Source organism: Grus americana, chromosome 1, assembly GCF_028858705.1.
Source record: "Grus americana isolate bGruAme1 chromosome 1, bGruAme1.mat, whole genome shotgun sequence".
NCBI lineage: Eukaryota > Metazoa > Chordata > Aves > Gruiformes > Gruidae > Grus > Grus americana.
The window spans coordinates 32,267,923-32,333,976 of NC_072852.1; the positions used below are offsets into that span (position 1 = coordinate 32,267,923).

Genomic DNA, 66,054 nt, shown 5'->3' on the forward strand with positions numbered 1-66,054 from the left:
TCTGTTCTTTACAATACTACTTTGAAAGCATATCTTGCCTACACCTCCCCAATTGACTTTGTAGCAAAGTTAAAATTCACTCATTTTCAAACACTTTGGAGTTTTCCTTATTTTTGTAGAGAATTATGGAGGTGGCTCTGACTGAATCAAATTATGCTCCAAAAGCTTTTGAAGAGAAGTTAAGTCTCTCCAGGCATTCAGAATTCTCTTCTGTAGGCTGAAAAAGCTGACGGAAAGGTTTAATCAGGTTTGATCAAAGGATCTCTCTTCCAGGATCTGGATTTCCCTAAGTACGGTAGAACTGGAATAATGAACATTAACACAGTCAGTAATGTGCACGTTTAAAAGGAAAAGAATTCTAGGATTTTTTTTTTTATCTTAGGAAATGTTTGTATAATCTACATTTCTAAATCTGCTGATATAATTCAGTGTCATAACACATCATCAAATCACTTAATGTTTCTATAAACAATTACAATTTCAATAAAATGTCACATTTAGAATTTACAATTCAAAGACAAAATGGAAAATAAAAAAGTAGATAACATAACCAATCATGTCAGTAAAAATTAGAACAGGTATTGAGGGGAAAATAAACACCATATGTGTTTCTTTATGGAGGGAATTTGTGCATTTCAATTTTTGTTGGTTCAGATGTTTTTAGCATTCCCGGAGATGCCGTTTCACTTCATCAGTTCCTGACTCTACAGTTAAGATCCTACTACAGAGAGCCTAGAGCCCCACTGAAGTCAACAGAGCTCTTCTTGGGCACCACAGCTCAGCTCTATATTATCAGCCTGAAGAGTTAGCCATACAAAGTAATTCCATTAATCTGAAGGGAAAAGCTTCTTAGGACTGTGGTGGTTGGAATTATTACTAACGATTTATTAACTAGCTGAGATTTTGTTCTGAAGGTTCCAGAAATGTCTGAAACAAATGTTGCTGAAACTTTCCAATTACATATTAAATACATCCATTAATCTGATCAAAAACATTGACACCTTAATGTTCAGGTTTTTTTCTTCAAATAATTGATATATCGCCAATCCAAACTTCCGCTGCAGTCCTACTTTCCCCACAGAAAGATCACCAGAGCTAAGTCCAAACTGCATTTGTTCACCCTCAACCCTGCAATGGTATGAATTCACCTCTATACCACTGCCAGTCATTTGCAGTGAGATATCCATTTTCAAAAAGCACATAAATTTAAGTCCTCAGATTCCCTGTTGCAGTAAGATCTCTCTGGCTATGTGTAGGAGATGCTTCCACTTTTAGCCGTCTTATTTTAGAAATGTCTCAACCTGATGAGAGAACCAAATGCTTTATTTTGAGTCACTGGAGACCATACGTTTGCAACAAATGCTAAAAATTAAGTTCAAGACAAATCTCAAAACTTAGCTACAAAACTGGTATCTATTCTATTAGCATATTACTGGCAGGTGTGTCATCTTAGTGAGATGAACTGTTGTCTACCTACCTTTACAAACCAGTGTGAATGTAAATCAAGGCTTACAAACAGCTTTGAAATTGGACTGTAGTGTCCATTGTTCTATTCATCTCCATTTTACATATAAATTAGTGTGCCCTAATAAGCTGCTTTTGGCATTTAACACTCCTACCCAAAATATTATATAACTTCAGCTTCTCTAGATTATTATCAAATACATCATATTCTGTAAATTGGTAGGCCTTACTTATAATCTTGATCTTTCCTTTTCAAGTGAAGCAATTGATTTCCAGTTTTTCATGTTCTTATTCACCTGACTATTTCACTCTTAATTATTAAGTAATATCATAAATGCCAACAAATTACTTGTGGTGGGGAAAATGTTCAAACACTTTTCCCATCACATTTAGTAATGTAGTCCAGTCAAATTTGTGTGAGCAGGGCTGGAGCATGGCATGCATAACAGAGCTGATCAGTAGGGCTCCAATAACGTCAACCTTGTGGATGAATCGTTGTAAGGCTGGGACCTAAATGAGCATTTTCCACATGGCTGTTTATTGTTTGTTTGCTTAAGTAATGTTTCAGGGATTTTTTAACATCTATTCCTTCAATTCACATGTTGCGTTTTTTTGGTTTGTTTTTTTGATATTCCAGATTCTTTGCAGGTGATACAGAAGAACTTTATCTACTAGACTAGACTTTTTCACTAATCAGCTGAGGAACTTGAGGCTTTTGAAGCAGCCACAGGAAGGTTCTCCTATCATTTCTTTATCACAATGGTAAAATATATATTTAAAAAAAAAATATTCCATGTTTCCTGTCAAAAGCATTGTGCATACAAAGATGCATGTAAATCAAGAAACTGTTCATATTTTCATTCTTCCAAGCTGTAGATCTAACTTTATGAATGACTCTGCCTCACTCAGGTTAACACTTAACCCTGTCAACAGCAGAATTTCCAGAGAGCTGTCCGTGGCTACGAGCTTACTCAAATATACTATGAACCCAGAGCAAATACATCACTGACATAGTGATGAACTAGTTACTCCTGGGAAAGTGGCAGAGCCTACACAAACATATCCTTACCCTATATCTGATTGAATTAGTAAACTTAGCTGTTAATCATCTGTTATACTTTACAATAACATTGTTTATTATCTGATTATATATATCCAAAAAAGATGTTGTTCCATTACATTATATTTATATATTATTGTATAAGGACATTTTTATACATTGTACAATTATGAACTAATTCCTATTTGCCCATAAGTTGTTAGCAGTCCAGATGCATCTGAAACATTTATAGATGTAACTGATACTTCATGAAAACTTTCTGTAACTGACAAATTCTTAACTACTGAATGCAACGCATTTCCATATTTGGTTCAATTTGCATTGCAGCTGACTTCTCAGTGAGTCCTTAACTTAGTATTAAATGTTAAACTTGCTGAACATTTTTTAAAGAATCTTTTTTGGTGTTTCAACTATGAGTGCTTAATTTTGTTTGCAAATAAGTTAACATGAAAAGCTTAATAATTTCAACCATCTTGTCCTCTGAATCATAAAAAAAAAATCTATTTTTTTTTTAGTGGAAATGTTGGATTATGAACTACTAAAGGGTTTGGGCTGTATTGAGCTCTTTTTCAACTCATACGCACAACTTGCTCTTGGAACATCAGGTAAGGTACTTTTTGGTCTATATGTGCCAAAAGTGCTGCTATGTAAATATGCTGCTCTAATATTTAGTAAAGCTCCTTTCTGTCAAATGGGGCAATGAATAACAGATTCCCTTGGATTTTAAGCGGCCTTCAGTTAATACTGGAAATTCTGTGTGACATTGAGTTATGTCAGACTGGAACTGCACAAAGCCAAATGCAATGACTGCCAAAAAAAGTCATGGATATTGTAGGCTGGATAGAACATAAAGTCTATCTAATGGCCAGTGGGGATTAGATGCTTAGCTGGGAGAAAGCTGAGTTAAGTCTACACAAAGTTATTCACATCCAAGTCTAACTGAATTACAAAATGTATCTCTTTATCTTCTATTATTGTTTATAAAAATATTATGTGCTATCACATCTTTATGATTGTATAAATTCATACCCTAAATGTTTTATAAGTGTTTAAGTATATAAAAATTGGATTTTGTGTGTGTATGTGTGTATGTGTGTGTGTATATATATATTAAAGGTGTTGTACCTTATCTGAGCCTAGATCTCAATCCCATTAATAGGATTTCTTTATTGTTACCAGTAGTTTAGCTACATAAAGAGAACGGAGGTAGGGCAAAAAAACCCTCTCAAGATATAGATCTAGAATGTAAATATTTGTATGTCTTTCAATCCAAGAAACCTTGATATATTTGAGGCAAACCAGAGAATACATCTTAATAACAGGTAGGAAAGGATAAGTGGCATGAGCAGAAGCCAGTCATGACAATACACATATTTCTATTTCATGAGTTCCTGCATTTACTGAAGAAGGAAGTTTTCAAAAGAAACTGGACATCTGAGTAAGTATCACTGAAGCTGGGTGTTCAGTTCCCTTAGACTCTATGGTAAATTCTACCCACAAACAAAAATATTTCTGACTTTATATTATGAAAATCAGATAATACATTAAATTCTCATAGATGGTAGCTAGTAATATTATTCTTCACTTTCTATAGTTTATCAATGTCCTAATTATTCTTATACATAAAAAATAATAAAAATTCATGGATTTAAAAAGAGCTGTCATGACAAAGAAAACAATTGATGAAGCAGGGGAATAAGCTGTTTACAAATGCAGCTGAAAATCCAGAAAAACAAAGATTCTGTCTGATAAAACCAAATCATTGCATTAGATTTTTCAGCAAAATAAGTGAATCAGTGTGGCTGAACTGTCAGGCTTTAATTGCTCCAAAAGTCTAATGACAAAGGGGGAGAAGTGCCAGAAAATCACATGATTTATGATCTTCCTACACTTCAGTTTCAAGCAAATGTACAATCCCAGAGGGATTCTCAACCACTTCCTGACAGCCCCTCAGCACAGAGTTAATACACAAGGTAAAAGAAAATTTAATGTAGAGTATCAGAACTGATTAATGGAAGTCATGTCAGCTGTCAGTCCTCTGCAAACTAATTAGGCAAAGCACTCAAGAAAACTCAGTGCTGCAGATGAAGGTTGCCAGAAACTTTAAAGGGGATCATAAAAATAACAGTAGATGATTTTTTTTTTTTAAAAAAAAGGAAAAAAATTGGAAAATTTTCCTTCAATGTTTAATATGTATTTATTTGGCCAACTGATTTCTGCAAAGAAACTAGGAAATTGTCCGTGAATCAGATCCCAGCTGAGACAATGTGGCAGGCATATGTGAAATCGCACATGGCCCTGCTACACTTACAGACAGCAAGGGACTCCACTGAAATTTCAATGCAAATACGCTTGACAGCCTGCTGCTTGTGTGGTATGCCAAGTCCCATTTCTGCTTAAACTTCCCTAGGGTCCACACACCTTTGAAAAAGCTATAAACATAGAGAACAGACCTCAATGAACGAGTGGAAGATTTTCTTGTAGCTTTTCTTCATCCAAAGATCCCAATCACTTGTTTGTCCTTTTATTCCTTTTTCAAGAGATCACTAGGCCACCTTTCAAAGCTACAGTTTGTGAGTCCCGCTCCAAATTCATCAGTTCCAGGACACCTCAGACTCCCAGTCACTGGAGATGCCACAGTAGAGCAAGAGAGGCTCCATCTACCAGTCTGTTGTCCTGCAACTTCTTTCAAGGGAATTTCTCCCGCAGGAGGGGATTGTCAGAGGTACCAGCTTCCACAGGGGACACATGCCCTCTGCCTGTAGACATTTCAGTTCACAGAGAGAGCCTGGGGATGGCAGATTAGGTGTCCACTGTGTTTTGTATCCACATGTCTGAGAAAGAGCCAGGGAGGTGTCCTGTGAGGGACTTTTCTTTGATCGTGGTCTCTGTGAGTGAGAGGAGGAAAGTCCATGATAGTAAAGATTGGGGCAAATTGCCAGAATGAAGTCTGTGGCATCTGATGTGCTACATTCTCAGGAAATAACGGATTAAAATTTATCTACCCACACACAATTAAGGATCGACATCCAAGCCAGCCAGTGCCGTATCCACGGGTGCTGGTATGCTCCATTCAGATACTGAAGTGCCAGGCTGATAGGGGCAGATGTTTCCCAGCATCTTTTACTTTGTGTTGTAGAGGAAGAGGGTGCTGTTGCGTGAGCAGTGGAGAAATGTGGTAGTTCACATTACACAGTGCCACAGCTTTAAACCTTCTCCCTCTCCTCTGCTTATCCTCCCACAGCAGTACCCTGGAAAAAGAGGAGCTGACAGATAACTGCCCGTGATTTAGGACAGTGGAGGGGAGCAGGCATGATGCAGGTAGGCTGGGCACAGTTTATTGTTTAGAAGCAGTCAGGAGGCCTCAGAAGTCTTGGCATGGCCCAGGTATCCCACGGGCCATGTAACCAGAGCACTCTGAGGGCACCCACAGCCCTCCAAGATCAAATGGCCTAACAGGTGCCAAAGACCTCTTCAAGAGCTTAGGTCTACGATAAATTTAAATTTATTTAATCCCCATAAACTTTGTTTCTAATTCCTCGCATCTTTGTGGCAACTACTATCTAATTCTAGCTAAATACACTCTAAATAAAAGCTGCCTAGCATGTTCACAAACGTGTCAACTTGAAATAATTAACCCAAACAGCACAACACCTATTAGTTATAGTTCCATCTGCTGACGGATCATTCTTCGTTAATATTAAAAATAAAAATGTCTTGGAGTTACAGGCAGGCCCTGCCCTCTTACCGTGGTTGTCATATTTTGCCAGCACGACCTGACCTCTTTATGGTTCTCCTTGGCTGTCCTTTGGAAAAAAAAAAAAGACAGATCAAAATGCCATGGCAAACAAGGGCTGTGGCTTGCTCCTATTTTACGATTGATTGACATTGGGTTTCCTGGAGAAGAATCAGATTCATGCTTGGAAGAGAGTCCCGCACATCCTGTCTGCAAAGGCAACTTGGCAGGCACAAAGAGCCCCTGTCTGACCCCAGGCGTCCTGGTGAAATGCCATCATGTTAAACCACGAGGGCCAAACTCCAGCCCTGCAGCTCTCAGCGTGCAGAACTCAGCACAATGGCTCCCTTAAACCTCATGAAAAGTTTGTATTCCTTTTGCACATAGAGGCTACTACCACCGTTACAGCCCTTAGATCATGCCCATCACTGGCTGAGGCTGCAGGACCAATGGACGTACACCCGCCGTATGTCCGTGCCTTGATTCCAATTTCCACGAGCAAACCCAAAGTACCACTCTAAATACCCTGCCAGACTTGCTCTTGCACATCCAGGCATGTTTTATTCTTCAGCCAGCACATCAGATGCTCTCAGGGTAATTATGTCAGTGAAACTAAGCAAACACTTCACAGGAGAATGAACTCACCCAGGCAATCTATAAAGGATTAGGCAGTTGCCAGTGGATGAACATTTCTCACAGAATAATCATTCTATCTCTAATCCTCAGCCCGGTAGCTTAGGGAAAACCCACAAAATACCTTCCAAAAATGAGCATGGGAGCTAAAATTCATAACTCTACTGGATACAAAAAACAGACTCAGCAGAGCTAGCAGTTGTACTGTGCATAATATGTTCCCTCCCTCTAGGAATGCAATTAACAGCCTGATAACTGTCTTTCTCTCTTTCAAAGGTATAAACATCTTATCACCTTTCACCTTTTATCCTTTCTTTCCAAGATGGTCTACCTACTGCATAAACTAACTTAACTCCAAACGGGTGTTCTCAAATTGTGTTTGGTTTTGAATTCTTCTGCTTTTCTTTCAGATCTGAACCATGTCCAAATGTTTGTCTAATTTTTTCCAAACGAGAAAAGAAATTGGCCTCTACCATACTGACTGGAAAGCAACACAGTGAGGACCTGTAGACTGGGATCATTTAAAAGCAATTTCAGGATCAAAGGAGGATTCACAGACTGTTTCTTTGACAAAAGGGAAAGACAGGGCATTTGCTATCAAAAATATTTTCTGAGGCAGTGATGTCCAGATGCAAATGAGCTCTGCAGGGATTAATTCCTTACCAGGCTGGATACTTGTAATTGTTTCACCTTATACTGACTTGAGAGTAGGCTATTATCTTGAAGCAATCTGTCAAGGAATTCAGTACCAATTTTTTCTTCTCTGTTGCACTAGTGGAAAATTTTCTATCCTGACTATTTTAAAGGAAAATTGGATTATTTTAAAAAATAAATTCTTTCCAAAAAAAGAGTGAGGGTGCAGCTGCCTGCCCTGCAAAATGTCAGCTTCTACCAAAAGCTCTTGCAGCTTTCCAGACAAATACTTTCCAAGCAAGAAGTGGAGAGAGCTTTCTTTTTTTTAACAAAGGTTTGAAATTTCTTTAGATTAAATACTCCAAGCAGCTCTATTTCTAGTCTTGGCCATTTTATGAACTTGTATCGCACTGTGGAGGAATAGCTCACAAGTTGTGTACTAGTGTCATTTTAAGATATCTGCACAAGTCAGTGAAATGGCATAAATATCTTTCACACTGCTGATCTGAAGAAAAAAATAATGTGCATGTTACCAACTGCGGATGCATTTGGCAGCATGAATCTCAGTCAATATAAAAAGCTGGAGAGTGCCTAATGAGCTGTAGGAGAACACGACTTGAGGGGATATGTTAACTAACACAACATCAGCCATGACTCTGCGGTCAGGGCTGACAGAAAGAAGTCTGTGGTTGGTGACCAGCTGCCTGCTACCCCGCTGGCTGCTGCAGGCTTGTCTTCACCGGCGTTTTGAGGGACGCGAGGCTTGCACAACTGACACAGCACCACTCTCTTTCCTTCCTGCGCACAGGGAAGGAGGGTGTGCGTACCCAGCAGCCCCAGAGCCTGCTAGCCTCAATCTTCTGACACTCTCTTGAGCTTAACAGGCACTTCATTTCATCCTTGACGTGATAGTAAGAGACCTCAAGCAGAGTTTTAATTTTATCTTCTGCCTGCTGGCCACTTAGGATGTTTAACCCCCCCCTGCCCCCGCACCTCCTAATGCAGCTGACTAAAGCAGATCACAGAGCCAAGCAAAATGTTTCTTTTCAGGCAGAATGTGTTAAACATGGTTTTGTCCCTGTTTTTAATTTTGCACTAAAAAAAATAGTGAGATTGAAGGTCTTTCTCTGAAATTAAATAAAGGCGCAGAACATACGAGTGACAGATGATGGAGGTCTGAAATACACTCAGCTGCTGCGAATTTTGCTAAGCCTTGGCTCTGGCAAAGCCGTTGAGTTGGACAGGGCAGCCTACAAAGCAGGAAATTAAATGGAATTTCAGTTAATTTTATTTCATCATCTGCAGCAGATGTTCAGGTGTTCTGATGCAGAGATTCAAGCAAGGATGTTTAAAAGATGTTTATCACAAAAGCTCATCACAGAAGCCTACTATTTGCACTGGCAGCTAAAGTTGGTAAAATATATTAAAATAACAAGAATGAAAAGAGCCAAAGGAACAGAGTAACTAAATCATTCTCTCTTGATTAGTGAGACATGACTGCCACCCCTGCGTTTTATCTCAACTTATCTCAGTCTCATTTTATCTCCTTTATCATAGCCACTAGAAAAGAGGAACATATTTCCTTCTGAAACTATTTGTTCACTTTAATATACCACTACAAAAATATCCATAAAGAACAAAGACAAGGACAAGATTTTTGTTCAGGCATTACTTAACAAAAGTTATAGTACTACGATATTAGTGGAAATAGGAGTAGTTAGACTCCAGAGATAACTCTATTCACTATATTCTAGTGCAGCCACCAAAACACAGCAAGGATATCTATTATCCCCAGTGCTATGATACTTAAAATCATAGGTAAGGCATGTGTAAATTAGCTCCATGGTAAATAAAATTAGAGTATTTATATATTTTTTTTTTTTTTATCCTCTGAAGGGCTCTTTTAATACATTACATTGAGAAAATTTAGCTCTGAAAAAAAGGCTAAATTTATTGACCTAAACCAAACCTAAAATAAAATTTTTACAGCAAATTCTGCTATCTGCTCTACCTGGAACAAGTGAACACCGCTGGGAGTTCAGCATATTCAGGAAGAACAGACTGTCAGTCAAACCTGGCTACGCAGACCTCAGAGGAGCATCCTGACCGCAAACAGTAATTGCAAAGTTTTGCCAGTTCGTTATTTTCATTGCTACTTGGTACATTACAGAAGATCACGTCAGAAAAAACGCTTGGGTCATTCAGCCTATCCTCTGCACTCTGAGCTTCTCCCTACACCATTCTCGCCCACGCTGTTACCTAACCTAAGCAGTTTCCCCAGCAGCGCTGCAGCTATCGCCTGCCTTCTTCCTTAGCGCACAGCTTCAGTGGCACCCTCTGCAGCACCGCGACCGCGGGAAGGGGCAGCACGTGTCCCTCGCCGTACCTAGGAGCCTATAATCTCTGCTCGGAGGTATAGTCAAAATGAAAATGAGACAGTTCTCTGCATGGCGGTCTGCAGTTCAACACCATCACACCCTGAGAGGCAATGCGCAGTCCCTTGCGTTGTCCGCCTTCTGCCCATGCATACGCTCTTCCCCCATATTCTCACCAGCTGAGCAGAGCAGCTGCCTCTTCCAAGTCAATCTACGCATTTCTCCACCCACTAGCTTTAGATCATAGAGGAACAAACATGCTGTCCCAACTGAGAGGTTTCATGTTCAGTACATTACACACACGTTGATACAGGAGCTTTACATCACCAAAAATGCAGTTCCCTTTTCAGTACAACGTACAGCATTTGGGTTTTTTAGGTAAAGCAACTAAGTATCAATACATGGAAAGTTATTTAAATGTATTTATAGGTATTTTAAATGCATGCCATGTTTTGTTTCTCTCTTGTTCATTTTCTACAGGTAAAATCACAGGAATTGAGTTAGCTAACATTATGGAAGAAAACATGCAGAAAAGAATACTGCACATTTTTAAAAAGAAACTGAACACTTACATGTCTTACAAAAGTTTTATCGGCTGTCAACTAAAATAAAATTACAACTTGGTAATAGTTAATGATTGCTCTATAATGAAAAATAGATGTGGAAGAAACCTCCAGAGGTTGTCTAGTACATGCGCAGGCAAGATTAACAATACTCAATGTTTCTAACTCATGTTTGCATCAAAAGGTCGTGGTGTCCAATGTATTCTTAGCACACAGTCCTCTGCTTAACAAGGATAATTAGAGATTTTTTTCCTGATGTTCAGCCAGAAACACCTTTCCTACCATTTAAAAACCACCACCTCTCTTCTTTATACATGGAGACAGTTAATCCCTTTTTTCTTTGTAGCTACCTTGGCATATTTGAAGAGTGTTACCATGTCACCATGTCTTCTCAGCTTTCTCAACTCTTCCCTCAAGGGCTGCATTTTCTGTTCTTATTGCTCCACCCTGGACTTACTGCATTTATCCACATCAAGTCACACCGTTGGTATTTTTCAGGCCATATATCCAATTTGCCAGTTATTCTAAATTCTAAATACTGTCCACCATAATTCTTCCAGCTGCTTCCAGTTTACCATCTGCACATGAAACAAATATACTCTTTAGTAATGTCATTGATGGAAGTAGTGACTGACACTGGAAAATTTGTTTGGAACATAATTTGAAATATTTTCTCACTTTAACCAGGAACTTTTGGAGTTATTTTTGGAGCGCAGTTCCCCAGTCCCTTTTTTCACGTCACAGTAATTTCATCAAGCCAAGTTTTGCCTAGGGTTTTTTTGGAGAACAGGATATGACAGAGAGTCAACCAGCTTACTAAAGTCAGATGACGTTTTTCTTTATTTGAAAAGCCTACTATTCTTCATAGAAAGAGATTTACTTGATGTGACTTTTTTTTTTCTCCAATCCTATTCTGGCTGTTATTTGTCATTTAGCTATTTTCCAAGCTTTTGGATTATTTCTTCTGTAACCATTCTAGGCATTAAAGTTGAGCTGACTGGTCTGTAATTTCCTTTTTCATTTTTACTCCGTTTAAAGACAGGTAATACATTTGCCCTTTATGGAATGTCATCCTTTCTGAATAAGTTTACAGGATAATAGTTAACAGCTCTGACAGTGTTTCTGTTTGTTCTTGAAGTACTCTTGAAGAAGTTTCAAGGCCACTCAGCATGAAGACACTAACCTATCCAAGCATTCAAATGTATCCTCTCACCAGTCTGCTGTTCTGGGCTTCTTGTCACTGATGTTACTGGTATTAACCATCTGGTCAAGGCACACTCAAAGCGATGGCCAAAGCAGGCTGTATATGAAATTCTTTCCATCTTTTTAGCATAAACTGAAATTAGCTATTTTTTTTTTCTTTAATTACCTCTGGTCTTCCCCTTACTACTAGTGTACTAATAAAATGTTTTCTTGTTACATTTTACACCCTTGATAGTTCTGTCTCAGTTCTTGCACTCCCAGTGCTGTGCATACAAGGTCTTCTCATCCTCAATACCAGACTGTTAGCTCAACATTTTGTTCAGGTCCATCAAGTGCTCATGATTTAGTGAAGTTGTTCCTTTATCCTTCCTTTGCACAGACATTGTACAAATTTCTTTTCTGAGGCTGTTGACTCTCCTGAAATCTTTTTCCTTGACCTTTCTTCTGCAGAAGGGTTATGACCTGGCTTTTTTAAGTCAGTCCCTTGTCTCTATTCTTTTGTCCCTTCTCCTTCCATTCCAAATAATTGTGTCTTTCATCTCCAAATTCCCATTTACTTTTCCCCTGTTATTCATAATCAAGAATAACTAATTTTAATTACTTTCTTTTAAGTTCCAGTGTCAAGAAATTGCTTTCAGCATCTTGCAAGAGCTTTTTCTATGGCTTGGTTACATGTACAGCTGATAGTTTTTGGTGTTCCTACAGCCTTTGATCTCATTACACACTTCCTTGGGGGCAGCCAGGGATACCTTTTTAGCTGTTGTTTGGAGGTGTTCCTCAGGCCCAGGATAGCTTCTCTGATGATATCCATCTGTGGTGCGTTGACCCTGGCTGGGGGCCAGGTGCCCACCAGACCTGCTCTCTCACTCCCCTCATTCACTAAATAGGGGAGAAAAAGTATAACGAAAAGCTTATGGGTCGAGATAAGGACAGGGAGAGATCACTCACTAATTGTCATGAGCAAAACAGACTGAACTTAGAGAGGGAATTCATCTAACTTATTACTAAGCAAAACAGAGTAGAGGAATGAGAGATAAAATCAACTCTTAAAACACCTCCCCCCACCCCTCCCATCTTCCCGGGCTCAACTTCACTCCCGGCTTCAACCTCCACCCCCCTCAGCGGCACAGGAGGACAGGGAATGGGGGTTACGGTCAGTTCATCACATGGTGTTTCTGCCGCTTCTTCCTCCTCAGGGGGAGGACTCCTCTCATTGTTCCCCTGCTCCAGCATGGAGTCCCTCTCACGGGAGACAGTCCTTCATGAACTTCTCCAACGTGAGTCCTTCCCATGGGCTACAGTCCTTCACAAACTGCTCTAGTATGGTCTCTTCCATGCTCTTCAGGAGCAGACTGCTCCAGTGTGGGGTCCCCCACAGGGTCACCAGTCCTGCCAGCAAACCTGCTCTGGCATGGGCTCCCCTCTCCACGGGTCCACTGGTCCAGCCAGGAACTTGCTCCAGCATGGGCTTCCCACGGGCCACAGCCTCCTTCAGGTGCCTCCACCTGCTCCGGCCATGGGGTCCTCCACGGGCTGCAGGTGGAATCTCTACACCCCCTCATCCTTCCTCCATGGGCTGCAGGGGGACAGCCTGCTTCACCATGGTCTTCACCAGGGGCTGCAGGGGGATCTCTGCTCCGGCACCTGGAGCACCTCCTGCCCCTCCTTCTGCACTGACCTTGGTGTCTGCAGAGTTTCTTACATCTTCTCACTCCTCTCTCCGGCTGCAAAAGCTCTCCCTAACTGGTTTTTTCCCTTCTAGTTATCACAGAGGCGCTGATTGGCTTGGCCTTGGCCAGGGGCGGGTCCGTCTTGGGGTCAGCTGGCATTGGCTCTGTCAGACACAGGGGAAGCTTCTAGCAGCTTCTCACAGAAGCCAGCCCTGTAGCACCCCCGCTACCAAAACCTTGCCATGCAAACCCAACACACCATCACTTGATACCATCACAAGAACATGTACAATGTGAGAAGTACTTGTGTCTGAAAAGAAGGAGTTCCTAGGAGTATGTGCTGTGCCATCTCAAAGCTGCCCGCTCCAAAACAAATTTGGGCTCTCACCCAGTCTGGAAGCCTCTCTTGCCTAGCAGAGTAGAAACAACCTGCATATCCAGTGGGCTCCTTCACCAAGAGATGTGTAACTTTTACTTTTTGGAGAAATGCTAGGTTTAGAAAAAAAAGACCAGCTGCTTTGCCTCTTTAAAGTGATCATCACAGCTGACCCTTGTAAGGACTGTTGTCTCATTCTCTCCTTTTATTGCTAGCAGAGACTTTCACTGGTGTTTTTTTTATGTGTCTGCCTCCTCTTTCTCTATATATTCTTAACTGTAAAAGCAATACATTTTCTTCTTTTTATCAGCCCAAACTTCTTGAGCCAGCTCTACTCCTGTATATCAATATTACAGACATGTGAGTTATTCCCTAAAGCCTGTTCTATGCCAATTTAAGTAATAATTTTGAGCTGAGATTTCTATGCTTGCTCTTCCTAGAGACAGAGTATTGAGCACGTGCATCAATAAAGCCTTCTGTTCAGTTTTTCAATATTTTACTTCTCTATTCTTATTACATTTTTGCATTGCCTTTGCTTGGATACCAGCTTGTATGCCATGCACTCGTTGGTCTGTTCTAGCCCTCTAAATGCCCCTGAATGAGAAAACTACACTTCAAATTCATAAAAATTACATTTTAAATTGAAAGTGGCAGTTAGCCTACCCAATAGGCTTTTTAGTATTTGCTATAAACAACAGAACACAGACTCATATAGAAATACCAAAGAAATTTTGCTTATGCAAAATGAGTGGCCGCATGTCTACTTTAATACAGCAGTCACTCAAAGTGTTAAGTTCAGTTTTCTGAACAGAAACCCACACTGCTGAGAGGCTGGAGGGGCTGATGCTTAGTTTGTTGTATTTCTTACTGGCTTCCACAGTGCTAAATCAATTTACACCAGTTCATGTTCTCTTCCTAGGCCACTATTGCCTTCTTTGTATCCAATTTCCAGGCAGTCAGACAATAAGCATTTTAAGACATAATGTGTTAATTAGCCAGAAATCTCTTTAGTGTCCACTAGTGCCTGAATAAAAGATGATGTTGCCAGGATAAGACACTCTTGTAATTCCATTTCACTTCTTTTTGTTTAATTCTTGACAAGCAATGGTTCCTGACAAAGGCATCCTCTCTGCACATTTTCCCTTTAGATTTTAGCTATAAGATTTTCACTTGAAATAAACCAGCATTATATCAAGGAAAATTCTATAAATAGTAGTTACAAATGAAACATGGAAAATGAGAGTAAACGTACAAAATACCTAGGGCCAAATTCTGCTATCAGTTCTCTTCAGTGAGGTTGGATCAGTACCCCCCCCCGCAAAAAAAAAAAAAAAAAAAAATATTTACAACCTCAGGACATGTAAGAAAAAAAGTGTTATGTCAAATTGAAAAAGCTAAACAAAAAGATGAAGAGTTTGATGTTTCTGAAACAATATCTAAAGTGTTATTGAAGCCATTGGGGTTTTAGGGGTGCCACTAAGAGAAGTGCAAGTCAGCAGTAATGTATTACATAGGCTGCACTGCCAATATTTATTACATGAAAATAAGTTACTTTTACTTGTGTGTGCTCTACACTGATTCCATTCAAGCTACTTTTACCTGTGTGTCCTCTGCATTGATTCCAACCATATCTTACAAGAGGTCTCCTGTGACTCAAACTAACAACTTTATCCTACTGTTCTAACTCTTTGTCTTAAGACATTGGGCAAATTATAACAACCCAGATTTTTTACAGCAAAATAATCATCTTAGTTGATTCTCCACAGGGATTATTTATTCAGCCTTCTTTTCCAGGTCTTGAAATAATGTAGGCAATAACCTTTTTTCCATTTCTCTTCCACTGAAAAAAATGACATTATTTAACAAGAGACACTGAGGTCAGTGCTGATCACAGAAAAATCCTTTCGAAGAGTGCTTATTATTTATTCAATTTTCAGATTCAACATATACATAAAGTATTCAAATTGTGCTATTTAATACTGATCAGTCCCTTTTAGAAGGCTCTCTAATCTGTACAGTTATTCAGTATAATGGGATTTACCTCAACAAAGTCTAACACTAGGAAGGAAAGTACATGTGGTAAATCCTATTATAGCTAAGGAGATGAGTTGCCTTTCCTTGTTTATTCTTTAATCCTTTTTGGCAGAAACAACAAATTTGCAGGTGTTTGGGGGTTTTTTTCCCTTGTCATTTTTACCATTTGAGAGGAGGGTGAAGGTTGGCCATTTCCCTTTGAAGTGGGCGAACAGGAATCTCGTGAAGTTCAACAACTGAGACACATCCGGAGCGCTGGGTCCAGCTCTGGGCTCCCGAGTGCAAGAGACATGGACATACTGGAGTGAGTCCAGTGAAGGGCCAAGGAGATGACAAAGGGCTTAGAGCACCTGACATCCATGAGAGGATGACAGAGCTGGGACTGTTCAGCCTGGAGAAGGCTCAGGGAAATCCTACCCATGTGTATAAATACCTGATCGGGTAGCAAAGAAGATGGAGCCCAGGTTCTTCACAGTGGTGCCTGGTGACAGGACCAGAGGCAAGGGGCAAAAAAGTGAAATAGAGGAAATTCCATTTAAGCATAGAAAAACACTTTTGCTGTAAGAGTGGTCAAACACTGGAACAGGTTGCCTAGAGATGTTGTGTACCCTCCATTGTGTGCACACACAAAGAAATAAAAGAAAAATAGGGAAGGGAAAAAGAAAAGAAGACAAGAAGGGGGGGGAGGGGAGGGGAGGGGAGGGGAGGGGAGGGGAGGGGAGGGAAGGGAAGGGAAGGGAAGGGAAGGGAAGGGAAGGGAAGGGAAGGGAAGGGAAGGGAAGGGAGAGGAGCAATGCATACATGAATAATAGATATAAACAATTTTAGAAGTAATTCATTTTGCAAAAAAAATCACTGGACTGTTGGAGTAGAAATTGATATTTGCATGTAGTACCACAGTATCAGGAGGAAAAAAGTGGGCTTTTGTTCCACTAGCAACACAACCACAGACAAAAATACCACTTATTCCCCTCTTGGTGCCATTTGCTTCTGAGCTTCTGTCAGCTTCTCTTGAGTCCCTGCAAGCTGAGGGGCCTCAGACAAGTTGGGGTCTTTCTTCTACTTTTAGCAGAGTCTCTTGTTGAGTTGAGCACCTGGGATCTCACTCCCCAGGAGGCACGGGGCACAGTCTCTGCCTCGTAGCACAGCCCACCATAGATCCCCAGTTTCCATCTGAGAGCAGGAGTGCCCATCCATCTTGACCTCAACCAGGCCATTTTGGCATACCAAAATTTTTGTATGGCAAATATCGTACACACAGGACAACTGTGATGAGGGAAATTCTATGTATGGCTTACAGGTGGGGTGGCAATTACTCCCTTGAGGTCTCACTTGTCCATTTCAGGACATGGTGTGTCAGCTGCCCCTTTAGTCAGGCTTACTCTAAAGCCAACACTACTCTGGTGCTGTCACCTTGTCCCACTCTTAAATTGTTGGAAAGACATAGGTTAACCTTAAAATAAAAGCTCTAATGTAGGGCCTAGTAGTAGGCCCTCTACAGAGGTTTAAAAAGGGAGATCTTGCTCTATTCTTAGTATATAATAGAAAGAATAGAGGAAAGGAAGTAAGACAAGGCAAAAATAAAATAGACATAATTAGTATAAAGAAAAGAAGTAAACTGTGCTGAACTGTGACTTCCTTTCCAGAGAACTCTTCCACCCTGCATTAGTAGATCCTGCACAGGAATGATAAACCCAAATAATTCTGTCAGCATCTTCACATGGGAAACTGTTCCGGTATGTTCTAAGGTATCAGCTTAACATCACACACGTTCTTCACTAAGGTTTATAACCTCCTGTTGCAAAGGGAATGAACTGTCTCTAATTGTTTTTTCCATGCCTAATTATTACATTCTGTGTGTCTGTGACCCATTAAAGTATAATAGCCCTGGAGAGGAGGCTGCTATATATGCATGACAGAATGTGTATACATGCACACACAGATACATAGTGTTCAAACACTCACATGTGTAAAGACAGACTATTTTTTACAGTATGTATTATACAATGGGATCCCAATACTGCCAATAGGAAAACTAGTGTTTTGCAAATTTTATTTATTTACTTTTTAAATTGGAACCAGAGAGACCATGGGAATTTATTGGTACCATTTATATTGCAAACCTCAACAAGGTATTTACATTTTCCAAAATTAGCACTAACACCTGCAGTCTGGAATCTTAATTCCTGCTCTGTAAAGAAAAATCACTGAATTAAAGGCTGTGTTATTGTCATTATTTAGGAATTCATTTCACAAGATAATGTATGGAAAATACAGTGCAAAAGAGAGCAGGGTGAGATAAGAAGAGCAGCATTCCCTATGGCACTACTCTGTTCTACTTCTGTTATCAGTATGGCACATCAAGAAGCTTTCCCTGTATTTGTATTCTCTGTACGTAGCTCCCCACTGATTATCTACCTGGCTTTGGCTAATTGTAACATTAGCAGAACAGAGAGCTTTACTTTGTGTATGGCAGTTGAGAATTGCTTAAAAATAGTTTTTAACCAATGACTCATTCCTGAGTGGGCTTTGTGATGAGTGGGCTCTGTCAGGAAAGGAGAGGGTGTCACCGTCTCTGAAAAGATCATCTTATCAGCCTGGGACTCTTTGAATACCAACATGCCTGGGCAGAGGCAGAATGACTGGTGAGCTTGGTGGTTTAATTCCTCTTCCGGCAGCAGAAATATGAGTTGCTAATACAGCAGGAACTTTTCCTCCTTTGCAATGATACCACCATAATTTTGAGTGACAAGTGGAAATGATCATACTGCTACAAATCTCTCTGGGTTATTTAACGTCACTAATCAGAAAATAGAATTCAATAGCTGTTGCATTCCTAAAGTACTCTTCGCCATTTACCCTGGGAGCAGCTGTCGTTACATCTTGTTAGCAGAAAGTCTACACAAAGAGGGTCTTTAAGGCAGCCAAGGTTGTACTCAGCCTGATCTCTCTCCTGGTAGTCCCAGAGCTGCATGTGTGTGCTGAGCACACCCTACTCCTCTCACCTCCTCCTGTAGTATACTATTAACCACCCAGCTTCACTGAACAGAAATACTTCTTAGTAAATAAGTACTATCAAACGGTCAGATGCTTTGCAACCACTTTGTGGATGGGTCTGTGCCCATGCATTGGATCCACACACAGGCTGCTGGTTTCCTTGCATTTCCCACATTACAGCAGGAGGCAATGACAACCAGTGAAATGTAAGAACATAAAGCAAGCAAATAGGGCATCTGTAGAAGTCCTACATCGCACAAGACAACATGCCTACATTTGTACTTTGCATAGTTCCATAGAAGAGGAAACCCCCTATGTAATTAGCATTTTATATACAAGTAGAAGCATATTTAACAAATTAAATCATTTAATAGGTTCATGAAAAAGCATGGGAATTTGCCGTGAGCCATACTGAAACGCATTACAATAATCTTTATGATTCTTTTTATATATTCTGTTCTCTAGATACAGTTCAAGATTTATCTCTGTTTTAATTTTAAATCCTTTATTTTAAGGGCAACAAGTGACTACCCTAGGGAAAAAAAATAAAATCCCACCTGCTGCTTTGGGTTATGTGCCTTCAACCCTGCACCTTGCTCATCTACAAAACATTTCCAGAATGTAGCTGTGTTCATAATTTGATAGCAGCTTTTTTTGAGATAAACTTTTCATGCAAAATTCCAATAATACTGATTTATATTTTCTTACAAAGCTTCCAAGTCAGAGAAAAAGTGGGTTTAGGAAAAATACTTTGGTAGTTTGAGACTCTTCAGTATCTTGGGCCATTCAAGGGAAAATGGCTATCTCATTTTGGAAGTTCACGGTCAATGCAAAACTTGTTACTTAAGCTTTGAGATGGCTCTAAAACTCAGTCAGAAGACAAAGCTTGACAAGGGCATCAAAACTATGTTCCTGATTCAAATTGAAAAAACCCCCTATATATTCACTCCTTGTATAATAAAAATGGATTTTCAAGGATATTTGCATAGGTACCTACTCTTTGGGCATCCAGATTCACTATTGCTGGGTCATGGAGGTTCTCAGGAATCTTGTCCTGCTGTTACCAAGTCACACAGGCCACAGCAAGGCCTATGTTTTCATCGTTCATCATACAGAAAACTGTTGAAGTGATATCACTGCTTAATAAATTACCTGAAGATCCAGTGCAAGGCAAAGCAGGAGGGCCTTTAAGGTAAAATGCCTGGATGTCATCAGTAAGACTCACCTATTGTTCGGGAATGCTTTAAGCAGTAAGTTATTAGATATTACTGGCTCTCCCTCTCTCCCTTTCCACTACTGAGAGGAAAACTGGGCTTAAGTAGCTAGGTCCAACAGAGGATGCAAACAGACAAGGCAATTGGGAGTAATTGGTATGACTGCTCTGGCAGATGTTCGTAAGCTACAGTATTGTCTGCAAACTCATGATTCTCTAGCTGTCCATACATGTGAAGGCATCCTAGGCTCTAAGAAAACTTGTGGTTATCTTTCCATGTGAAAATTTGTTTTTCCTTTTTGGGGTTTTTTCCTCTAGCACTAATATCAGAGATTTTCCTGTTTGCCAAGTCTCTTAATCAGTTTGGCATGCTGCCTAGCTGAGACTGTTTGGAAGGTATGGGACAACCATGGATGTGGCATTTGGTGAGACTAGGAAGCTTTTCACGATTGATGGATCTGGGCCAGGCTGGTGGAAGCAGAAGCTGAGGAGGAACCAGATATGATTGATTTGAAATCCCACTTTATGGGTTAGAAGATTATGGTGCTAGTGACAAATTCCTCCTTCTCTTCAAGCATTTGCTAGCATTTCTACATCAGAAGAAAGAGCAGTGAATGGCAAGTAACCACTGGTTTATAGACATGGCCTCTGATCTTCCTTATGAGGAGGGAAACTTTCATAAGCCTATATGTGGCACTTGTACCAGTGCTACAGTGTAGGGATAGATCAGCAAAGAAACCATACCTGTATATAAGTACCAGAGTATTACTTGGCTCTGGCTAACCAGTTGCAAAGCCAGTTGTCAGAGTGAAGGCTTGTGATGCTTGCTTGGCATGAAGGAACATCCAACAGCAGAGAACTGAGAGAACATTCAGCTCTGCCTTCAGCACTTGGGGAGCAATGGTGGAGTGCACACTCAAATTGATGCCAGAACATTGTCCCACAGTGACCTGGAAGCCCACATAGCAAAACCAGCGTGTTTGCTCTCTGGCACCCTACATCATGCCTGCGGAGCTGCAAGCTGCTGCACGAAGCAGAGTGGAAGAGGGCACTGGTAGATTGGTCAAGTCACACATACCTATAAAACAACCACAGAAGCAATACAGGAGCAGGAAAGAGGGAGCAGGAAAATAAGACATGTTGAACATTCAAATCCATGCTAATTGTCATGGATAATCACCCGCAAGCTCCTACACTACTTTGCAGGTCATGTCTCACCATCACCAAGGGCTGAGCCTGTGATGCTTTTCACTGCTTAGAGCCCTGGCTTTGGTATTACCTCTACCAATCATGCACATAATTTTTCTAATGTATCTACAGCACATCCATGCTCATCACCACTACAAGCACATACCCTTGATGTTCCTGGCCTGCCTCTCCTTCCATTTCTCACGTCTAAATCTAGTCTCTTAATTTCATCCAGTAAATCTTCCTGCTCCCATATCAAGCACCTAGAGCAGAGTTTGGCTTTTGACATATTTCTTTCCTCAGAGGGCTTCTCCTCTGAAACAAAGTCTATTACCCTGACCAAAGCCGCAGTCCATAATTTTGCACTAACTGGCCATATAACAGCATATCCCCTCCCTGACCAGCTTCCACATCAGGGGTTTCCTCAAAAACAGCAAAAAGCATGATGGGCAGGAAAACTGAGTCTGGTCCCCTTTAATCTAAGCCTTCTGCAAGTCAGTGTGCTCCCACAACATAGTGAGGGAAAACTAGTTTTCGAGACTTTCTGTATTCACCTCTTTCTGCAAACAACAGCATACGAATACAGCAGATGAATAACAGATGAGGTGGGTACATATCCAATAGCTGAGCAGTCGAATAAGTAAATAACAAGGCACATGCTTGCAAACATCCCTCTGTCACTGCAAACAAATCCTACCTGCAGAAGGTCAGATCCCCCTCATGCCTAAACACTGTCTGTGCCTTTCTCTGCAGTAGTTTAGGACTCCGCTCACAAAACTGACCAGCACCAGACTCCTTGGGGATCCTGGATGGTGAAGTTAGGCAGATAATTTCACCCAGGAGTGGGACACCTAAATACCTTTGAGGATCTAGCCTTGAAGTTCAATATCAAACTTGGCTGCAGGCAAAGGAATTACATTTGAAACCTTGATTTCAGAGAAAATGAATACATTTTCATGTAAATCAACATATAATTGATCCAACAGATAGTGTATTTGGGGAACAAAAGTGACAGGCATACATCAGCAGCTGTGACATGCTTTTATGTTCAACCTCCCTTCCCCGTGTTCCCCTCCCCTTTCCCCAAAGAGCTTCACGCTACTAACCACTACGCAATGTCAGAGCTGTCTGGAAATATAGCTCCTGAATATAACAAGCAGATACATGAACAATCAGCCTCAGTGGATATTATTTTCTTTGTTGCTGTTTTTATTTGTGAAAATTCTCAGCTTTTAAACTCTCTGCAGACTCTGTGACCTGGAGGCAGAGGAGAGAGAGTAATGGAGTAGGTCAACTTCTCTGTTTCTTGCTTTTAAGAAAAAGTTCTAGTGCTTATTGAACTGATGAAGTCTGGTTGCCTATGGTTTTTTATCTTGTGGTCGATTGCAAACTCTGATTAAAGCTTCTCCCAGGGAAGGGGCACTTGTAAGAGCTCTCTCTCCAGAGTGGGTTCTCTAATATATGAGCTCACACTTCAGCCTTTCCTTTAGTCGAGGCACTTCAAGAGTCTCCAATCTATCTGGCTGCCTATTACCACAAAATTTATAAGAACATAATTATCTTTGAAGTCATTTAATTCATCTTTAATTCATCCAACAAATTCAAAAGTTATTGCTGGCAACAGTGAAGCACAGTGTGATTATATAAGGGATTGGGCTAAAAACCACAGCATGCCTTCCCTCCTTCCCTCTCTCTCATGCACACACACACACACACACACACATATGTGAAGAGGGAAGAAAATGTGTAAAAATGCTGTAACATATGTGAGGAGAGAAATGAACCCTGATAGGGCAGGGTCTCCCCCATCTGTAGTCTCACCCCTGAACTGCATGATCACTGAAGATCTTCCTACCAACCTGCAGGCTGGTGGGAATTGCTTCTGCTGCTGCTTCCCACCCGGTGACTTCCTCCCCTCTGTCCTTGACCAAGGGAAGCATCTCCACTGTAGACAAGACACATGCCACAGCAACCATCGCTGTAGCAGCCCCAGCTTCTACCAGCAGCATCGAGCCCTCAAGGCCAGACCCACAAAGATGAAGGATCCTCTTGTCAGGAAAAATATACTGTGACTTGAGAAAAGATAAAGACGATCCTAGAAAGCTTCGCTTTATCTTCCCTTGTTTCTTGCTGGTCTGTCATCGCAGTTTTGTGTGTATGTAGAGAGAAGTGTAATTATTTTTTTTTAAATTAAATCTCTTCTTTTCTCACCATAAAAATAGGTCAAGCACAAATCTAAAGGATGTTCCTTCAATACATTCTCTGCCATAAATCTAGCTGGTGTTCCACTGTTTGTTACTGCAGTGTCTACTAATATATTCAATCTATTGCAAGGGATTTCATTACGGTCCCATTAGTAGTTACTCACAAGTTTTAGAGTGCTGTCTCCATCCAGTGGTGAAACGTTAAAAATGCTGCTTTCCTGGAGCTTCACCTTGTCAGATTTTTTTGCAAAGTATGAAATACATTATGTCTTGATTTAAAATTGTACAACTAGTTACTGGATAACGACATTGAAAGATCATATATGAAACCTAAAAATGCCCATTCCATCTGTAACAAAATGTGGTATTTTTATCATAAAAATCTCAACAGCAAATGCTGTGCGTTATAATTCTTATCATCCTTTCAACTTTTGCTTTGGAAGCTGATATTCTTCTGCCAACATAACTGTGTCTGGAGACAAAAAAGCAGAGACTCACCCACCTCCCTCTCCCGTTTGTTCCTCCTCCAGTTTAATACAGCTACATCAATAACCTCCTCTTTGCTAATGTAAGAGAAGAGCGCTTCTGGCAGTTCACATTTTTCAGACGTGGCAGCAGCAGAACTCCGTTACGGAGCGTGCGGAGTTAGACGAACTAGCGCAGCTTCACCAGCAGAGACTCAGTAATTAGTTAAGCTCCTGCTTCATTGCCTTTCTTATGCCATGTTGATTTTAGCTGCCACGGACAGAAAAGAACAAAACGCAGACTGAGTCGGCTATCAGTACCCAAAGGCATGCCAGGTTTACTCCTCACTGCAGCAGCTTGTGCTTTAAGTCTTTCAGAGACAGGATGCCCCAGCTTGACTCTTACCTTGCCCTCCAGGAAAACATTCTTGTTTTCCCTTCTCTTTGTTTTTGGCGTGGCCTCAACAAACATTTAGTCCCAGATTCTCCTCATAGAGAAGAGAAAAAATGATGCTGTCTCGGTAGGGCAACAGCAACTTTATCAGAAAATGCTGTGAAAGGTTAATTCAGACAACAAATGGCCTGTGCCAGGCTCTCAGCAATGTTACATTGACCTGCTTTTTGTTTTGTTTTGTTTTCCCTAATTGCTTTCAAGTATGCCAAGGTCTGGCCGATCTCCAGAAACCAGGAGCAGAAAAACAGTGCAGCTCCATTTCTAACCCATCTCCTTGGACTACCCCCCAAGGTAATGCTGGCACAGTTCGGGCTGGGGGTCTTTATATTCTTAGGACACTGCTGAAGCCTGTGCAAATGCACTGTATGTTCTGTGCATGCATGAAGCTGCAGTATGGGATTGGGAAGAAATCAATTTTTTCAATGTTACCTTTCAACATTTTAAATCCATATATGGTCCCTTGTTTTTGGAGGTATCATAGCTCTGAAGTTGATAAACAGAGTTGGCAGTAAAGCTGTGCCTGAGACGTTTGAAGAGTTTGCTGCTGAATGCTCAGTTGCTATTCCCATTGGCTGCCAGGTCACACCCTTGATTCCAGAAAGTTTTGAAATGAGCCTTGCCAGAAAATTCAGGAGTGTTTGGACCACCTCCTTGTTTTGGATCAGTTCCGAGGTTACAGCCTTAGCAAGTAACTTGATTCATTCAAATGGTCCTTCTAAACTGAACAGGATTGGCAAGCTACTAGGAGCACACGAAGTTACGTATAAAAATATGCTAAGAATCTAGTCTTAATCTCTCATTAGGCTGGAGTGCAAATCTGGAAGTACTGAGGATAATCCTCCTTTCATTGTTGAAGTGCTAAGGAAAGCTATTAATTTTTATAGATGGAAATCTACCTCCCTCAGGAAAAACATTAGTTTATAATAAAACTAAGAATTAAACAATCTTCATTTTTATTTCACACAGATTTCTTTAAAATAGCTAATCCAGTTCTTCAAAAAGACATGACCTTTTGAAAAAATTTTCTCCAAGTCTCTGGGACTTTTTCATATCTCTTCCTGGCCAGCTGTACACCCACATACACACCTCCCACCCTGAGGCCCCATTGTCAAGGAAAGCATTCAGGCTGGAATTGGCTGGTTTTCCTGGATCTTTGAGGAAGTCAGTAGATGCTGAAGGACATCTGCACACCTTAAACAACCAGATGAGGGCAGCTGCTCAGACGTTCTGGAAGTCCAGCAACAGCGCTACAGGAGTAAACCTGCCCCTAGACAGGGGGTCCTGCCCCTGCTGCTATTTAGGTGGACCCCACATGAGCTGCACTGCCTAAAATGTATGTTTCTTTTTTCATTAAAAGACATTCAGAAGGAAGAAAAAATTACTTTCCTTGTCAGGTTTCTACAGGTAGAATGCAGACTCCTTCCTCAACGGTATGTATTCGGTGGGCATAGGATGTCAGGCTCTAGCCCCTCCTCAACATGCTCATCACATTTACTGCCACCCTCACCTCTATTTGTCATCTTCTTTAACAGATGCATTCTCCTAAAACCTCACTGTAAGGAGATACTTGTAATCACCTACCTGCATTTCCAGAGAATTACAGTGTTCATAGATGTATACACTCCTGTTGATGAGACTGAGGCTGACTATGATATTCAGCCGATTTATCAATTCCCAACCTTGCTCCCTGTGACTTACAAATCTTCTGGCCCCATCAGCCTGCAATGACCTGAGAGTTCTCCACCATACTTTACAGAGAAGTAACTTTGGCAAATTTACTGCCCCGTTGAGAAAAGGCCCTGAACTGCCCAAACTCTTACATAAAAGTCATTTATTGTATTTAAATCCTCCAGTACCCTTTGTCCGAGGAAAGAAAGATTAGATCATAGAAGTTTCTTCATTAAAAGCTTCCTCTGTCTATTAACTAAAACAAGTCAAGGCAGCCATCAACCATTTATTTTCTCTGACTGAAGAGTTTCCAGACTTCCACAGTTACTACAGTGCTATGACCAACCTTGCAGGGCTTTTCTTAAATTGTACCAGTCTTGTTCTGAGTACCCAGAAGAACTAGCAGTCACCACGAATCACTGGCTCCTTGCCTAGTTATGTTTCTCAGTCATCTCTCTTGCTTATTCTTGTAAATAGCTGCAGGCTCAAGGATAAGTAGAGTTGAAGAGTTTATATATGTACCCCCAGCATGCAGAGACTAGTGACCATCACTCTTTCCAGCCAACCCCCTAATTTCTGCTGGGGAAGCCTTCTAGAAGCCATTGTTGGTTATTTTCCTCCCCTAGTCCAGATGATGACTCTGAGGCTGAGGCTTTTAAAAAGAAAGTAAGAAGCAGGCAATAGCAACCCTGAATTAAGTTCCAAAAAATCCCGCCCTTGGAGCTGGCTGCATATCTAAAGCAAAGTTTGCTGTCTGTCTTCCAGGTCTCTACTGTGGTCACCGTGCTGTTCTGTGGTGAGTGAAAATATTCTGAGCCCTTCCAGGATATCATTAGCTACAGGAGTTGGTAAGCATTGACCTCCCTCCTATGCCTAGAGGATTAACTTCTTACAATTGCAGCTTGTGATAAATAAATGAAACTTGAGGGGAAAAAAATTTCTATTGTCAGAAATCCTTCTTGACATGGCATTATTGCATCTGTAGCTGGGATTTCTCCACCCCTATTCCAGCATTCCCAGGTTAAGACATATCTGTGTCTCTGGGAACTCAGTGCACGGTTGCTCTGCTGCTCTCTCAAAACAAACACTAATTCTGGATGGTATGGAGGACAGGGCACCCTTTGATCTCCACTCCACATATCGCACAGCTATGCATGGCTGCATCTGTGCTTACAGTTCTGCATCACAGAGGTACAGACTCGGAGAGCAGAGTGTTGCACAGGAACTAGAAAGTCTGACAGCCATGCAGCAGCACAAGGTACTCAGTGTGGGTATGCACGTGTGTACACGAGTTTCTGTAAGAGCAAGTAAGAAAAGAAGGGACAATCTCAGATGTTCCTGAACAATCCCCAGCAAGTAGTAGAGAAGATAATTTATGAAAGGGAATCTGAAACTGCAATATCTTTTCTGAGAAGCTTTTTGATCCATGTATTTGGCTTTTCAGGGAAAATGTAATATGTATGTAATTCTAAAAGATACATATGATAAAGACTTCAGAAAATATCTTATTAATACATTAACTAACTGAGGAAGCTGCAGTTCATCTTAACTGCTGGTCTCTGCAAATAAGCTAATGTCATTTTAGGTAAGTAATAGTCCATTGACCAAACCTTCTCAATGACAGTCTAACTCCACAAGCCAGGACTGCATGTCAGGTTGGCACGTGATATATATAAAAAATCTCTGTTCCTGATTTTGTATGCACCTGCATATACATTTTCATAGCAAATTGTAAAAAAGATGAGGAATGCAAATAAGACTTAAATTATTGTACTGTTCCTTTAAATATATCTGCCTTTCTTTTATCCTGATCTAATTCCTTAATTCTGACCTGTATAATTCGGATTGTATAACTTACAGTTATACATTTATTTTATAATCTAGCTCTCAGAAGAGCAGGTATAGTAGTCTAGGTCATATGGGTGAAAAAGAGAACAAGATTGAAGTTCTTTCTTCTGATAAAGAACATTAATAGCATTAATAAATAATGCTAAGTGTTCAGTCAGAATTTGTCCTGAAAAACCACAGTACTGAAAAAGAATTAGAAGTGACAGAAGACAGATAGAACTGTGTCTGCACAGAAAACATCAAGCTGAGCAGGAATGCACCTGCAAGCCTACGCTTGCTGGAAGAAGACATACTAACAAATTGGAAGGTGATCACAAAAAGCTACAGAATGACTAATAAACTTAAATACAGTATGAGATTTTAAGAGTCTTAAAACATTAGAATGACTGCACTAGCTGAAACCAAAGGTCCTTCAAGTCTAGTACTCTGTCTCCAACCGTTCCAGCAAGTAAATGCCTAGGAAGGTTAGCACACGGTAACCGCATTTGGTGTTTTTCCCTTCTGCTCACTCCAGCTGCAAATATTTTCTGCTTAGGAAATTCCTGAGCTTGAAGAGGTCTATCTGTTTACTGAACCCCCAACAGAAAACTCTTCCAAGATTTGCCCAGTTTCACCTTGAATCTCTTATAGTCTTGTCACCACTCTATTTTCTTGCAAGTTCTATATGTCTACTATCTTGCATGAAGAACTGCTTATTTTCTTTATTTTCCTGGAACAGTCCAGTCCTTGTAGCCCAAAAGATGGTGTGCAGTCAATCCCTATCCACTGTCTCATTACTACTGATGATTCTGTAGACCCCTCCATATCCCCCCCCTAGCCAGCTCTTCTCAAGGCTGAAGAATGCTAATCAGCTCAGTCAATCCTCATAGGGAAGTCTCTCCATCTAATTGCCCTTACTGCCATTTTCCAAATCCCTTCCAGTTCTAATAAAGTGTCTTGAAGACAAGAGGATCAGAACTGATCACAGTGGTCAAGGGGAAGGTAAACCATGGATTTATATGGTGAGATAATTATGTGCTCTTTGGTTTTTACTCCTTTCTAAAACCCGTTTTGCTTTGCTCATTGCTCCTAAGCACAGAGCTGATGTTTTCCTGGATCTGTTCCCTAAAACTGTGATAACTACAAGATCTTGTTAATGGTTGTGGTCAAAGCTAGGCCCATTATTTTTCATTTTACCCCATGAACATCACTTTGCACTCATCTATTCTGAATTCCATTTGCCACTTCAATCATCCAGGATCCTCAAAAGTTTCTCAAAAACACTCATAAGAAGTGAAGTATCAGAATTACTTGCCATGTAATAAATACAAGATAAATCTGACAGTTTCACTGATGTTAATATTTTCAGTGTGTTACCAAAGATACACTTGAGAACCCTGTACAGGGAAAATACCTAACTCAATTTTTCCACAATTATATGTGCCTCAAATGGCAAATCTTATTCTTTACTCTTTCAAGATTTTAATATTGGCTTATGTCCACTTTTGCTTTATAGAGCTCTACAGATCAGTGAGCAAATATGATAGGTTTTGTTCCCTAGGGCACTAGGATGTTCACAGGACATTACAATATTCACTGATATTGCTAATTTACTTGTACAAGAAATAATTCTGAAGAGATCACTCTTATAGCTGTTCTTTCACATTTTTAACGCAACAAAGTTTTGGAGGCCTTTTTTTTCCCCACTCATACAACAGTTCTTTATAACAGCTCCAGCAAGAAGAAACATAATCTCTACATAAAGGCCAGCATGTCGATGGATTTATGAAAAAAACAAAACAAAACAAAACAAAAACACACCAAAAAACCAAAATAACAACAACAAAAACCAACAAAATCAACAAAAAACTTTTGCAAGGCAGAATAATATCCCAGTCACCATTTTGGGTACATGTTTGCTTGCTGGTTTTTGAGATGGAGTAAAACCTTCAAGCATGTTCAGAGGAAACGAGCCTTTATTTTTAGAATGTGTTAGATGACTAATATATTTTCTGAACTTAATTTGTGTATTGAAAAGAACAGTATGGCTTACAAAAATGCACTAAAGGATGGCTTGTTTATTTCATAGGGAAGTACTGCTGTGTGATGTAGCATTTCTGTGGTCCTTCGGCTTCGTGGACAGCAAGTAAACAGATTTATGATATTGTTAGAATAGACTGTGGTTCTCATGAGGTATGACAGCTGTTATTTTATAGTACTTAAATCAGTGTGAAGTAACAGTCAGCCACCTACCGGAAATGGTACACACAGGCATAAATAATGTGTATCCACAGGATTCCTGCAGCATGTAAATGCAATAATGTAGTCATACTCCCTCTTTCAAATGCACTCTCCTTGGCACATTGAGACCGTTTATTGGGCAGCTGTGATGCTCTGTGACAAATTGCCCATTCTCCATGCTTACCCATTCTTTCTGGCAGGATCCACCCTTTTCCAAATGTACAGTCTTGTTCCATTTGCAGTTTTTCCCACCTGCATCCTTTTTAATACAGAGACTGATTGAATTACTGGTAAATCCACAGATGTGAAAAGAACCACCTATGTCTTCTCCACCTATGAAAAAAAATACATTCCTATCAACATAAACTGAGGGTAGGTCCTGATCCACCTTCATCACAACAGAAGAAAGATGTTTCAATAGAAGCACTGCATACAGAGGATGTGCTTTGTAACACAGCCAAAAAACATTACCTGATGCAGCATGTTAATTTGACTCTGCTTCAGGCAGGACCTGATTTGAGTCGAGTCAGGATAACCTCATGACAAGGGTATAACGTCAGGAGCCAGGAAACCTGGCCTCTCTTCGTGGGTGTATCTCAGGTTATTTATGTAACCATGGGTAACTCAGGTCATGGCTCAAATTCATGACTGAATTATGAGCATCTAATAAATTACTGTGGGTCTAAGCAGTGATAACTCACAATAACTACTTGCATTCTCATAGCCAGTGAAGGACATGTAAGTTGATCCAAATACCTTGGATCTGGGCAGATGTAAGACTGCACTTAGTTAATAAAACTCAGCTGACAAGGGCATAACTTCATGAAATTATGTTGTTTTTGCTAGGTGCCCATAAATTGAAATAAATTATTGTTTTTAAGCAAGCATAAAGCTAACTCTGGAGGTATAAGTGCTCCTGCCACTTCCTTTCAGATCCTTGTTTATTTATCATGGGTTAAAAGTTCTGTTTCCCTTAACACAGAAGGAATTTTATAAGAGAAAACAGCTACACTGCTGTGTACGCTAAGGTGGGTTTTTTGTTTTGGTTTGGGGGAGGTTGGGCATTTGTTTTTATTTTTAAACTTCAAGGTTATCATGCAAAGTGCTGATCAAATGTAAATTCATTCTGCCAGGTCAATTTTTTTTTTTTCCCAAAAACATTTGTAGGTTAAATTTCTATCAGCAGATTTTATGTAAGATATCATCTGTCAGCACCTGTCTAGCTTTATGCAAGATTGGGTATCATTTGTCCTCCCACAGACAGAATAAAAGCAGAAAACCAATACAAAACCCCATGCTGTGTACTTGGCTAACCCAACAGGATATGGGGAAAGACAGACAGGGGGAAATTGGGTTGCACTGAAATGGTTTGTACCATTTCACAAAATGTCATTGGGTTGCAAAACATGTTTCATATGCACAGATTAAAATGAATTGATATGGACTTCCAAAGCAAGTAGAAACACAATAACTATAGCCATTGCCAAATGGGAAAAGTAGAAGGGCTGGAATACAAGTAGGGCTCAAGAGACTAGAAGGAGAAAAATAAAGGGGGGAGGAGAGTGTAAGAAGAGGAGGAGAGAATGTGTGTTTCTTGATTGTAATAACATTCCTACCAACAACCCGGGAGCTCTGCATTCAGCTCCTAGCAGAAGTAAACTTTATATATGCTCAATCTGCACAGGTAATTATTTCATTTATTTGTACACAAGTGATAACATTTGCACGCTGATCCCAGCAACACACCCAGCACTCCCTCTGCCCTGCCTCCCCACCTGTCTAGTGTTTGAGCTACCAAGAGGCAGCAGAATCATCAGCCTGAACACTGGTTAGCTGCCTGACGGGCGAAAGACCCAACTTTCATGTCACCAATTCACATACTAAAGCAGAAAGATTGAATCAAAGTCATTGTTTGGATTCATTAATGAATTTGGACGGGGGAGAAAGTATCTTCTTCCTCAGCTGGAGCTCTGTATGCTCAGCATTAAGATCATGGCATTTCAGTGGGTTCCCCTACTTCAGCCAGGTGGAGTGTGGCAAACACTGCCCCAGGACAGGCATTTCAGCTCAACTTTATAATTTAATTGAGTTCTCTGAAGTGCCTATTGTTGGATGGCAGAAAAGAAACATATGTTACTCCTGCCCTGTGGGCATAATACACAACTTTTCCTTAGATCACTACCCCAAATCCTGCATATTCAAGGCTAAAAATCTTGCCAGTGCCGGGTACTAAAGTGAAATGGATTAAAGTCAAGTGGGACCCCTCAGACAAGGCTCACTTCATCTTTCCTACTTCCCATTCAGCATATACACTTCCGTGCCAGTGGGAAATGAAAAACGGATGATGGTAATATCATCAACAAGTAACCACGTAAAATGTATTCTCTCTCTCATGTCTAGATAAAATTCCAGTAACAAGTGGTGTCTAGCAGGAGGGTTCAATGTGAAACTGGAAAGTTTCAGAAGATAGCAACACAGGTATAGCCCCAGGGCCAGCTTATGCGGACTACTCAGTATTCTGCACTTTTGGAGCAGGTTGACCTCACCCACCCTGAATAGCAGATGTTCTGGACTCTGAAACAATACATACCCTCCATGCCCCAGATCGGGCTGAGGATACCATCCTGCAGCTCATCTGTAACATCCCTGACATCACTCCAGGACTCACATCTCCATACACTGTCTGCCCCGCAGCTCAGATTATTAAAACCATGCTCTGTTTTGCATTGCAGGAGATTCACGTTTTGGAAGACAGGCTACACCACCAGTGCTTATGTCACCTGGATCTTCCACAATTCCTGGTCTTTCTCTGGAGCCAGGCCAACTCACCACCACTGCCACCACATACTGTCTAGTCAGGCAGCCACACCTGGAGAAAAGAGGGCCACAGCAATACTTCCTCAAGGTCCTCACTAGCAATTGAAACAGAAATACTTACTTTCATCCTGACTATTTCCTGGAGAAGTCCCCGGGTAGAGGTTGCCATCCTCATGCAGTGAAGGGTGCTATGAGGCATAAGTGCTGGTTTGGGCTGGGATAGAGTTAATTTTCTTCATAGTAGCTGGTATGGGGCTGTGTTTGGGATTTGTGCCGAAAACAGAGTTGATAACCCAGGGATGTTTTCGTTCCTGCTGAGCAGTGCTGACACAGAGCCAAGGCCTCTTCTGCTTCTCACCCCACCCCACCAGCGAGGAGGCTGGGGGTGCACAAGGAGTTGGGAGGGGACAGCTGACCCCAACTGACCAAAGGGATATTCCATACCATACAACATCATGCTCAGCACATAAAGCTGGGGGAAGAAGGAGTGATGGTGTTCCCAAGTCACCGTTACACGTGATGCAGCCCTGCTTTCCTGGAGATGGCTGAACACCTGCCTGCCCAAGGGGAGTGGTGCATGAATTCCTTGCTTTGCTTTGCTTGCATGTGAGGCTTTTGCTTTACCTGTTAAACTGCCTTTATCTCAACCCACAAGTCTCACTTTTACCTTTCAGATTCTCTCCCCCATCCAACCAGGGGAGAGTGAGCAAATGGCTGTATGGGTCTTAGTTGCCAGCTGGGGTTAAACCATAACAATGAACTATAACACCAGAGCAATCATTGCAAACATTATTTCCTCCGGTTCCTCTACATCCAGTCTGTAACTGTCTCTGCTTGTGCTCCTGGCTTCCAGATGTATGTCAGCCACAATCCTTCAGTTTAGGACTTGGGACATTACAGCCCCACAAACAACACTCTCTTGAAATGAGCTGTTGACAGAGATCTTCTCTACCTTAACTCAGACAGCACTGGTTTACTGGTTTCATCATTCCCCTCTCTCCACTCAGGTTTCCTTGTCAAAGTACTCCATGTAGTTAAAAAAAAAAAAAATCCCCAACCAAACCACAAAACAAAACACAGGACGATGATCCATTTCCCTAAACATTCTTCAGCTTAGTCTCACTTGCATCTGCAAGTCAAAAGAGCCTGGGGCAGTATTTGCAAAGCCCAACCATCACACTGACACAGTGAGAACAGCTGTCCTGGTTCTGGCAAGGATAGAGTTAATTTCACAAAGAGCCAGGACAGGTGAGCCAAGCTGGCCGGGGCTATTCCATACCATGTGACATCATGCTCACCATAAAAGGGGGCTGGTCGGGCAGGGGTGGGTTTGGTGTGGCTCCAGGATGGGTTGAGTGGTTGGTTGGATCGGTAAATTGTTCTCTGTTATCACCCATTGTGAATATCTGTTATCAGTACTGTTGTTGATTGTTTCCCTCTCCCTTGCTGTCCCAGTAAACTGCCCTTATCCCAGCCCTCGAGGCTTTGCCGTTGTTTTTCCATTCTCCTCCCCAGCCCGCCGGGGGAGGGGTGAGCGAGCGGCGCGTGGCACCCAGCTGCCGGCTGGGGCTAAACCACGTCAGTCCTTTTTGGTGCCCAATGTGGGGCACGAGGGGTTGTGATAACGACAAGTCTGACCCAAGTGTGTTAAAACAAAGTTGTTATAAGCATTTATAATGTTATTGAAACAGTTGCTGGTCATAATGATGTTCTGTTTGGTCACATGGCTCTGTTTTGTAAACCCGTGTTTACTCTATGTAATCCCTGCGGCGCTGTTTATCACCTCTGGGAGAGGGGTTTATGTTCTCATGTTGTTGTATTGTGTGATAATGACTTATGATATCATCGATGGTCATGAGTCTGAGCTGGTACTTGTATATAGTATTTCTGTCAGGCCCGTACCTTGGTCAATATCTTTCAGAATTGATTAATAATTGCACCCAATCTATGGGGAAGACAGGGGGGATACCTTCTCCCACTCTTTCACCTCCCCTTTTCCCTTTTGGTTGATTACAACAATTTTTGAGAATTTTGAATACCCTTGGAATGTTCAGGCCAGTATATTCCTATTGCTATGTCTCCTGCATGCTTTCCAACTCCTGTTCAGGGTTAGCAAAAATTGTTTCAAGAATACCACCCAGGTATCTTCCCCAAGGCTGAATGGTCAGGGCTAGCATGGCATGTGGGAGACTATGGGCGGGTATCTAGAGACCTTTTCACCCCCAATGGTTTGGAGCTTCACTCCCGAACAACTGCAAAACCCTGATAAAATGGTAGAATATTTGAAAGGAAAATGCTGTGGGGATTCTAAGGAGACACAACTTACTGCGCTGTGCTGGGCCCTGACCACGATCTACCAAACACTGCTTGATAGTAGACAGCACCATCCAGAGGGAGAGAGCGGACCCACGGGCCCTGCAGCTACCCAAACCCCCGCAACAGGCCCTGCAGCTACCCAAACCCCCGCAACAGGCACTGCAGCTACCCAAACCCCCGCAACAGGCACTGCAGCTGCCCGAGCCCCCACAACAGGCACTGTAGCCGAGCTAAAAGATCAACCCATACCAGTATCAGTCGCCCCTATACACAAAAAGAAATACACAAGGAAATCAGTTCGCTTAGTGACAGATGATGATGAACCGGGACCATCACGAGAACAAGAAGAAGAGCCAGAACCAGAAGTGATCACCCGATCCCTGTCCCTGAGTGAGCTGCGAGATATGCGGAAAGATTTCAGCCGCCTTCCAGGGGAGCACATTATTACCTGGCTGCTCCACTGCTGGGTAACGGGGCCAGTAGCCTGGAACTGGAGGGCAGGGAGGCCAAGCAGCTGGGATCCTTCTGTAGGGAAGGGGGCATTGACAAGGCAATTGGGAAGAAGGCGCAGGCCCTCAGCCTCTGGAGGGGACTCCTGTCAAGTGTGAGGGAAAGGTATCCTTTCAGCAAAGATGTCGTATGTCGGCCAGGCAAGTGGACCACCATGGAGAGAGGTATCCAATATCTGAGGGAATTAGCTGTGCGGGAGATGGTTTATTATGATCCGGACAACGCACAGTTGCCCACAGACCCCGATGAAGTCCAGTGTACCCGACCCATGTGGCGAAAATTTGTACGAAGTGCACCATCATTGTACGCCAACTCACTGGCAGTCATCGACTGGAAAAGTGAAGAGGCACCCACAGTGGACGAAGTGGCTGGCCGACTCCGGCAATATGAAGAGAGCCTTTCTTCCTCCCTCATCTCGGCTGTGGAGAAACTGTCCCAGGACATCCGGCAACTCAAAGAGGATATATCTTACTCCCCACCTGTACAGACCCGTATTGCAGCTGTTAGGAGTAAGCGTTTTTCTGCTCCAGAGAGGGGATATAGAGCATACACACCACGAGGTATCCTGTGGTTTTATCTGTGTGACCACAGAGAAGACATGAGGAAATGGGATGGGAAGCCTACCTCAACCCTGCGGGCATGAGTACATGAGCTACAAGGCAAGACGGCTGTAAAAAGGGACTCTTCTAGAAAGAATGCCGCTCCAGTTTCCACCCGGCAGCCCCCCAGACCAAGTGAAAGGCCCGATCGTACTTATGATCCTCTTGAAGGGACTTCTAAGTCCTTTTTGCAAGAGGTGAGTAGTGACTATGATGACCAGGATTAGAGGGGCCCTGCCTCCAGCCAGGTGGAGGAAAGGGACAATAGGGTTTATTGGACTGTGTGGATCCGATGGCCTGGCACATCGGACCCACAAGAGTACAAAGCCCTAGTGGACACTGGTGCACAGTGTACCTTAATGCCATCAAACTATGAAGGGGTGGAACCGATATCTATTTCTGGTGTGACGGGGGGATCCCAACAGTTGACTCTGTTGGAGGCTGAAGTAAGTCTAACTGGGAATGAGTGGCAAAAGCACCCCATTGTGACTGGGCCAGAGGCTCCGTGCATCCTGGGCATAGATTACCTCCGGAAAGGGTATTTCAAAGATCCAAAAGGCTACCGGTGGGCTTTTGGAATAGCTGCTTTGGAAGTGGAGGAAATTGAACCATTGTCTAGTTTGCCCGGTCTCTCGGAGGAACCTTCTGTTGTAGGGTTGCTGAGGGTTGAAGAGCAACAGGTGCCGATTGCTACCACAACTGTGCACCGGCGGCAATACCGCACCAACAGAGACTCCCTGGTTCCCATCCACGAGCTAATTCGTCAACTGGAGGGTCAGGGAGTGATCAGCAGAACCCACTCACCCTTTAACAGTCCCATATGGCCAGTGCGGAAGTCCAATGGAGAGTGGAGGCTGACGGTAGACTACCGTGGCCTGAATGAAGTCACGCTGCTGATGAGTGCTGCCGTGCCAGACATGCTGGAGCTTCAATATGAACTGGAGTCAAAGGCAGCCAAATGGTATGCCACAATTGATATAGCTGATACATTTTTCTCGATCCCTTTGGCAGCAGAGTGCAGGCCACAGTTTGCCTTCACTTGGAGGGGCGTCCAGTACACCTGGAATCGACTGCCCCAGGGGTGGAAACACAGCCCCACCATTTGCCATGGACTGATCCAGACTGCACTGGAAAAGGGTGAAGCCCCAGAGCACCTGCAATACATTGATGACATCATTGTATGGGGCAACTCAGCAGAGGAAGTTTCTGAGAAAGGGAAGAAAATAATCCAAATCCTGCTGCAGGCTGGCTTTGCCATAAAATGAAGTAAGGTGAAGGGGCCTGCGCAGGAAATCCAATTTTTAGGAATAAGGTGGCATGATGGGCGGTGTCAGATCCCAATGGATATTATCAACAAAATAGCAGCCATGTCTCCACCAACCAACAAAAAGGAGACACAGGCCTTCTTAGGTGTTGTGGGTTTCTGGAGAATGCACATTCCAAATTACAGTCTGATAGTAAGCCCTCTCTACCACATAACCCGGAAGAAGAATGATTTCAAATGGGGCCCTGAGCAACGACAAGCTTTTGAACAAATTAAACAGGAAATAGTTCATGCCGTAGCTCTTGGGCCAGTCCGGGCAGGACCAGATGTAAAAAATGTGTTGTACACCGCAGCCGGGGAGAATGGCCCTACCTGGAGTCTCTGGCAGAAAGCACCAGGGGAGACTCGAGGTCGACCCCTGGGGTTTTGGAGTCGGGGATACAGAGGATCTGAGGCCCGCTACGCTCCAACGGAAAAGGAGATATTGGCAGCCTGTGAAGGGGTTCGAGCTTCTTCAGAGGTGATTGGCACTGAAGCACAGCTCCTCTTGGCACCCCGACTGCCAGTGCTGGGCTGGATGTTCAAAGAGAGGGCTCCTTCTACACATCATGCAACCAATGCTACGTGGAGTAAGTGGGTTGCACTGATTACACAGCGGGCTCGAATAGGAAGCCCCAGTCGTCCAGGAATTCTGGAAGTGATCACAGACTGGCCAGAAGGGAAAGATTTTGGAATGTCGCCAGAGGAGGAGGTGACACGTGCTGAAGAAGCCCCACCGTATAATAAACTAACAGAAGATGAGAAACCATATGCCCTCTTCACTGATGGGTCCTGTCGCATTGTGGGAAAGCATCGAAGGTGGAAGGCCGCTGTATGGAGTCCTACACGGCGAGTTGCAGAAGCTGCTGAAGGACAAGGTGAATCGAGCCAGTTTGCAGAGGTGAAAGCCATCCAGCTGGCTTTAGATATTGCTGAAAGAGAAAAGTGGCCAACACTGTACCTCTATACTGACTCATGGATGGTGGCCAATGCCCTGTGGGGGTGGTTACAGCAGTGGAAGCGAAACAACTGGCAACACAGAGGCAAACCCATCTGGGCTGCCCCATTGTGGCAAGATATTGCTGCCCAGCTAGAGAAGCTAGTTGTAAAGGTACGTCATGTAGATGCCCACGTACCCAAGAGTCGGGCCACAGAGGAACATCAGAACAACCAGCAGGTGGATCAGGCTGCCAAGATTGAAGTGGCTCAGGTGGATTTGGACTGGCAGCGTAAGGGTGAATTGTTCATAGCTCGGTGGGCCCATGACACCTCAGGCCATCAAGGAAGAGATGCGACATATAGATGGGCCCGTGGTCGAGGGGTGGACTTGGCCATGGACGCCATCTCACAGGTCATCCATCAATGTGAAACGTGCGCCGCGATCAAGCAAGCCAAGCGGGTAAAGCCTCTGTGGTATGGAGGCTGATGGTTGAAATATAAATATGGGGAAGCATGGCAAATCGACTACATCACGCTCCCACAAACCCGCCAAGGCAAGCGTTATGTTCTTACAATGGTGGAAGCAACCACTGAATGGCTGGAAACATATCCTGTGCCCCATGCCACTGCCCGGAACACCATCCTGGGTCTTGAAAAGCAAGTCCTGTGGCGACATGGCACCCCAGAGAGAATTGAGTCAGACAATGGGACTCATTTTCGGAACAACCTCATAGACACCTGGGCCAAAGAGCATGGTATTGAGTGGGTGTATCACATCCCCTACCATGCACCAGCCTCTGGGAAAATTGAAAGGTACAATGGACTGCTAAAAACTACCCTGAGAGCAATGGGTGGTGGGACCCTCAAACACTGGGACACCCATTTAGCAAAGGCCACCTGGTTAGTTAACACTAGGGGATCTGCCAATCGAGCTGGCCCTGCCCAATCAAAACTTCCACGCCCAGTAGAAGGGGATAAAGTTCCTGTAGTGCGCATGAAAAATATGTTGGGTAAAACAGTTTGGGTTATCTCCGCTTCAGGCAAAGGCAAGCCCATCTGTGGGATTGCTTTTGCTCAGGGACCAGGGTGCACTTGGTGGGTGATGAGAAAAGATGGGGAAGTCCGGTGTGTATCCCAAGGGGATTTGATTTTAGGTGAAAATAGCCAATAAATCAAATTGTATGATATTAATAGCTATATACTGTATCAATGGTATGACCATAAGAATCACCCAAAACTAATGAAGGATGGACTTTGAAACTGAACAAAGTGCCATGATGATGGAACTAGAACTGACTTTACCTGGTGCCCAGGAACTTCATCAAAAAAAAATCACATCTTTGACATCCAGACTGTGATCACGGAACATACCAGATACACCGGCCGTGAAAACTCTGGATGTAGCACACAACAATCCAGTAGCACGCACCATTGCTCCTTCTCTGAGAGACTGTAATGGCAGATGGAACCCAAAAGCCATGGACTAAATGAACTTGACAGGCATTTTAGAGCGATAGCCCGTAGAATTAAGGGAAGGAGATCTGTGAAATAATCTGGGCATGACGTAGATGGTATGGAATAAGGGGTGGATAATGTCCTGGTTCTGGCAAGGACAGAGCTAATTTCACAAAGAGCCAGGACAGGTGAGCCAAGCTGGCCGGGGCTATTCCATACCATGTGACATCATGCTCACCATAAAAGGGTGCTAGTCAGGCAGGGGCAGGTTTGGCATGGCTCCGGACAGGTTGAGTGTCCCTCAACACGGTCGGTTGTGGATTGGTAAATTGTTCTCTGTTATCACCCATTGTGAATATCTGTTATCAGTACTGTTGTTGATTGTTTCCCTCTCCCTTGCTGTTCCAGTAACCTGCCCTTATCCCAACCCTCGAGGCTTTGCCGTTGTTTTTCTGTTCAGCTGCTAGCTGGGGCTAAACCAGTCAACAGCCCACGATCCTCTGCTGGAGGAGACAGCTCTGAGGTCAGGCCAGACACCGGCACCACTGATCAAGATTACTGTCACACCCCTTCTGTGCTGGAATGGCTGGAGAACGGGTGTCAGGCTGATCAAAGCTGGCTCAGGCACCTCCCTCTTTCTCTGCAGGGATACCTTTGAGAAGTGCATCGGGTTTTGCCAGCCTAGAGAAACACACAACTGACTCCCAACAGACCTGCCACACAAGTCAAAATAAATAAATATCCCCAGTGAATATGTATATGTTGATACTACATTTACATTCATTCCTTGGTGAACTGTCCCAGAAGAACTGCTTGGAAAAGATGGTCCACCATCTCCAGTGTCTCAAAGTTTTAGTAGAATACTGCAGCCATGCCTAGTGACCTGAGCTTCCCCCACAGCACCTTTTGGTGCAACTACAAGGAATGACACAAGCAGTAATGTTCAGTTCAGTAGTTCTTAAAATAAATGCTGTTGAAGCAAACACCACTGCTTAATAAGTAACATGCCCCATAAAAAAATGTTGTGCCTAAGCTTGGAGTACGTCACTTCAAAGCAGGATTTTTTTTTTGTTTTTCTAAACAAACTGGAATCAAGGATGAGTTACAGCCTTAACCTAGAATCAATTCAGACTCATGCCAGGAGTGACTGACAGCCAATTGATAGCACAGCTGCTAAGTGGCCTCTACAAAGCTGGTCTCTGTCCAGTCCCTAAAGAAACAGCTGCCCCAGGGCAGACCAGTCAGGCTCAACCAAGTCAGCCACCAGAGCCAAATGACCCTCTGGACAGCATTTTATTCTAAAATGAGCCCCGCACATGGCACAGTCAAGGTACTCTACACAAGGCTTTTGTTTCAAGTCCAACAGACACTCCTGATGGGAGTTTTCAATTCACAAATAATTAAAAAACCCACACCCCTCAGCATAAAAATGTAACACAGATCTTCCATTGTCTCTAACACATTTAGTCCTCAAAATTTGGTTTTGCATTGTTAAGATGGCAGAGTAGGTTCCAGGGAAAATGGTTTTAATGAGAAATGGACTGACGAGACATACTGAATCCCAAAACTTTTATATCCTCCACCTTCTAAGGATTAAGCCCGGAAAACAAGAACTTTCAAGCATAGTCTTGCAGTCAGCTTCCAGAACCTGCACTTTCCAGTGGTGATCCAGGCCCGTTCATATTGGTCGTACTGGTCTCCCGCACCTCAGCAGGGTGGCCAGAGCACAGGCAGCAGACAGAGACCCAGTAGTTGTCAAGGCAGAGGCTTCCTGCCTCTCGGGAAAAGGCCCTTTTGTACAGTCTTTGTTGTCTGCTTGGTTTGTAGGCACAGCGCCTAAACTCCAAACCATTCTCCACATCTCTAAGAAAAACAGAGCAGGTAAAATTAAGTCAATTTCTTTCAACCCCACTCCCTTCTCCCTACCAACCCTGTCATCCCCTTCAGGGAACACGTAATGGTCCGAACATTCCATAAACACAAGTGCCACACAACCCACTTGAATCCAGCTTCCATCTACATCTTGAAGAACATAAAGAAAAAAAAAAAAAGACTTCACACACAAACAATTTTCACATGTTTAATGTAATGGCACACTAATTCAGTTTACAGTACTTTCATCTCCACTAGATACTGTGTTTCAAAAGTATAATGGGGAAAAAAAAAAGCATGAAAAAATACACTGGTTTTTGGTAAAGTTTTAGAAATTCAACCATTTGGAGTCACATATGCATAAATGCCTTTGAAAAAATTGTTAAGAATTGTATTTTTCACCCTCACACAACAAAAAAAAAAAAAGGTTTTGCTGGGTCTTTTCACAAGATATGGAGATCAAAGATGGCACTTAAGATACTTCTGAAGTCAGGGGTGTTGTAAGGTTATATCAGGACTTCCGCTGGAGCGCTTGCCATGAAGCAAACACTATAAATAGGAAAAGAATGTGCAAGAGCTCTAAATAAGTAAGAAGCACAACATGTTTTGCAAGCTTGTGTTCCGACAGCCATGGAACTGAAGACGGCTGGCTGAAGAAAGCCTGCCTTGACTTCTTCAGCTAAAGTCTATTCGAAGTACAGCCATCAGAGAAACTCTCATGGACAGCAAACACACTAGACTCTTTGATACTAATGATGAGCTCTCCTTTGGATTTTACCTTGGATCTACAACCAAAACAAGCAGAAAGGTCACTTTGAGAAGCCACAGGAATAATAGGCAGTATTTGTTAGTTTTCCTAAGACAAGTAATTAAGAGAACTAATATAGAAGCAGATAAAAATAGACCAGGCAGAAGTCTTTTCAAGGTACTGTCAGCTAGAAAACTAGCAACCCTATCATTTTATTATCAGTTTCATAGTTTGACTTTATTCATACAAAGTGTACTTGTTTTCCTTAACTCTTTAAAGTTTGGAGCATCCTTAAAGAGGGGAAGATAACCTAGAAGCAGCCAAGGATCCTTGATTTTCACTTAAAAAGGTTAGCCTGAAAGATGATGAACTCGTACAGTCACTTGAGAGAGACATATTTTGGGGGTGGCTGCGTTTCCTACAGTTAACAGTGCTCATTTTAGCTTTTATTTCTCTAAGTCAGGAGGTAATCCTATCTTTGGAGAAGTCAGTGGTTTGGTTCTAGTAGGAACTTTAAATATTCCTTCTCCCACACTACGGAACTGCTCATTCTGCTGTTTCCTTTTTTTGTTTTTAATTTTAAATTAAGAAAATATTCACTAGACTAAGAAAGGCATCAACATGTTACCTTTGCATCCTGCTTCTAGAGTTGCCTCCCACCTCTAAGTTCCAGCAGTCACCATCCCTAAAGGACATTCACTAATAAATACTCTCTTATATTTAATACTAAAGGCCACATCCTGCCAAAGTCTTATCAGTGTGAACAATTCTCAAATGCAAACAGAAATGCCCTCTACAAAACTTGGTATTTGTAAAAGACAGTAATTCAGAACTTTAAGTCAATAATTTGTTCACTTGGGTGCCCACATGATACAAATCAGGCAGATAATTTGATTCATGCACAGGACTGATGGACTATGTTAAAGAAAAAAAATGCAGAAATCCGCAAGAATTTCAACTTTTGGTTGAATCATATATTAATTATACAGAAGAAACTAAAACTCTCTACTTACACAGAAAAAGGGTGGAAATAACACAAACACACTCACTCCAGCACTTTTCCTACTATAAGAATATTGCACATTCTAATAATGTTGCACAAATTACTGGCTTTTTATAAAGACCATATATGAGGTATTAGTCTATTAATAAATAAAGAAGAACATGGAAGAGGAAAAGCACTTAATATAATGCAACAATCCATTCCAAGTATTTAGTGAATGAAAACTGAACAAGCAATAATACGTACCCTTGAGGGGAAGGTTAAAGTTACTTAGCAAATAGGCAGCTTTCAATATCCATCCAAGAAGCAAAGGGTTAAATCTCTTTTGATAAAGATTTTAAGAGCTCAAAGCCTATTTAGAACACTGCTGTTTAAAATGCTCATTTTGCTCACATAATCAATCTGAAAGGTAAATTCTTATCTCACAATTCTAAAGGGACAACAATATGTGGGTGACAGCAATCTTATTAAGGCGAACCAGTTTAATATATTAAAACTGTATTATTAGTTAAGAAAGAAAACAACTTTTGTATTGACATCAGTTAAAATATTCAGGGAGTTTGTTCTGGATTTATTTTTGAGTTGTTTGCTTGGGGGTTTTTTTTGTTGTTTTTTTTTTTTTCTTAGTTTCAAAGAGTTTAGATGGGTCATGGATTTCCATGGTGCTGAAACTGATACCATTAGCACTGTCCTTGTTATCAGATTCCAGCACCACAAGGAATTAGATGAATACAACAATCGTAATTTTCAGTTTTACTCCGTGTTTATGCTAAGAATTTACCATTCAAATCACAACACTGAAAAATTCCTGCTGACACGTAATAAATCTGTCAATCTAAACACAATCTATTGACCTTCCAGAAACACTAGGAATCTGTAGGCAAGCTTATCTTGTTTAAGTTCACAAGAGCACAGAGGAGTATCTGAAGTTCAATAAACTGAGCTGCAGAAACTACATTGCACACGTCATAATACAATAAGCAAAAAACAAGAGTGTTTTCGGTATGGTCTTCCAAACCTTGTTAAAGAGATATTTGTATTTTGGAAGAAAAAAAGATCTTGTGTGCACACAAACTTACGTATATTAATAGCCCTTTAATAAGTCAAAGGTTATTCAATTCCTAAAAATCTTTTCAGATCAATGAAAGGCTATTCTGAAATAAAAGTAATTCCTACATCACTCTCCTAGATGAAGCACGATCTTAACATATTCCCTCTTGTTATTTTCCAACTTCAAAAAGTTGGGGTTTTTTATTAATACATTTGCAATGCTGGACAGAGTAACAAAGACTAAGGTAAGTCATACTTCTGCTGCTATTTTGGTTAAATTACCTAATTTGCACAATAAGTCCATATCAGGTAAAAACTGCGAGTGAAAACTTGGAAAAATGTGATTTTAAAAAAAAAAAGCAGCACTTCAAAATTAAACTATCTCCTCTGCTGCAATCCATGCACCAGTAACTCAAACAGTCCTGAATTGGCATATATGAAAAAATTATATTACATTACTGAAATTAAAAATATATATCTTGTGTTGAAGCTCAGTGTTTACTAAACTGAAAGACATGCAATTTTTTCTGTCACATGAGATTATTTCTCTCCCATTCTAAGTAGTTACCAAGACATTTACTTCCCAAATATATGTTGTTTCTATTCTGCAGATTAGTTTCATCTACAATTTCTTCATAGCAGTTAAGTGTTTTTCAGAATAAACAGTTCAAATAATTTTTTCGATGTTAGCAGAAACCCAAGAAAGATTATGAAGATGTTGAAAGAAGAAGAAAAAACATGAAAAGAAAGGAATCATTATTGTCCAGAACAGTCTGTATATGTGGTAACCATGTTTCCTCGTCTCTGGGTGACAGTCCTACAGTGCTTGCTGGATCCATGAAACCTGGTATCAGTTCGCACTGCATGTCGGTGTGCATTTTCAAAGTCACTAAACGAAAACATTTTTTCCATATTTTCAAACACATCATCAAACAGTCCACCTCCAAAGGAGAACTCTTGGAAAGAACGTCTTTGCCGATTGTGAGCTTCCCGATGACTTCGGAAGTGATTTTCAAAGTGCTTTTTTGATCGTGAGTTTTGACTAAAGAGGTCAAAGTCTTTGAACAGATCGTCAAAGTTGAAATTAAATGACTGATGGAACGGGCTTCCATTATTTCCTTGTCCTCCATGACGGCCAAACTGATCATATTCTCTTCGTTTATTCTCATCCGATAATGTTTCATATGCTATTTCCATTTCAACAAAAAAAGTTTAAAAAGTTTATTTACATTCCCATTTAAAAAAAGAAGTTAAAAAACCACCATACACAAACACAAAGAACAGCAGCTTTCTCCCACTCCCTCAACAGGACAAATTTCAAGCAATACTTCCATTCAACATGCAAGCCCAATAAAATTCAACATTTGTTTAACTTTCTCCAAACCAAAATAAGCTTTTTCAAAATAAATATTTGTAATAGTAAATATAGGTATACTATGAGGACAGATTATATCCTCAAAATTTTAAATTCACATAATACAACGTAGCTATATGGCAATAAAGATTAGTGATAATATTTGAAAGAAAAGAACAACACATGGCGATCAGAAAGACCAAAGGAGAGAGGATGAGTTTGGAGCTCCACCTAACAAAATGAACTGCCTGCCGAATTCTTATCACAGAAACACAGTGCAGACTTTGCAAAACTACTTGTCAGCCAACAAGTGCTAGCTACACCACAGTTACAACTAAGCAACTAGTTAAACATCAAAGAGATAAAGGGAATGAATTTCCCCTATGTCCAAATTCTCAGTTTTTCAGAAGTTCAACAATAAACCTAGATTTTTTTTTCCCCCACAGAAGTGGGAACACCTTATTTTTCCACAAATCTTTTTCTGTTCTTGATTCTTCGCTTCCACCATTATATTTTATCACAAAACACTTATGAACGGTGTATTCCTAGGATCACAGGATAATTCAGGTTGGAAGTGACCTCAGAAGTAGGGTCAGTTGTGAGATCAGACTAGGTTACTCGGGGCTTTATCCACTCATTCCTGAAAAATCTCCAAGGTTGGAAACTGCACAACCTCTCCAGACAACTTGTTCCAACATTGCCTATCCTCAAGGTGAAAAAGCTTTTCCTTATAACCACTCTGAACCTCTTGCACCTGTTGTCTCTTGTACTCCCACCGTGAACCACTGAAGGAAGCACCTTGCTGCATTTTTTTTTTTTTTTAATAATCTCTACATAGTCACTGGAGGGTTGCTGTTAGGTGCCCCTGAAGCTCGAGTAATCCTGAGCTGGATCTTACTAAACAGATCAACAGATAAGAATTAATCTGCTAGGGCTAAAGTTGTCCTACTGCCAAGTACTTTTTGTGACAACAGGCATAAGACAAAAAGCCTAACAAGCAGGAATGCATAAACTGTGTAAAAAGCCTGCTTATTTGCAAGGACACGGAAACAAGTTAGATATTGATACTGGACATTTGACAGCACAGAAGTAGAATTAAAGAAAAAAAATCTTTTTCCCTCTTATTCAGTAAAAACAGAGTATACTTAAGTTACCACATCTGCTCACAGATATAAGCCACGTATCAAATTATTAAGACTAAGGTTAGCATATATTACCTTCAGCAATTTCTCTAAATTTCGCTTCTGCACCAGGACTCTTATTTTTGTCTGGGTGGTATTTCATAGCCAGCTTATGAAATGCCTTCTTGATCTGCCGGTCAGATGCATTTTTTGGAACTCCTAAGATATCGTAATAGCTCTCTGTAGCCAGTATTAATTCAGTAATCATTAAAATGCAGAGAGCAAATGTGAAGACAGATTGCGTAGTGGCCATTTCTCTGGTTCCTAGAAAGAAAAAGAAATATACTCGAAGAACAAGTTATTTCACATTCCACAACTTCAAGGTACAACTACAAGCTGGAAGATGAAGACCTGTATGTTTCAGGAGTCAGTCAGTGACAGACATGTAAACACTTTGTTCCACATGTATCAAACTCCATTCCCCTAGTTTCATAGTCACAGATCATGTAAATAAAAATTCCGCAAATTCACATTTCACATGTATCACAAGCACGCTTCAGTGTTCACCTTCATTTTACACCTATCCTTAATTGTAAACTCTCCACAGAGGTGTTGAAGTAAATATACAACAAGTTTCGCTGTATCAAACAGTTCACATTGGCACACCTGAACTAGCTTTAAACTAATCTTTGAGTTCTAGGACCGCAAACACAGTAGCACTAAATTCAGCGCAGATTTGCAAAAACCCACTCAATACTGGAAGACCAATTCACTGAATAGCTTGTGCAACAATAAGAGCGTGAAAACATAACTGACCTAGAGATCAGATATGAGGTGCAGGAAGACAAGACTGTTAGACATTCATACTCAGCTTCAGGTCATTTAACTGACTTAAGGTGAACATGATAAAGAGCAAAACACTCATTTAGAGCGTAGAGTTCAGTCAAGTAGGGCACATTTTCCTTTACAATGGGCTGGGCTTAGCTTACTTTCATATTAGACTGTACTATAAATAAAAATACCTACTAAATCTTTGATATCAAAGAATTCATCTAATAGATACCACTGCATATAAAGATTTGCATATGAAGCTCTCAATGTCTGAACTGAACTCAGAAAACAAGTCTTCTACGTAAGACAAACCACTTCAAGGATAATTAAAAGTTGTAACTTTTTTCAGCAACGTTTCTCAAAGTTACATTTTGAAACAAACTGATGCTAGAGCTCAAGGGAAAAGCTGTAGCATAAATAAGAAAAATCAGTTCCATGTAACCACATGATCTTTCATTATTTTTATGAAGGACAGGGTGAGCTCTTCCTACCAGAAAAGATCAAATGATTTGCCAAGGCCCATGCATATTATATTTAAAACACAGAGTATAGAAACATGAATGTTCAAAGACAGAATGCTGGCTGTCACCCAGCCAGCAGGATGTACAACAAGGCTCTGAACATGTCAGAAGTAACATGTTCTCCTCACCATATTACAGTGGTCTTACTACAACTCAAAGAGATCAATGGTATTCATTCAACTTTCAGGAAAGCAACTAACCTTACAGTCTGAGTACCACTAATGTTAGAATATTTTTAAATGGTATGCAGCCAAAACATTTGTCATGCAGAGTTCAAAACCTTTGAATATCAGGTACATAAGACAATTAAGCTTTTAATAGGAAGTCCATACCCTCTAAAGAAAATTAACACCCAAGCACCAAAAATGGAAAAAATTAGCATTTCTAATAGGTAAATCAAGGGGGTAAAATGAATCGTGTGAGCCAAGAGCAAAAAAGCTTGTAAGATTAGTGTACCCATGCCCTCTTAAGCATTTATCTGGCTAGCAGCCTGCATGATATCAAGTGTTAAGGAGCAGCAGTTGAAACAAACTATATTTTGATCAGTGTACTGAGATACCAAACAGACAGTTCTTTTCAGTATTCTTTGTGCATGACACCAGACATATATTTAGTACAAGCCTTTCCAAGTTTTTTCCACATAATTTCTCTCACCAGTTCACTAAACTGAAACTTTGCCACTTGGGCACAAAGAACTACGCACATGTACATCCTTCCATACTTTTAGGGCTTTTTTCCTGCTTGTGCTTTATAGGTACAGATTTATGTCTTCATGTCACACCAGAGATTCATTTTATTTTACTTCATTTCCCCACACCTGCATTGGGCTTATATAACCACCTGCTGCATTCTCTTAAAGCTAAACCTCCCCTCTCCTACTATTCAACATTGAAAAGAGCTAAAAAGAGTTTATGTCCTTCATTAAGGGCCAAATCCTCTTTTATAACTCCCAAGCTCATCAGAGCCTGATAACACCAAGTCACTCCTTTAAAGAAGTTTCCTGCTCTGCCTAACCTTCTCAACTTCTATTATTCTTGATAATGAATTACATCTAAGTTTTCCTTTTCCTATAGTTTTACATTAGGATTGCTGTAATGCAGTTCTATGCTGTACTGCCCCTAGTTTTATCCAGATTTCTAAAGCACATTTAAAAAACCCCACAAAACAGTACCTGAATTTCACTATTTTTTAAAATAATGTAGACAATTCATTGAGTTGTTCAAGGGACAGCATTAAAACTCAAATATAAGAGCAAAATTAAATGTAAATGAAAATCAAATGCAAATGAAACTCCAATATAAGCTGCATTTTAAACTTATAAGGTGATCACAAAGACATAGTAAGTCTTATATTTAGACACTATCATCAATTATTGAATTTACCTTTTAGAAAATACCTATTTTACATGCTGTCAGCATCTTAGCATTGCTGCTGTTAACTAAGACGTTAAATGCCTGACCTCTGCCCTGCAATTCCTAACTGTTTTTACAATGCCTTTCAAAATAAAGTCTCTTTTAAACACTTATTCTGCTTATGTCTCCTTTCCCTCAGTTTCTCAATCAAAAAGGATAAGTTTCACTTTCCAGGCACAGTAGTTACTTAAAACACATTCCAGAATTTGTTAAGCTCTGTATACTTCTTGACATTAAGTTCACACCACAAAACAGTCCCTCCTAACAATTATAAAGGATTACATTTTATCTGGGTACATCTAGCAATAAAGTTAGAGATTTTATTACTACAGATTAACTATTTAACTCTGTTGGATAAGTAGTTACAGATCTCAACCACTATTAAGCAGTATAAGTATAAACAGTATACTGTCTAATGTTTATCAAAAGTATTATAGATGTGATAACATTCAGCTCCCTATCAGTTTATCAACATTTATCAATAGCTGCACTATGAAGTGATGTTTAAGGATGATGCACCTGGAATAAAATCTGTCACGTATAGAAAATAAGGAGGTACTTCCACCTTGCAATGCAAATACCCTATGACATCCTTCTTTGAAATTAATTAGCAAGGATCTTACATATGTGCTTATATTCACGAAGTCTCGCATGATGCTGAAAATCCACAGCATCACTACTGCTCTGATTACATAAATTGCGATGTACTATCCAGTGGAATTCTAATGTCATGCAATTCTTTTTTGCAAACGATTCATTAATAGTACCAAAGTTTTCCACTGGTTCTCATATCACGACTAACCCAATGAGTAAGCAAGTCTCCTAGTCCACAGCCAGCTACAGGTAAGTCTTTCAAACTCCGGGGGCTTGTACTTTTCTTGACCTCTCTTATGCTGACGGGAAAGCAAATCTAGAAGACTACTGAATCTTGCTCTGGAGAACAGGGAAACGAGACAGAGCCTCCCCTGGCATCATCCTCCCTAGCCAGACCCCTAATGAACCTCGCTAGAGCATACCACGAAGCGAGGCCCAGCCAGACCTCGGCAGATGATACCAGCGACACTAAGTGACGCTGTCCCACCTCCAAGTCGGCCAGGCTTGGGAAAGACCACAGCAGATGGGCCTAGCGAGAAATGAGAGCCCAGAGGGGCCCAAAGGGCAAATAAATCCACCAGACCGAGTCCCAGTGTCTCCCCTTTCCCTCATCGTCCCCAGCCCCCTTCCCCCAGAGGCCTCCTACCCTCTCCAGCCCCTCCGCGTCCACTTTCCCTCCAGCTACCTCAACCCCCTTCCCCAAGCCCTTCCACGGCGGCCCAGGCCGTTCGCTGTCGCCCCTCTCCCAGCCGCGGGAAGGCCCGGTCCCCGCCGCGCCCCTTACCTCAGCCCTCGCCCGCCGCCGCCTCCAGCACAGAGGCCGCTGCCCCTCAGCGCCCCGCGCGCCGCTCCCGCCCAACCGCCGCCAGCGCTCGCGCAGACCGTCCCCCCGCGCCCCGACAGCGATTCCTACACGAAGCGCTGCGCCATTGGCCGCTCGGCCCCACGTGACGCGGCACGCGCGGATGGCCACTGCTACAGCTGACGCCGCTGGGCGGGGCTTCCTCCCCTGACGCGAGGGGCGGGGGGGAGGAGGCGGTGGCCGCTGTCCCCGTGACTCCCGCCCCCCGCTGCTGCCGTGCGGATGGTTCCGCCCCGCGGTCGGGCCGCCGCGCTCCGCCATGCCGCGGTACTGTGCTGCGTCCTGCTGCAAGAACCGAGGCGGGCAAAGCGCCAGGGACCAGCGCAAGCTGAGCTTCTACCCGTGAGTGGCCGGGGAGGGGGGTAGGGTCTGCCTGAGGGCTGGCCCCGGGGGTGGTGAACGCCAGAGGGGCCGGCCCCGAGTGAGGTGAGGCCCGTAGCGGCGCCTCAGGAGCCCGGAGCGGGGTGGGGGGGTGGTGTGTGTAAATGGCCGAGAAACTAACTTTAGGGGCTGGGAGCTGCCTTTAAACCCTGCCTGGTCCTCAGCGGCTGGAGGGAAATAGCGCTCTCATCTCTGGGGGGGGAAAGGTGTCGGGAAAAGGGTCGGCAGGCTGAGTATTTAGTCACCCCCCGCCAAGGCGGCCGGTACTTGCTTGAGGGGGAAGAGGTAGAGCAGCGTCGAAGGGCTCTTGAGTAGGTGCAGAGGAGGCATGAAGTGGAAACCAAAGAGATTCGATTAAAAAAATAAAATCTGTGCTTATAACCATGAGGCTGTTTAGCTGTCAGAGCTAAGTAGCACCGGTTACCCGGGAATTTTTCAAGCCTTTGAGGAAGGGGTGTTTCAGCAGGGCAAGCACTAGTGCAGGCATTGGTTTAAAGGTGAAGGAGCTGCGTATCCTCTATCGGACAGGTTGGAAGCTCAGCCAAGGGCCTGACAGAGCAGGAAAGTAAACATACATTGATTCTTTAAAATTAAATATAGCCACTGGAATTAGTGTCTTCCCTAATTATCTTTCCTACGCTGCAAACAGAGGTATTGCTGGTTTGATTGGAGGCAGATGAGCCAGCTGGAAGCTAACTAGCTTGGTTGCCAAAAAACAGTTTATGGTGGCTGCATAGTACTATCCGGCCACCTGATTGATTAGTCACCATCCCAGGCCCTCAGTGACCTCTGCACCATTGCGGTTACGTGGCTGTTCGTTCCCAGAATGGTGAGTTAAAAACAGCGTTTCTCAACCCCGAGAGGAGTACAGTGCAAGTAATTAAATATGAATATGTTTCTGTTGAATAAAAGTACGATAAGCATTTGTCAGCATGTCGTGGTTTAACCCCAGCTGGAGCTAAGCACCACACAGCTGCTTGCTCACTTCCCCCCCCAGCCCTCCCAGTGGGATGGGGAGAAAAATCGGAAGAAAAAGGTAAAATTTGTGAGTTGGGATAAGGACAGTTTACTGGGACAGCAAAGGAAGAAGAAAATAACAACAACAATACTAATAAAAAAATATACAAAGTGAGTGATACACAGTGCAGTTTGCTCACTGCCCAGAGCCCCCCTTCTCCCCAGCCAGCTCCCTCCTTATATATTGAGCATGACTTTACGATATCAACTATCCCTCTGGCTAGTTTGGGTCAGCTATCCTGGCTGTGTTCCCTCCCAGCTTCTTGTGAAAATTAACTCTATCCTAGCCAAAAAACAGGGCACAACAGAAGGAATTGTGTAGCATTTAAGAATAATTTGAAGAATAAATTTCAAAACTACCCTCAAAATCTGTTTTGGTAAAATTTATACCTCAAACTAAGTTATCAGTTTGTTTCAGCTGCTGAGTAGTCATTGTTTTTCCATGATCAGGAAGGCTATGTAGGAAGACCCACAGGAAGACTGCTTTGAAAGGGATTTTAGTTTAGATTGAAGGAAAGCTCTTTTTTCCGGCATGTCTCTTAATATGTGATTCATCATAAAACAATCATGAAAATGAGGGGAAATAAATCATTTATATTGCTTTAGAGAATGTGCCACATGGATGATCAAAACAAATTTGAGTGCTGATACATATTTGTATTCAAATGTATGGCATCAGTATAAAGATGATTGCAAAAACACAGCTGTTTTATCTACCCATTGAATTCTACTGCATTATGAGTATCATGGTCTTGTAGCAGGGGTGCTGAAATTTGATTTATAGGCATCTCTTGCACTACATTAGCAACTCCTACTGATGTGAAATGCAAGTTTTATTCCCTTGACTCTTACCACCCCGGAGATGTCCTCTGCTGTTCTGTGGTTTGGGTCTGTGCCCCTTCTGAACTGTTTAACTGTGACCTAATCTCAGCTGGTTTCACTGCCTGCATTTGTTTTATTTCTTCAGCTCTCTGACTTGCACAGCAGTGGCAGCTCCTGGGTAAATTCTGTCCACTTCCTCTTTCCATTTTCTTTTTTTTTGTGTCTGATTGACTGACACCAGAGAACAGATTCTATTGATAAGTAAGGGGGTATTGAAGCAGGAGCAGGTTTTGGCAAAATTGCCCTTAAGCTAAAATAATAAATTTTGCTATCAGACATTATCTCTCACTACAGATTTTGTTGTTTGTCATCTGAAGCTGGCTGACTGTGGGGAAGACAGTGAGTGCTGTGTTGCAAGGGTAACAGCAGCGGAAGCAAATGTTCTCTAGCCCTTCTTGGAGAGGGTGTGATTGGTGACATGGCCTTCAGTTGAAAGAAGCCATCCTCTTACTGAGAGCCTTTGGACCTGTGTAGTAACATCCCAGGCTAAGCTCTGTTACTCATGGGGCATGCTGTGTAGTGTCTGTAATGCTACTATTGGGTGCACGCAATCTAAGTAGGCAGGATTTGAAAAGGCTGAATCTCTAGCCTGTCCTTGAGAGGTTATTGTGTTACTGCTAGAATTATTTCTTGCGTTCCTGCAGACGCTCAGAGCCAGATGCATCAAAAGCTTGCTCTGTTTCCTTGGTAACTTCAAAACTTAAATGGCAACAAATTCAAAAGGTTGGGGAAGAGGTGAAGACATGCACATTTATCCTGTGAATCTCGGGTATCTTTCTCTCAGCATCAGCTAAGTTTGCACTTTTGGAACACTGTGGGCCTGTGTAAGAGAGTCATGACTGTGTGTGGCTCTTGGAGGAAACCTGCAGCTTCAGGGATTTGAGGGTGGGATGTAGGGTTCGCCAAGAAGTAGCCTGACCAACTGGTGCCTTTCATAGCATTTGGGTGACACTGGGCATTCCAGGCTCTCTCCCCAGCTTCTGTTGTGTGGGTATATCTCACTGCAGAACCATTTTTTTTGTGCATTGAAGTTCAATAAATGTATGGTAATAAGAACCAAAAGAACTGATTAATTAAAAGGAAAGAAGAGCTAAGGGAAGAAATGAAGCTAGGAATGCTCCCTTTCTATTTAGAGAGTAAACCAAAATGGTTCTTGTAAAGTGGCTGTAGGTACTTGTTCACACTTGGATGTTTCTGTCGTCCATCATACTGCCCACAGCTAATACTTTTGACATCCTACAGTTACAATCAGGTCAGGTTTAACAACCACATTTATCTGTCTCTTGCAGTTTCATATAAACAAAACTAGATTTTTTTAAGTTATTATTGCTCATGATTCTAAGGAATATTGCTTTCTTAACAGTAGTTATTTAACAGTGCTCAGAATTTGAGTTATGGTTTATATGCATCATATGTGGTTATATGCTAGAGTTGAAAGAAAGTTGATATGCACCAGAGAAATCTGTAAATGCATAACTAATACCCTGATGTCTGTCTGGAAAGAGATGAGAGCCAAGGGTAGATATCTTTGCCCACTTTCTTTTAATTTGGTTCTTTCCCATGTAATTTGTCTTACCGTTTGCCTATATGTTGAAAATCAGTTTATTTTTTTCTATGAATGTGTATACTCTTCATTTTCCTTTTCAAGAGGGTTAGATGGTTGAAAAGTTGCTTATAGTTTATGTAATGTTATGTAGGCTCTCTACGCTTAATTGCTGAAACGCAATGAAATGCTTTTTATTTGTATGTATTTACTTTCTGAACAAAATTTAAATCCTGCACTGGAAATATTCACACTTCCAAGTTATCAGATAATCTGAATTATGACATTTATTGAGATACCCTGTTAAACAAAACATAGTAACAAAAGTTTTTGTTACTAGTTTTGTCTAGTAAGACAAAAAAACTCCACAAATACTATTTCTAAAATGAGGACCAGACCTAACTTTTTTTGAATGAAGTCAGAGTATTTCATTGGACTTCAGCAGAACTGCTTTTAAAACATCTATTCAGACACACTTAGCCAGCAGAAATCAATATAAATTCTGCTGCTGAATCTGGAGCAAATATCCAGCTAGAAATAATTTGGATAATTATTGGATTAACAACTGATATCCTGATTAGTTTCATATTTAATTTTTTTTAAAAAAAAAATAAATTATTTTAATCATTTTGTAAGGAAAGACTGCCTTGGAGGGAACAATGAGATATTCTTTATTTAAAAAGAAGAAGGAAAGAAAGAGAGAAAGAGAAGGAAAGAAAATAACATTTTTTTCTTCGTGTTTTTGTCCTTTCAACTGCTTTAAAAAAGATTTCCACTTCATGATAAAGAGAGACTTGAGAAATGGTTGCGGAATATGAAACGAGATGCGTGGACTCCAAGTAAGCACCAGCTTTTATGCAGTGATCATTTTACGCCCGATTCCCTTGATGTGCGGTGGGGTATACGATACTTGAAACATACTGCTGTACCAACAATTTTCTCTTCCCCAGATGATGAGGTAATGTATTCCTATCTTTTTTTATTGTAGTAAACTATTGGTTACATACAAATACTGTGCTACGCAGGCACCTAATTTTGATCAAAGCTATGCTAATTCTCTTCTGGCCCTTAACTGTCTTCCTCTGGATCATCATATTGGAGGTGGGAGAAATGGGAAGACTGGAATTACTGTCAAGGCTAAATTGCTGAAACTGAAATGTGTAGATAATTAGTTTTACAAAATAATTTATTTTTAGTCATTAAGTTCTCTGTCTTCTTGGATAGCTGCAAGTGTTGCCCAGACTACTTTTTGACTCTGTAGAGTTAAAAGCAATCTTGATGAATCTCTCAGATAAAAAAATAGAAAATCTTGCAATTTATGGCAGTAGTAACTTAGCAATAAATATCTTTCCTTCTACACACCCCCTCACTTTGCTTCAACATATCCCTCACTTCCCTGTGCTGTCATTGTAACAGGGAGCTTTACCTTTGGAACTGGACTTTGCTGCACTGTGCTTCTGTGCAATTGCAGATAAACTGTGTGATTTCCCCCCAAAGAAAGGTCAGGTTTTCCCCACCTCTTTATTCTCTCTTGTTTTGTGTGTGACCATAGACCAGTCATAGTACAAAGGTGGACAGCAGAGTTACAAAGTTAAACTTTTTATGCAGTGGTGTTGCCAAGAATGTACTAATGGCTTCTCTAAATTATTTTTTCATTAGCAATATACATGGGAAATGCCAGATAAATTTATCCAGTTTGGGAAAATAATATTCTGTGCTTCCTTTCAATGTATCCATCATTTTCTTGCTATCAAAAGAAAAGAGATGCCAGTTCTTGGTATCTGTGGTACTGTGAACTTGCTTTCCTGGGGTCTCACTTCTCTCTCTGGCATTATTTTCTTTAATCTCACTTCTGACTGCACTTTTCTAAACATCCACACAAATCCTGTCAGTGATCACCTCAGCAAATTGACAATATCTATCAACTTGTCCACTGGTTCTATAGTTGCCCCAGAACTAAAATTTCTGTGTAGACTGAATATTTACCAAAACATGGGAAAGACTTGTCCTTATTCTGGGGGAGAATCTCTTCTTATTGTGTTCCCAAGTTAACGTAGAGGAACAAGAAGGTAAAGTCCCAAGCTGCCTTTCAACACTTGTCTATAAACCCTTGGTTTGGAAAACTGAGAGCAGCAAAAAGAGGGAAGAGTTGCAATACTTGTGTATTTTTCACCACCACCTTGCTTTATGTATTACGGAACAAGTGAAAGAGATCTTCCTAGAAATGCTTAATGATTTAATTATTTCATCGTCTAAATAAAGAACATTTGTATCTCACAAGCAGTGTTAGTTGCCTGCAATTCAATGTTGGTAACCATTCTACGTTAATTTGCAAGCATTCTTATTCTGAAGACTATCATAAGAGTGTGAGGGCAGGAACAGGTGGACAAGGAAGCTTTTCAATGAAAGTAAAGGTCTTCAAGCAGCTTTATCCAGAGAGGTGTTTTGGTGCCTTGCTTTCAACTTTAATGGCAGTTTTGATAGGCAAGGGTTAGGGGGACATTTCCCTAATTTATTTCACAGAATCACAGAATGCTGGGGGTTGGAAGGGACCTCTGGAAATCATCTAGTCCATTTCATGAGAGATTTGTTTAGTTAAAAGATTTAGTCTGAGAAGGCCTTTCTCAGCTGCTGGTAGAACAGAGAAAGGGAAATACTTCCTTCTCTCAAAAGCCCTAAGATTGATGTGAAGTATCACCTTTGAAAAGATAAAGGTAGCTGGATGAATTCTATTTTTGTATACATTTGTCAGTACTTTAACACTGAAGTTTCATATATAATCAACTTTACAAAGTATAATGTATTTAGGATACTTCAGACTACATACATACTTTCATGAACATACACTTTGAAATTATCTTTTCTATCATAATTTGTTTTTTTTTCAGCCTGGCCTCTTCTCTGTGCCCCCTGCCCTTTTTTTTTTTTTTGCCTATATTTAATTAGCAAAGTTAAAGTTGATTCTTGTTCTGTTTGTTTTGTTCTGGGGTTTTTTTGGGTTTGTTTTTTAGTCCACAAGCCTAACACGAGTACAAGTTCTGCAGCTTGGTCTCTTCATAATCAAACCTACTAGAAAAAAATAAGACAGTCTATTTTTGTTTCACTGACTGACATATCAGAAAGCTTGTTTGGATTCTGATCTTAAATCTAATCATGTGGTGATGTATTTTATGTGGAGGAGAAGAAAAGAAGGTGGCTAAAAAAGGATAAGCTTCAAATTGTTTTTCTTTCAGTAACAACTTCTTTTTAAAGTCCTGTTAAAATTTGTCCTTCTGCTAAAGTTTCTATCCATCCAAAAAAAAGTTCTCTGTTTTTATGACTTGTGAAGTTTAGTTGTCATAATTGAATTGCTTGTTTAAAAGTCCACCCGTGTGTTTGTGCATAAGTATGTTTCACTGTTCTGCAAGCCTGTGCTCATAATCCTTTTGTTGTTAAATTCTCTTTGGGGTGGACCACACCACTTAAAATTTGCCATAACTGGCTAAAACAACTTTGTTGCATCTTTAAAGTAAAAATCTTGTACTGTGTATATTTAGTACAATTTTTCAGGTGATAATGGGAGATGCTAGCCAGTCTTTGTCAGATTTGTGTAGCCACTTCTCTTCAAGTGTTTTTAAAATTATGATGACTCATGTAAAGTTCCTTAGAGTTTGAAAAATAATTTTAAAAAAGTATTATTACCTTTAGAACTTTAAAATAATATTTTAACATTTAGGATCTGAAGCAACGTTATGGAAGACACTTGAATTTTCAGGTCTCTGGTGTAATTTTTAAATGGCACTCATGTAAATTATTAGTTACACAGTATGATGCTATAGAATGACATTTGCCCAATTTTTTTTTCATGTTCAAGTGATTTCCTAGTTACAAGGTAGTTGGATTTGTGGGGTTTTTTTCTGCAGGAAAAAGACTCTTCTCAGAACACCCCGGAGGAGATAAAGAGGGAAGACCTGAAAGAAACAAATACAAATGTAGAGCCAGAGAAGGCACCTGTATCACTTGAACCTTGTACACCAAAGAAAAATCCTGTAATTGCAGAAAATGTAGATGAAAATGCAGAAGTAGTTTGTTCAGCTGCATTGAGTAAACCTTTACAAATTCAAAGCCTACAACTTCAAAATGGAGAATACTTTCAGGCAGACGGTGTCATTCTTGATAATTCCTCTAAGCAGCATATAGATCAACCTAATCCTGTTTTAATGGCAGCAGCAGCAGTCCACAGCGTGGAAGCTACCAGTGTTCATACTTCTGTAGAGGATCCAGTAGGATGTACAGCTACAGTCTTGCAATTTACAGACCCTGACTACTTGAATTCATCTCTGAAAGAGAAAAATGCTTTAGGTTCAATTACTGACTATGCAATTGAAAATCCAAACTCTCATATTGTAGGCTGTTCTGTTGAAGTACAGCCATCGAGTGAAAATGCGGTTTTACTGAGTACAGTCACACAAACTATTGAAGAGTTCAGTGGAAGTGAAGAATCTGTCATTGCAATCATTGTGCCAGCTGAGAGTCCAGCAGAGCCTGAAATAGTTAGTACTTCTTTCCTGCCTATTAAGGAAGAGTTTCTTGACACAGAGGAGACAGAAACAGATAAATCTCTGTACATGGATGCATATGATGGAAGTGAGGTATTACAAACTGAGCATTCATACTGCAAACAAGACATAGACAGAGATCACCTTTGGCAAAAAATTTCAAAGCTCCACTCTAAGATCACTCTACTTGAAATGCAGGAGATAAAAACTTTGGGGAGACTCAGGTCCTTGGAAGCTCTTATTGGACAACTCAAGCAAGAAAACATGCTTTCTGAAGAAAAGCTGAAGATTGTAGAAAACTGCTTTACAACACTTGAAGTGACTATGATACAGTAAAGGCTTTCAGTGATTGTTCTAAAATATCTCTTTAGCCTCTCTGACTGTCCGTTTGTACAAATTAACTTTTGTTTCAGTCATGGTACTTTAAAAATCTGATGCAAATTGTGTGAATAGCAGATATTCTTTAAAATGTTACATCAACGACTACCAAAGCTAGGTTGTAGGATATTGCCTATAAAACATGACTTGCAAGTAAGCTTTAAAAGAGAATAAAACCTGTTAAAGTTTTGTTAAAAAGTATGTGAATTGAATCAATAAAGATAAGTTAAATTTTTCTAGCTGCAGGCTCCTCTGAAACATGCAACTCCTGCATTTGGGGCAGCAGTAGAATGGACAGAATAAGGATGTAGGGTGGGCAATTACAGAAGTGCTGTTTAAAAAAAAAAAAAAAAAGTGTCCCAGTTCTCTCTCAAATGAGTAATGAGGTATGTAATACACATTGTCCAGTGAGACCACGATTACTCTTTAATCTTCTGTTCATCTAACATTTGTTCTGACAGTTTTTTGTACACTTTGATCTTATTAAAATTGTTTCTGCAATAAAAGGTGTTTCATTTAGTTCTTGAAACAAAAATTCTTTAAGAATATTGTTACAGTGAAGAGGTCCATCTCCTTCTTTTGGAAGATTCAAATCAAATGGAAAGAGCAAACAAATAGTGATATTTTTGCTGGTTGGTATAAGGGAAAGCTCCAACTGTTCAGTGAGTGCTATCTGCTCAGCATTGATCCTCGTACGGTCTATAGCTGGGTAATGCTTATGCCCTTAGTAATACACTGAAGAAAACAATGCTTTGCAGAGCAAATTGCTCGTGAAAGTAGCAGAATCTGGCTCATTATTTTTCTGTATCTTTTACTCTGCAAGAAATGGAATTGCAAGACTAGAAATCTGCTCCCCTATGTTGATTTTATTAACCATTTCTAGTGTACAGGATACCACTACAGTAGAAAGACACTGACAATTCATTTCGAGGGAAATTAATTTGCTTAAACACTTTCTGCTTATTCTGTCTGTGTGCTGCCCCTTGGATCTGGAGTTCACTGTACAACCTAGTACAGTGAACTAGTACTAGACCATCTAGTCCAACTCTACATTGCAGTTGGACTAGAAGGTCATTGTAGGTTCCTTCCAACTGAACTATTCTATTCTAGTCCATTCCATTCAACAATGATGAGATTACTTGAGGGACTTGGATGTATATTCCTTTATTCAAAAGTGTGTCGCTGCCACCACCGCCACTTCAGTCTGGGACTGGAGCAAATGGGTTCCTTTGCAGTCTGTTACCCGTATTGTCTTTCAGACACATTCTAAAATGTTCTGTGAATCTTTTGATAAGGATTTGAGGATCAAGCAACACTTAATTACAAAGCTGGCCTCCAACTAGATAACAAATTGCAAACTACTCAAATTTTAGAAAACTTTTGGAACTACAGAGTAGTAGCTGCCAGAAGTTGGTCTGCTAAAGCAGAGTGCTGTAAGAGGTTTGTCTGTATCCGCAACCTCTGTAGTAGGCCTGTTTTGTCCTTCAGCTTGTTAAATTCTTTCAGACTCTAAGCACAGAACATACTTGGGAAAATTCCTAAAGAAGATAAAGGTCAGTTACAATATGATGAATTATTTACAGGGACTGTGACACACTCATTTTTTCCCCTCTGGTTACAGAGTGCTGTCCTTGTAACAAGAGAACATGCCTGTTCTGCCTTGTGAGCCCTGAAATCACAAGGGATTCTCTTGTATCCTTAGAAACATTGCTGCTATACAGGGTCCAGGTGGCCTCTCTGAATTGTACATTTTGTCATTTTTTATAAGATGATTTACAAAATGCTATAAGAAATTGCTAAATGATTTGGCAGTTTTAGAAATTTCATGAATGTCACTACAAATCTACTAACACTATATTTTAAGAATTACCACCCAGTTCAGAAGTCTGCTGTAGGTCTTGAATGGCAGTGAGAGCTAAGACGTGGCAAAAGTTACAACACTTAAAGCTGTTGCCTCAGCAAAGCTCTATTCCTGAAGAAAATATGGGAATTTTAACATGGTATTTAAATTTCTGGTATATTTTTGTCTTTACTGACAGTTTCTAGTATTAAAATTAAGAATGTTATTTGTGACATAGATGTCTTTAAACCTAGGGAAAAACAAGTGTTCAGTTTTCCTCCTGTGGAGTTTCTTGGGACTATAGCAGAAAAACTCAGTAACTCTACAAGCCTGTCACTAAGTTCATAAATTTCACTGCTACAGGGCGGTTTGGTCCGATAGGCCTGGGGTGGACATAACAGGCCCTCTGCCTTTCTTTACACACAGCTTTTTGTGCCAAGTAGGTCATTAAGGCCTACAATTAACTCTTCTCACCTGAGCCTATTACCTAACTGCTGCCTAAAGCAGGCCCTACTCTTTTACCAAGCAAGACATTAGAGCTGTTCAGCAAAGGTGTCTAACAATAGATATTGAATAATATGACAGTTTATTATTTTAACCTAGTGTTTTCAAGTAGAGCTTTACAACTTTAGATTTAAATTTACCATTTTTCCTTAATAGTAAATTTGACATGTGATTGCTCTCAGTGTGTCAGATCATAGTGCGTTCACCCCATGTCAGTGTGTCCATCCCATCCAGGTTCATGGTTTCTGTAGCAGACAGCATCACCAACTTCAAAAAAAAGCCAGAGGTTGCCTGAAAGCAAGATGATTTTGTACGTAGCCTTTCTCAGGACCAGTCTTGTAACAACGAAGAGGCTGAAGCTCCACAAAGCACTTCGAAGGCAGACCAGAATCAATGCTGTAGGTGACTGTTTTGTAGGTGACTGTTGCAAATTGATTCCAATAAAATATTTTGGGCAGACACCTTTTGTATTCATTTTAAAATATTTATTATTATGGCTGTCTGTTGTTGCTTACAGGAAAATACAGCTAGGTCCTTTGCTTCAATGATATGCTGACACTGAATTACTCAGGCTAGTCGTTATGAAGAAGAAAAAACACCTTGTTGGAAATCACCATACACCACTGAATTAGATGCTACATGTGCGTGGTGTTTTCAGTGTTTCCTAACCGTAAAGCTGCACGATCTTTGCACGCAGTTTTATTTCACTAAACTTAGGAACTCTTGAAGGTGCTATATTTTTCCCTGAGACCCAACAGAAACTGCTGTTGTGCAGTGGCAGCCCAGCATCAAAGTAGCACATTGAATCATCATTCCTTCTGTAACCTATCAAGCTTACCTTCATCCAAGTTAAATGTTCTCATTTCTCTTTTCAATAATTCTGCATTTGCATCAACATTTTTTTAAACTTTTGACTACCTGTTTCCAATGATATAATTAATTACTTCAACACATTACAGATTTAACAGATGAGGGCTGCTTTCTTAATTCACTGCTTCAAATGTTAAACTGTATTTCGTTTACGCTGTCCGCTGGCTACTGTAGGAATTTGGCACTTGACTTTCTCCTAGATCTTAATTTAAATTCCACCAGTTCTATTTACCTTATCTACAAGCAGTGTGGTTCCATCTAGATTAAACTGGTGCCCATTTCCCCTGGTTTTCCATCTTTACAAGGTGGAATGTAAACTTGTATTTAACTCATTCTGAATGCAGTGCCAGCTACAGGAGATTTTTTTCTATCAGACTAATAAGTATCCAGGACTTCACTTCTGTACTTTCTTGCATCAGTGGTACAAATATTGACTACAGTCTTGCACACTACACAAGCATTAATTAGAAGTCTGTCTAGATCTCTCATTAGATGTCTTTGATATCTTTTTACTCTCCTTTACTGCAGTAAAGTTCTATTTTTCCTTTCCACTTAAACCCTCTCCTATTCTGAGGCTCCTACATTAGAAAAACCAGCAGCAGATGTGGGCTCACTCAAAATGCCATCTGTGTTAATAATTCATTTCCTCTGTCCTCTTCTGGTTTGCCCAAGCTAGTCTACAAGGACAGGTGCTCTGGGCCGGTGCCATGTGTGGGGTCCAGGTGTGCCCACCTCAGCCACAGGGCAGTCACCCCAACTACATTGCTACTGGGCTGTAATGACAAAGTTCGTAAAGTCATGCTAGATGCTGTCTTCTCGTCACTGAACTTGATGCTACATACCATGTTTTAAGGAATTACACTTCCCTCCATCTCTTAACTTCTTCTGTAATAGATTGATTTCCTTCATACCTAACCGTGTTTTGGTCCAAACTGCCTTGTGTACAACTCGATGCCTCCCCTCACTTGATAATGATGCTTAACTGCAGGTTACTGTCATACATGCACATTTGCGCTCCTGCACTTCAGCCTGTACCCAGTGCTGCCTGAGCAAAGGACTAGACACAGCCTAACCCAGCCCTTCCATAGCATCACGGAATGGTTTGGGTTGGAAGGGACCTCAGAGATCATCTAGTTCCAACCCCCCTGCCATGGGCAGGGACACCCTCCGCTAGACCAGGATGCCCAAAGCCTCATCCAACCTGGCCTTGAACACTTCCAGGGAGGGAAGTGTGATGTGTAACACTCATGGACTCCATCGTGTCACCAGGTGAGGGCTCATTCCGGCAGGGTTGCCTGCACACTGTGGATTCCTACAGCCATAATTGTGTCAATGACAGTGGAAGACTCTGCTCAGTGGGAATTACTATTGCTAAACGCACTAAGTGCTGGAATTCCTTTACTGTTAGATGTTTTCAACTTCGTACTGACAGTAGGGCAGTGAGCCTGCTTTTGTGAGACATTGTATATCTGCCCAGTAAGCGATACCAGGAGAGACCCACCTGCTTTTGGGGCAAACCCAGGAGACACTGTGAGCAGCAGGCTGACAATTTCTTAACCACCCCGGCAGAACTAGACAAAGTCCATGTCCAGCCCCAAGGAAAGGCATAAGATGTGGGTTAGTGCTGAGTGACTTAAGTCTTTTCCTCTTCCATAAACTCCACAAGCAAGAAGCCTCGCACCGTGTCGTAAAGCTGGAGGGGAAATGGCACCCGCACGCTGGGGCCCTGGGGGAGCTGCTCAGAGTCGTGCGTGGGGACAGGGATGAAGGAGTGAGTGGGTTTGGGCATTTAGGGCTACTGCCTGGAGAAAGTGCCTTCTTGTGGGGCATCACACAGGCGCTGCCCTGTTTTTGGGGTCCCACTGGCCAGGCACGGGTGAAAGCTGCAGGGAAATCCCAGTAATGCACTGGAAAGGCATGAATTACCAGCACCAAGGCAAGAGAGAAAGAGGGAAGGAGAAATTATATCTTCATTAATGACTTAAAATTGGACTTAGATTTGGTCAAAAATATATTTTTCTTTGCTTATTTACCAGAGAATTGTACAACTTTTACTAATACAAGCTGATTTACATTTCTGCAAGTGGATCTCTGGAAATGCTTTAGAATCTTATTCACACTAAACCATGTAAAAGTATTACTGCTTTATTTTCTCCTCCAGTGAAATCAGTGTAATAGCTTTCTAATTTACTAGACCATTTACTGCTGCAGAGACAATAAGAGTTTCTGCCAAAATATTTTCCACAAATAAAACAATAAGAATCAGACCTCTAAATAGACTTTTTCCAGTAAATATACCTCTTGGCACTATTAAATATTATAGTGTGCATTGCAAAGAGTCTATCACTGTTTTAATATCTGCCTTTCCAGCAAAGGACACTTCGAATAACATTTATGAAAGTGTAAAAGCAATTTAGAAGCCTGTGTCTCATCCATTCTAAGAGGTAAAACTGTATAGATGCTTTGGGAATGGATATATATATAAAAAAAATATATATTGCATATATAAAAACCAGCAGTGCTCCTTATGAACAGCAGGTGGTGCTACTGGATCGCTCTGCAGACGTCAGACTGCAGACCTGCATTTGATTTTTATTTTGTTGTTGAAACACATGCAAACAGATTAACTATGCAGAGGTTTTTTCCCCTTATATTTCAAATGTATCTTTAATAAAGAAGGGAAGTATCTGAACAAAACAGTATGACTAATTGTCCTCAGTCTTACAGAAATAAAGCTTCAGACAAGAAACTCGTTTATATTCCGAACATAAAACATGAAATTCAAGAGCCT

At 41.2% G+C, this 66,054-nt stretch overlaps 2 protein-coding genes across 4 annotated transcripts; one reads left to right on the top strand and one right to left on the bottom strand.

Annotated features, from left to right (window-relative positions):
- Nucleotides 1–42,008: 42,008 nt before the first annotated feature.
- Nucleotides 42,009–51,389, bottom strand: DNAJB9 (DnaJ heat shock protein family (Hsp40) member B9). Its single transcript, XM_054812558.1, has 3 exons — nucleotides 51,233–51,389; nucleotides 47,187–47,414; nucleotides 42,009–45,802 (listed from the first exon to the last, which is right to left on the bottom strand). The coding sequence occupies exons 2-3, from the start codon at nucleotides 47,401–47,403 to the stop codon at nucleotides 45,372–45,374; spliced, it is 648 nt and encodes a 215-aa protein (XP_054668533.1). The 5' UTR covers nucleotides 47,404–47,414; nucleotides 51,233–51,389; the 3' UTR covers nucleotides 42,009–45,371.
- A 79-nt stretch (nucleotides 51,390–51,468) lies between these two features.
- On the top strand, nucleotides 51,469–60,555 carry THAP5 (THAP domain containing 5). 3 transcript variants are annotated; one of them, XM_054812520.1, is made up of 3 exons: nucleotides 51,469–51,577; nucleotides 55,902–56,091; nucleotides 59,036–60,555. In XM_054812520.1, the coding sequence occupies exons 1-3, from the start codon at nucleotides 51,570–51,572 to the stop codon at nucleotides 60,005–60,007; spliced, it is 1,170 nt and encodes a 389-aa protein (XP_054668495.1). In that variant the 5' UTR covers nucleotides 51,469–51,569; the 3' UTR covers nucleotides 60,008–60,555. The 3 variants fall into 3 exon arrangements, with proteins under 3 accessions (XP_054668495.1, XP_054668483.1, XP_054668504.1); XM_054812508.1 differs by having other exon boundaries at nucleotides 51,477–51,652; XM_054812529.1 differs by lacking the exon at nucleotides 51,469–51,577 and adding an exon at nucleotides 51,822–52,520.
- The last annotated feature ends 5,499 nt before the right edge of the window (nucleotides 60,556–66,054 follow it).

What these genes read in the sequence shown, in the direction of transcription:
- DNAJB9 (XM_054812558.1), bottom strand. Translation starts at nt 47,403, where the DNA reads ATGGCCACTACGCAATCTGTCTTCACATTTGCTCTCTGCATTTTAATG. An exon ending in ATTTAGAGAAATTGCTGAAG is followed by an intron (nt 45,803 to 47,186) that starts GTAATATATGCT and finishes AAATGGAAATAG; the next exon opens with CATATGAAACATTATCGGAT.
- THAP5 (XM_054812508.1), top strand. Translation starts at nt 51,570, where the DNA reads ATGCCGCGGTACTGTGCTGCGTCCTGCTGCAAGAACCGAGGCGGGCAA. An exon ending in CGCAAGCTGAGCTTCTACCC is followed by an intron (nt 51,653 to 55,901) that starts GTGAGTGGCCGG and finishes GCTTTAAAAAAG; the next exon opens with ATTTCCACTTCATGATAAAG. An exon ending in TCTCTTCCCCAGATGATGAG is followed by an intron (nt 56,092 to 59,035) that starts GTAATGTATTCC and finishes TTTTTTCTGCAG; the next exon opens with GAAAAAGACTCTTCTCAGAA.